We start from the raw sequence: 69,428 nt of genomic DNA on the forward strand, positions 1-69,428 counted from the left end.
CCATGTGCAGTCCACATTTGAAAGCCAAAGGTAGAGAATAATAATGGGAAAGTTGCATCAAGTTCAGAAGGAGTGCTACAGCAATGAACAGATGTACTTGATTATGGAACCTTTGCTATGGAAAGGTTCTTAAAAGACAACCAGCCCAACCACTCACTCAATGACATAATGTGTGTGATAGAGAACAGAGTGGGTGAGGTTTTTCCTATCAAGACCCCCTCACTAACCCTGGGGTTAGCCCTGCGGTCAAGTGGCTTCCTGCCCCCCACATTCCCTCTTCGCTGGTCTTCTCTTCCTCAGCATCCTTGCCTCTGCTTTGTGCACCACCACATTCATCAGCATTCTAACCCTTTTTCTTGGTGGTAAACTCCTCTCCTGTAACCCTGCTTGCCTTCCAACTCAATAAGATTAAATCGCCCTGGACAGCATTAAGTCATTTTTTTATGGTTAATTTATTTATTTTTATATTTTTATAGCTCCTGCGATTTAATTTAGAAATGACTTTCAGTCTACAAAATGGGCCTCCACTGCTAATTAGATTCCATGGATCTGTCCTGAAAGGTATGAATCATTTTTAAAAAAGATTATTGCTGCCCAGGCTGATAGCTCAGTTGGTTAGAGCTTCTTCTTCATGTACCAAGTTTATGGGTTCGATCCCGGATCAAGGCACATACAAGAATCAAACAACAGCCCGACCCACCTGGTTAGGCAGTAGTGTTATAAAGTAGTATACTTTAATCCGTGGGTTACATAGAGACACCCAGTCAGATTACAGAAGAAATTTTAGAAGTTTTATTATTATTAGCCGGCTAGCTACATGGGCACAATCCCAAATCATAGGGCATAATACAGTTTTGAGCCTGCTTTTATACAAAATCAAGTACTGGTTGGAGTGGGTAAGGAGGGGCTTGTGATCCCTTTGTCTAGCAGTGGTAGTCAACCTGGTTCCTACCACCCACTAGTGGGAGTTCCAGCTTTCATGGTGGGCGGCAGCGGAGCAACCAAAGTATAAATAAAAAGATAGATTTAACTATAGTAAGTTGTTTCATAAAGACTTATTCTGCCAAACTTAGCGAAAATCTGACATAAAGTACTTGGTAAGTAATTATTATTATGTGCTTTAACTTGCTATAACTCTGCTTTATAAATTTTATAAAGTAAAGTTACTTCCCTACTTTATAAATCACCATTACTGTGAAACCGGTGGGCGGTTAGAAAATTTTACTACTAACAGAGATACAAAAGTGGGCAGTAGGTATAAAAAGGTTGACTACCCCTGGTCTAGAGGTATATGTTACTCTCATGACTGTAGGGTGAGTCCGAGTATAGGAATTCTTTTTTTATTTTTATTTTTTTTGTGGCAGAGACAGAGAGTTAGAGAGAGGGTCAGACAGACAGGAAGGGAGAGAGATGAGAAACATCAATTCTTTGCTGTGGTTCCCTAGTTATTCATTGATTGATTTCTCATATGTGTCTTGACCGGGGGCTACAGCAGACCAAGTGACCCCTTGCTGGAGCCAGCAACCTTGGGTCCAAGCTGGTCAGCCCTGCTCAAACCCGATGAGCCCATGCTCAAGCTGACGACCTCAGGGTCTCGAACCTGGGTCCATCACGTCCCAGGCCGACGCTCTATCCACTGCGCCACCGCCCAGTCAGGCCTGAGTATAGGAATTCTTGATTAAGGCACATAAACATTGTTTTCTAAGGTTTTCAGATAAGTTGTATCTTCTTTGCTCTGTGTGGCAAGTGGCCCCAGGCACCTTTTCAGAGAATTCTAGGAAATAGCTAACTATAACTAGATGACCCAGTTGCCCTTGTAAGCCAGGAAGCTCCTGCATTCTTCTCTTTCCTTTCTCCACAGAAAGGAGGGGGTAAGAGGCCTGACTTTTCCTCCATAAACTGGCGTTGCTATTGCTAAGTTTTGCGGTTCCTTGGCACCTTATCACAGTAGCGCAGTGGATAGAGTGTCAGCCTGGTCTGCTGTGGACCCAGGTTCAAAACCCCAAGCTCACAGGCTTGAGTACAGGGTTACCATGGTCTCTGGCTTGAAGCCCAAGGTCACTGGCCTCAGCAAGGGTCACTGGCTCCCCCAGAGTCCCCCACCAAGGCACACATGAGAAAGCAGTCAGTGAACAACTGAAGTGCCACAACTATGAGTTGATGCTTCTCATCTCTCTCCCTCCTGTCTGTATGTCCCTCCCTCACACACAAAAAATAAAAGAATCAAACAATGAATGCATAAATAAGTGGAACAACAAATCAGTGTTTATCTCTCTCCCCCATTCCTCTCTCTAAAGTCAATAAATTATTACTAAATTGTACTGCTATGATAAATTAATTACTGAAGCTCTTTGATGGAGAGAAAGAGGGGTTGGTGAAGAGGACATTTATCTTGTCAATTGTTTTTTTCCAGGCTCCTGCCTAGTGCAGGACCGTTTCAGCGGGGTTCCCTTTGCACACAGTCTATAGGGGGCCCTCTTACCCCTAGCTGGGCCGCAGCTGGGCCTTCCTCCCCACCCACAGCTGCGCAGCCTGCTGCCTGGCTGCCAAGAGTGTCACGTGGACTGATGAGATAATGTATGTGAAAGCCTTTGTCCACTGAAAGGGACAATTGAATGCCAGTGATTACCATTGCCCTCTCACCCCTCCCAGATCTACTCAGCAGGACAGCCGGGGAAACTGCGAGGCCAGACTGCCCCTCTCATATGGGCTGGGCAGTTTCTGACGCAAATCTGCCTCCTCGTCTTGGAGGAGAGACGCTATCGCTACCCTTGGACCGTCCCCTTCCCCTCAGTAATGGCTTTCCCAATTCTTCCTGACTTCAGGGACCTTCCACCGGAAGGAAATCTTCTCAGTTCCAGTGAAAGTTCTCGAGCTGCTGAAATCATCCACTCCTTGGGCCTTTCCTGACGCCCACCCCCAGCGCCCGCAGTGGAGCCAGGCTGCCCCGGAAGGATCTGACCCGCAATTTCCTAGAATTGTCTTACAGGAGCTCCTCAGTCATGCGGCTCCCCGCCCCTTTTCTCCACCTCCTCTCATAGTCTCCCCTCCCCAAAGCCCAGTCTCTTTATATACACAGCCCCCACGCCTGAACTCCAGGCCCCTCGGTTCTCTTTAGCATATCCACTCTCTCCTGGGGGCTGTCTACTACCCTTGACAGGAGGAACTGGGGCCCATATGGGAGTCTCCATGGCCTTGAGGGCCCCCCAGGAAGTTGAGCACGCTGTGATTACCAGGGCAACCATCCTCCAGTTAGGCCTTCCCAGTGCTATTCATTCCCAGCTGAGGAGGGTGAGGACTTGACCATGCAAGCTCCCTCTCGCAATAAATCAAATCTGACTGAGGCCAAAAAGGGTGGGTAGGGAGCACAGAACATTAAGAAAGTCACTGGACAACAGAGAAAATGATTTATCCTTCCTTCATCCTAAACCACCACTTGTGTATCAGGGAGCACTAGCCTGAAGGCAGACTTCCCAGCTGCCCACCCTGACCTCCAAGTCCCCACTGGGTGTGGACTCCAGGAAGAAGCTTGGGGAGGTAGGAGGAGGGGCCTGTCTGCACTTGATGGATGGTACTGAAGAAATGTCTGGCACTTTCTTTCCCCCCTGGGGGAGGTGAAGCTGTAGCCACCTCTCCCCCTCATCTGCATTCCTGCCTGCTCTGAAAGTGGGTGGGGTGAGCGGCTGGAGCTGGGATCAGGGGGCCCTTAGCCCCGCTGAGAGTTATTTTGCAAACTATCACTATCACTTGTTTGGCTACACTGGCATGGGAATGGAGGGACATGTGGACAATCCCGAAATCTCAACTGAGGTTAAAGGGAATCCATATGTTCTCACCCCCACCCCTCCTTCTTGGCTCCCAGGCCTCCTGGGGCAAGAAATGTCAGAGCTGTCCATTCCACACTCCTTTTCTTGTTATATGCCAGACACTGGGTAATACAACTGGTCTCAAAGTGTGGTCCACAGGCCCTGGGAGTCCTCTAAACCCTTTCTGGCGGTGGATAAGGCCAAACCGATTTTCATGCTCCTAATAGTACATGATTAGCCTTACTGTGTCATTTGCACTGAGGGTCTGTAATCAACTGTGTGTGTGTGTGTGTGTGTGTGTGAAACTGCTGATGTCTTATTATAAATCAAGGCAGTAGCACCAAACTAGTCAGTGCAGTCTTCATTACCACATGTTGGCAGTAAGAAAAAAAAAGCCAGTTTCTCTTAAGAATGTCCTTGATAAAGCAGTAAAAAGTTAACATATGATGGGTTTATTATAGTTATTTTAAATGAGTTAATAGGGCTTGTATTAATTTCTAATACAGTATATATTGATAGATATAACCCACTTAAACAAAAGCTCTTTGGGGCCCTCAATAACTTTTAAGGGTGTAAACGGGTCCTTGGACCAAAAATGTTGGCACTGCTTGGGTAATACCTAGGCTGTTCCCAGCTTGAGAAACCCGTCTTCTCTGACAGAGAGGGTGGAGAGCATCGTTGTGTTTTCTGGCAACCCTCTATCCCTCAAGAAGAGACACTGTCACTCGAATAAAGATTTTAATGGTCTCCACTCACTGGAGAAGCAAAGCATACAAACGTTCTGTTCCCCCCCCCCTTCGCCTCTCCCCTGCACACTGTATCCAATATTGGGTGGTGGGAGATAGGGGGGTGTTTGTGGCCCATGTGGTCTAGGCCTAGATGTGGACTCCCCTATCCCCCAGTTCCTTTTCCTGTTCCCCATAAGGGGGCTCTTCCCCTTCTCCATAAAAGTCACAGTGTAGCAAGGTTGAGAGAGGAGGGCACAAGGAGGGGCAGGAGGATCCAGGAATCCACACCTCAGCCTGACCTGATTCAGGGTGGATAGTGAGGGGTGTGCCTATGTGTGTGTCATTGGGCATGACTGTGTGCTTTGGTTTGGTCCCGTGAGCTCCGAATTCTCTCTCCCCACCAGTCCTCTTTCAAAGGTAATACGTGGTGTCTCCACCGGAGTCAGCACACTTGAGCTGTTCAAACCACTCTCTGATCCTTTGGCAATGGTGGGGCGGCTGTGGGTGAAGGTGAGGTCTGGCACCTCTCTGTCACTTTGTCACTTCTGGCACAGGGAAGGGAGGTGTGGAAGGCCAGCAGGAGAAGCAGGTCAGCCTCGGGTGCTATTTCCCCGCTCCCCCAGGAGCCAGTAGGTCCGAACTTTGCCTTTACCCTGAATAGAAAAAGAAGAGGGTGGGATGCAGAGTGTCAAGCTCACTTTCCCAAATGATGGGTATGGGAGTGGCTGCTTGCATAGGGGCCTGAGGGAGGGTGGCCCCTTCTGGAACCCCAAAGGGTGGTGAGGTTAGGGTCTTCCTTCTCTACCTTCATTTCTACATCCCCTCGAAGCTCCAGCTCAAAATCACCAAACTCCTCCAGGACAGCCTTGGTCTCAGAAGACAAGTGGATCTTCAGGGCTGAATAGGATAAGGAGAAGAAGGGAAGGTGAGGGATGCAAGAGAAGAAAGCAGAAGAAATCAAGGGCTGTGGGGGCCTGACCAGGCGGTGGCGCAGTGGATAGAGCATCTGACTGGGATGCAGAAGACCCAGGTTTGAGTCCTCGAGCTCGCCAGCTTGAGCGCGGGAGAATCTGGTTTGAGCAAAGCTCACCAGTTTGGACCCAAGGTCACTGGCTTGAGCAAGGGGTTACTCGGTCTGCTGAAGGCCCGCGGTCAAGGCACATATGAGAAAGCAATCAATGAACAACTAAGGTGTCGCAACGAAAAACTGGTGATTGATGCTTCTCATCTCTCTCCGTTCCTGTCTGTCTGTCCCTGTCTATCCCTTTCTCTGACTCTCTCTCAGTCTCTCTGTAACAACAACAACAAAAGGACTGTAGGGGTAGAAAGATGCTCTCTCCTTTTTGGTTCAGGAAGCTTCCTAATACAGAGTCCCACCCTTTCCATTTGGTGTCTGACTGCTCTGGCCTCTCCCCTAGAACTTCAGAGCTGTGTTATCCATTCTGGCAGCAAAGAGTTATGTGTAGCTATTTAAATTTAAATGAATTAAAACTAAATACAGTTAAAAATTTGGTGCTTCAGTTTCAAGACCTCATTTCAAGGGATGAATGGACCCCTGTGACAAAGGCTACCATATTGGACAACACAGATTAAGCTTTCATCGTTGCAGCAAGTTCTGTTGCATAGCACTCGAGCATCACAAGGGTCTGGACAGACAGTATATAGCACAGTCATCAGGAGCTCAGAGATTGGATCCTGCTCTACTTAGCAAAAATTCCCTGTGAACGCTTGCTTGGGGGAGTAATGAATTTTCTGGGCTTCATTTTCTAGTCTATAGAGTGCTAACAGTGACAGTACCCATTGTAGAACCTTGTTGTGAGGTTTAAATTTAACATTCATAAAGTAAATAGAACCTGGCACACAGGAAGCACTATATCAGCGGTTGCTGTCAATTACTTAACTCATCACCCTCATTTTCTAGCTGAGGTAACTGAGGCCTCGGGGAGGAGATCTTCCCAGGCTGTTGAGGTCAGACCCAGGGCTCCTTACTCCTGACCAGGTACCCTCCACACCCCACACCCCTGACCTCTCTCTCAACTCACTCCCACCACTCCTGGAGTCTACATCACAGTAGCTTTGTTCTTTTTTTAACCATTTCTGAGAATGTGCTTTTTGAGGACTGGACCTCAGTGAGAAAATCTCTTCTATCCTGACAGCCCCAAACACAGTGCCCAGGGAATATCTGCTGAACCAGAGCCTCTCTCGACTCCAAGTAGCCCTCCTTCTGCCATGAGGCTTGGCTTGGGTCTGCATGGACCGTCCAGCTAACTGTGGGTCTGGGTCTTTTCAGTATCCCAGGGCCTGGTACTTGGTAGTTGCGCAATAAATGTTTACTTGATTGAATTGTGTTGAATACAGCATTGAATTGTGTTGAATACACAGAAGGGCAGATCAACAGGAAACAGGACCAAGGGAAGAGGTGGAAGCAAGCTTTTTTTTTTTTTTTAAGCGAGAGACAGAGACAGAAAGACAGGAAGGGAGAGAGATGAGAAGCGGCACCTCAGTTGTTCATTGATTGCTTTCTCATATGTGCCTTGACTGGGGGGCTCCAGCAGAGCCAGTGACCCCTTGCTCAAGCCAGCAACCTTGGGCTCAAGCCAGAGACTTTTGGGCACAAGCCAGCAACCATGGGGTCATGTCTATGATCCCATGCTCAAGCTGGCGAACCAGCACGTAAGTTGGTGAGCCTGCACTCAAGCTGGTGACCTTGGGGTTTCAAACCTGGGTCCTCAGTGTCCCAGTCCAACATTCTATCCACTGCACCACTGCATTCTATCCACTGGTCAGACAATATGTAGGTTTATTATATAATTCTAGTGAGGCAGATATTTTATTCTCATTTTTACAAATGAGGAAAACTGAGACTCAGGGTGCTGTAGCAAATTGACACCCAGCTGGGTTAGTAGTAGAGCTGAGATTCACACCCAAGTGAGCAGTTCTGAGCCTTCTTTCCATATCCAAAGGGCAGAAGGGCTCTAAAGGTAAGATTCCTGCTGGGAACTGGTGAACATTGGCCTGGAAAGATTTTCCAAGCATTTGGAAAGACGGGGCAGCTAGGATCTGAATCTTTGACTAGATTCGAGGTGATCTGCTTAGGTTGAGGCCTTATGAGCAGGAGGAGACTGGGAGGAGCGAGGGCTGGGAGCTGGGACAGGATCCAGAGGACTTTCCTAGTTCCAGCTACTCCGCCTTCCCATCCGGTCTAGAGGGCCACCATACCTTCCCCGTTGGACTCCATTCTTGAGGCCGTGTTGACTGTGTCCCCAAAGAGACAGTAACGGGGCATCTTCAACCCGACTACACCGGCACACACAGGTCCTGGAGGGAGCAGAAGCCCATCAGAGAGGGGGTGGGAGGGTGTTAGGTAGGAGGATGGAGGGCAGGGCTAGGGTGCTCCCGGAGAGGGAGGAGGTGGGATCTGAGGCGGTGAAAACAAGCCTCACTTCTGCAGCTCAGCCTTGGGGAGCCCCCTTCGTGAGCCTTGGGCGGTCTCACCTGTGTGGATGCCGATGCGCAAGCGCAGCTGCTCCTGCGGCCGGTGGCGGATGCGGAAGGAGTGCACAGCGTCCAGCAGTGCCAGGGCCATGCGGGCCACCTCGCGGGCGTGCAGCCGCCCATTCCGTACTGGGAGCCCGGACACCACCATGTAGGCATCGCCAATTGTCTCCACCTGGGAGGGTGAGGAGAGGGTGCAAGACATGAGGGCTGGAATTTTCTCTTCCCTGTGCTGCCCCAACTCCTCGAGCACTGTCTGTCATTCTGAACCCCCATCTGCAAGTCGCTGGCTTTCCTTATCCTCCAACCCCATCCCCCGCGCGGTTTCTCTGCCTGCTCCTGGGTCTCTTTATGACACCGTCTCTCCCCATGTACCTTGGTCTCCTCTCTTAAAAATTCTGTTTCATTCTGCCCTTTACCTTTCTCTGACCCTGTTCAGGAGTACGTCTGTCCTTCCTATCAATACTCCTATTCTCACCTTGTACACATCGAAGTTGTCTATGACAGCATCGAAGCAAGTATACAGGTCGTTGAGCAGGGTCACCACCTGGAAGGGAAGAGAACCAAAGGGGGCGAGGGAGTACAGACCTCACCTGGGCTTGGATGGGAAAAGTGGAACCAGAAGACAAGCTTATGGGATGGAGATGCTGAGCTAAGCATATCTGCCTGGCCTTCACTTGCGGCTGCTCCCTGACTCACCTGCATGGGTGTGCTCTCCGCTGACAGGGCTGTGAAACCCACAATGTCACTGAAGTAGATAGTGACGCTGTCAAAGGCTTCGGCCTGGACTGTCTCCCCACGCTTCAGCTGCTCAGCCACCGAGCTGAGGGGTCAAAGATCAGAGGGTGAGGTGGGGCTGGGACAGGGGCGGCAGGGCACATCATCAGACACGAGGACTCACTGAGGCAGGATCTGGTAGAGCAGAGCCTCAGCCTTCCGCTTCTCCTCCAGGTAGGCCTGGGTCCGCTCTTCCACCAGCTCCTCCAGGTTGTTGGCATACTGCTCCATGCGAGAAAGCAGGTTGTCCAGGATGTTGCTGCTGTTCTCTCTGTTGGGGGGGGGGTGTAGGAGGCGGGAGTGAGAGAGGAGCACCCTGCCCTACCCTGAGTTCCCACCACAGGCCTTCATCCTACTCAGGCTTAATGGTAGCCCACCTTCCAACTGCAGTGGGGGCCCTGGTGAGGGTCTGGTTGGGGGACACGGAAGGAGGGAACGGCAGGGTAAAAGAGTAGGAGGAAAGTGCAGTTCATCTTAGAGATGCCAGGGTCAAGTATGAAGCAAGTATGAAGCTTCAGGCATACTGATTATTTTCTTCAGTTTGATCAACTTTGGTGATCAGTGAGTTAGAAGTCAGAGGGGGTGAGAACAGGAGGGCATACAGGTACTGTGGTGTGCCTGGAGGCACTGGGCCCCAGGGTGGCACAGAGGAAAGGGAACTGGGGGGGGGGTAGGGTGGGAAGGCGGAGAGGCCCCATTTACTTTGCACCTCGCTAAGGACTAAAGGCCCTGGGGGGCTGGGCAGGAAGAGTATGGGGTAGCTGTGTTGTTGGAGGAGAGGAGTATGAGAGGCAGGGGACTAGGGACAGCTGGCTCATATGGTATTCACAAAGGGGGTTGCAAGGCTGTGGTGGCTGCAGCAGGCTATGTAAGGGGGGCTTTGAGTGGTTCCTTCTGTCACTGTAGGGATGAGACAAGTGGTGGAGGGAGCAGGGGAGTTGGGGTAAGGCCAGCGACCTGTTAAACTTCCGCAGCATCATGCGGATCTGCTGGAAGGGCGGCCGCTCCTGTGGGTCCTCGGCCCAGCACCTCTGCATTAGGTGCCCGAGTTCCTCCATGTGACTGTGCAGGGCCAGGGAGGGTCGGAAAGGGGGCTGCTCACCCCTAGTCACACGCTCGATGATCTCTGTGTGGTGGGGGGAAAGGGGCTCAGCAGCAAGGTCGGCCGAGGGCCTGTTGAGAGAGGGGATGGGGAAGTCCAGGACCAGGGCATGGAGCAGGGGAGGCCTGAAGGGAATCGAGCCAGCCATGCATCAGGGTCTCTGGCAGCAATGGAGAAGAGGGTGTGGCTGAGCTTTCCAGAAGGAAGATGTGATGGCATTTCCAGGGGTCTCAACTCTCTGGGACTGAGGTTAGTTGAGACTGTGGCAGGGTTAGGGGATAGTATGGTCCTCTCACCTTTGGGGCTGAGGCCCAAACCTTCCACGTGGAATACGCCACTCCTCAGGGCAATCTCCTGAAGGATGATCCCAAAGCTGTACACGTCACCAGCCTGGGAGCCCTGGGCTGGGGGCGAGGCCATTCGCAGGAGCTCAGGAGCTGTCCACAGCTTTTCTGCGGGTCAGAGGTCAGGAGTCACAGGGTGAAGGGTCCCCAAGCTAAGGGGAAACAAGGATGTAGCCAGAAGATTTTGGCCAGGACTGCTCTGGAGACACCAAACTGAGTGCTAGAGCGAGAAGAGATCTGAAGACCACTATATCTGACTCTTCTTTCTCCTGGTGAATGAACTGAGCAAGAGTCAGGAAACATGTGCTCACATCCATCAGACCAGGTATTGGCCTCCTGCTGGACTGGGCCGTGGTCAGGGTTGGGAACAGAATGGGTCTGAGCTCACTGGCATAGAGGGTGTGTCCTTGGTCTGGCTCTGGGTCCCTGAAGCTCTCCAGCCCATAGTCAGTGATCTTGAGCACAAATCGACTGTCGACCACACAGTTGGATGACTTGAGATTTCCATGGGAGCAAAATGGTCCATTGTGCAGGAACAGCATTCCCTGGAGAATGTGGGAGACAGGGGTCTTGAGTATGAGTTGGACCTGCAAAGACAGCCAGAGAAGCTTGCCTCCCCCACATCCAACGCGTTCTCCTAGACCGACCTTGACAATGTCATTGGTGAGAGAGTACCGGAACATCCAGTCCAGGGTGATGCTCTCATTTTCCAGAATGTCCTGCTAGGCAGTGAGAGTCAGACCTGTGCCCTGAAGACTCCCCCAGGAGGAGGAGTGCAGGGGTCCTACTGCTGTAAAGTGCCAGAGCAGGACAAAGCTTTGCATTGACTCTAGTGCCACTGCCCTCTCCCACCCCCATTTTACAAATGGGGCAAAGAAAGAAACAGGCTTGGCTGGCATCAGATGGGTTTCCTGATACCCCTTTGACCCCTCACCTGCAGGCTCCCACGGGGACAGTACTCTGTGAGGATACAGATGTTGGGGGGGTCAGTGCAGGCACCCACAAACCTGGTCAAGTGTTCATTCTGTACATCCCGCATCTGCAAGTGGGAACCAGCATCAGGAGGCTGACAGAGACCTCACTCTTCACCAAGGTGTCCCCCATTCTCAAGGACCCCTCACTCTTCTTAACTCCGTATTCATTCTCTGCAGACATTCTAGGACCTTTGTTTCTGATTCCCATGCTATTCTTTAGCCCACCTTCTCCCAAATCTTCTCCCTACTTCCTCTGCCTTCTAAACCCTCCATGCCCCAGGGGCATCAAGTATGGCCCCTTGAGGACCTTCCTCCAGGATATCTCCAGTTGTCCTTTGCCCATCTATGACCCCCTCCTCCCATGCACAACAAGCAAAGGCCCACCCCAGGGCTACAGAGAACCCTGAGGTCCTTCATAACCAGGGCTGTTTGCCGTCCTCCCCTGAGCCCCGCTGGGACCCTTCCCCAGGCCACGGCCACACTCTCCCACATTACATGCTTCAGTTCAAACAGGACTTTTCGAGTCAGCTCAATGCGTTTGCGGTTCACATGTTTCACAGCCACGAGGTTGCCCTGCGCAAGGAATGGAGACTGTCACTGTGCCCTGGGAACTCCAACAGCTCCTAACAGCCCAACCCTGCCTCTAGGAGCCTCCCCTGTCCTCTGTCAGAGCACACCCTGCCCTCGTTCCCAGACCCACCTTATAATATGCTGTCTTGGCAAAGACTTGGAACTGGCCCTCCGTGGTGAACAGGGAGCCATAATTGGAACCTTTCTGAAGGGATGAAGAGCAGGAGAGATGGTCAGCCCATGGGCCTCACCATGGGTCCAGCTCTCCTTGCTGGTGGCTGGAGCTCTGGTTTCACTATCCTGCCTTACCTTTGTGTCACCACATCATGAAATCCTCTCATTTACATTTTTCTTTTAACGTATTTTTATATATACTATCTTCCACTTTTGAAAGAGCTTTCTGAGAGAGGCTTTGTAGATGTAATCATCTGAAGTAGTCTGAGAGAGGGACTGTGACGTGGCCAAGGTCACACAGCAAGTGAAGACAGAGCCGGGACCAGAACCCTGCTCTGTCTCCTCTCCCCTACCCATCAGGCACTACATCACCCCTCCCATACCCAGCCCCCCCATACTAGTGTTCTTACCCCACTCAAGGTCAGCCGGCTGCCCGCACTCCGGAGGTGCCTCTCAAGGCTACTGAGCTCCAAGTCCTCCCAACGCACCCGCCACAGCTCTGAGGCCAGTTCCTTTTCCAGCTGCATTTTCCTGGGGTATGAAATTTGCATCTGAGCCCCTGGCCCAGGACTGGGGTGCTCTGTCCTCAGCTCCTTTTTAGAATCCTGGGACTACTCTAAGTGCCTAGAGATAGCCCCATTGCTCTGCTAAGAGGCAGATTTGAGGATTGTCCTCTGGGATGAAAGTCAGGAGGCTTGGGTGAAATTCTGCTTCACTGGGACCTTGTGTAGTCACTTCATTTCTTTGAGTCTCATGTCTTCATGTCCAAATGTCCTCATTTGGAAACTGGGGACCTCAATATTTATTTCAAAGTATTGTTATAAGAATGAAAAGAAATATTGTGTGAAAATACCTACACATAGTGTAAATATATGATTTACAGCACTGATTTTCTTCCCTCCCTCCTTGCTTTCCTCTGTCCTTAACTTTTCCTGAACTTTCACTTCAACTCCACTGGAAAGCAGGAACGGGCTCCTCTCTCTCTCAGTGCACACAGGGCTCACCATCTCTGCTCACTAACAGGGCCCAACCCCAAAGGGTTTGAACCATTGCTTCTCATTTGGTCTGCAAGAGTACAGAGGACAAACCAGTCCCTGGGCCAGAATCCAGGCCTTTATGATGCCACGCCCACAACTGCTCTGCTCCTCTGGGATCACCACGCTCTCCCTGGCCAATCCCATCCCTGTTTCCTCCTCCTCCTTTCTTTCTTGTGTCCTCAGGCTTTTTAGTCTCTTTTCTCCCCCATTTTCATAAGCCTTCCCCTGCTATATCTCAGCCTTTTCCCCTTGCCTCTGGGTTCCTGCCACCTCCCCTGAGATTGGTTCTCTGGATCTCCTAGCCTCACCATCCTCATCCTAATGCTCACCTGTATATGAAAATTGAGACGATCAGGATGCTGAGCAGGGAGAGGCTGCCCACCAAAGCCAGCACCTCCAGGGTGGAAAAATGGGCTGTAGGAGAGGGTCCAAATTGTACAAGAAAGATTTTGGTTAGACAGCAGAAGGAAGAACCTTCTAATAGTCAACCAGTGAACTAGGATGATGAAAGTAAGAAAAAGGCAGGAGTTTCTCCAGTAAACTCTCAGTGTGAGAGAAAAGCACTTATTTGACTCCCCATGGGGTGAAGCAGCATCTCCAGAATGGAGGCCTAGATGGCAAGGGGCAGGCACCTTGGTTGCAGGTGGGGTCCTCGTTGTAAAAGCCACATTTGGGGATGTCAGGAGGCGGGTATCCTAGGGGCCAGTGCAGTGTGCGCCCTGACACAGCCTCCAGTTCCTGGGAAGTCCCATTGTAGTTCAGAACGACCTATGGGAGGGAGGGCAGGAACGGTGGGCTTGTAAGGCCACTTATCCCATGGAGCAGTCCTGTCTCCCACTGACCCCATCTCTGCTTCCAGACCCTGTATCTGCACTGTCAACTATGTACCAGACCTCTTTGGGGAGAAGATACAGAGAGACTCCATATCCTTGTCCAATTTTATTAGAGTGGAAAAACTTGAAAACTCTTAAAGGAAAAAAACTCCATATAGGATAAACTCCATACAAAGAAAATTCCATATAGAATCCTAGAGAGTTTATAGACTGAAGCACACAGAAGACAAGAAAAAGCAGTGTTTGTTCTCAGATGACATTCCTGGCCTAATCCATGTACCTTTCCTTCAGGAACCTTTCTTTGGATGATCTGCTCCTTGGTGCCTGTGCTCAATCCCTTCCCATTCCTGACTGCACTTAGAGTTGTTTAGTGTGTGTTCATCTTGTCCCTGAGCTGCCTCTTTGTGGGAGGGGTTCTACCAACCTCAGGAGACACTGGACTGCCTGAAGGCAGGGCCATGCTTCCTCCTCAGACATGGGGTTTCTAAAGGTAATGCCCATTAGTCTCTATCATTCTGGTTGCTCCCCCAGACTAGAGCCAACCTCTTTAATCCAGGGCTCTCCATAAGTGGCCAAGCATGACAAGTAACTACAGAATAGACAGATACCCTGGCAGGGCTGTGGTGGGAGACAGAAGGGTGAAATGTCTTTCTCATTTGGCACTGTCTTCTCTGGGCACAGCCTTACCCTAAAGGCACTCGTCTCAGGATCCATATCCCAGAGGGAGAAGTCAGTCTCTCGATCTCCATTGCTGTCCATTTTCAGATATCCTGTCACACCTTGGGGCATGGAGGAAGATGGCTGTTTTGAGGGAGTGGAAGGAAGTTCAGGGACCACCCCTCCATCTCCTCTCCATCCCTTGATTATCTCTGCCTTGCCCTCCAAACACATATACTGTACACATATATGGAATGGTAATAAAAGGGACAGATACTTCAGTAGCAGAAATGATTGGGGCTGGACCCTTAGAAGGACTTCTCGATGGAGCTAGGGAGATGGGGCAGGAGGACGTAAAGGAAGCTGCAGAGATTTCTTGTAGAAGAGAGGAAAAAACTGCATGGGCAAATGACTACCTGTGCTGCAGGACTAGAGGCTTCTCATGGCCTCCTGCTTGGTGCACCCCAAGGCAACCCACTCTTGTCACCTCCAGGCCCTGACCTTGGAAGCTTCGGTTCCACATCCGCTGAGTGATGCCTTCCCCATCGGTGACAGTTCCCCCATGTTCCAGAGTTTCCATTACTGCCTGGACAAAGAGCAGGAGCCCGTCGTGGAAGGATGCGGGGATGATATTCACCTGCAGGGACCATCAGAGCCTGACTGGGGTGGGAGGTGTGAAAGGTACAGAGTGGGGTGTTGTGGGGAGGAAATGGGAGATACTGGGAACTTGGAAGAGGATGGAAGAAAACACTCCACATGCCACAGATTTTGCTATTGATAAGATGCCTCTGCACATACCACAACTTCAAATCCTGCCAGGCAAATAGGGCAAGATACTTCGTCCCCATTTGACTGATGAGGATGCGAGATTCAGAGACTGAACAGTTTGTTAATGCTGTCCTCTCATCATCAGGATACAGAAACAGTGGCAAGGGAAAGAGGGAGATCTCGGGATACTGGGATGGCTGAGAGAACAGGTTGGAGACTGGCAGAGGGCCATGGAATAGGGGCTGAGGGTCCATCCTGGAGGTTCCCAGGACCACTCCTACCAGGCCATCCTCCATGGTGAAGTTGAACTTCTCATGGGCCAAGTGTTTTAGTTGCTGCAGGAATTCCAAGTACTCAGGATTATCTGGCTCTTTATATGTAATGATTTTGGCAGCCTGAGGAAGGGGTCAGTGGAGAGGGGTGAGCTGGGAACTGACCCATCCTCCCAGTACCCTGGGGCCCACATCCCAGAACTGTATCTCTGCTTAGTTCAAGGTCAAACTGGACGCCATATCCTGGGTGAGGAGCTGTCTGCTCCAAAGCAGGAGAGCCAATGGTTTGGCTTCTCTAAGTCCAATTAGCCTGCAGGACTTGAACATCCTTCCACCTTAAGCCTATTCTCAAATATTTGTATCCTCTTGGCTCTGAGTTCGCTGGCCCTCCGTACACCCTTGCCCCAGAACCCTGCCCTTCGTCACCTAACTCCCTGTGAGCATCAAGAACCCCTTGTCTAAAATCCTTTTAGCCATTGCAGGATCTGGAGCCCAGAATCTGTGTGTTACCGGCTCACAGTCCCCTGGCCTGGGCGTCCCACCTCGGCGCTCACCTGAAAAGCATGTTGGGCTCTGACATCCAGCCCATCGCCTCTCTCCCAGGGCCTGTGGGGAGCAAGGCCGTGTGCACCTTGCAGGCTTTGCCCAAAGAGATCTAGGTGGAAGAAAACGTAGTCCTTCCCACTCAGGCCAGCTTCCAGGGCCAGAAGCATCAGGGTTCTGAAGACATCTGGAGAGCTGCAGATGTAGATAACTGGGGAGGAAGGGGGGGGGGTCAGATAGAAAAGCCTAGGCCTTGGATAGGGGGGAGCTCCTCAGGTGGGGAAGCTGGGGCACCCCGGGGCGATGCTCAGAGATCCTGTGTTAGTTAAGTGGAACTCCTGGCTCATGCAGTCCAGGCTGTGGCAGGAGAAAGATGGAGAAGGGTGGACTGAGGAGGTGGAAGGGGAGAAGGAGCAGAGGTGAGGGGAGTGGGAACAGTAGTGGAACTTAAGGTGGGAAAGGTGGGGTCAGGAGAGGGGGCAGGAGGGGAAGAGGGCCAACTGGAGAAGGGACTGGAGAGAAGCGGGTGTGTGAGGGAGCAATGGGAGGAGAAGATGGAGGAGGGAACAAGGCTGTTGGGAACAGACAGAAAATGAGCGAGAAAAAAGGGATGGGAATTAAGCCGAGGACCTACTAAGTGTCAGGGTGGCAGCAGGCATTCCTTCCCTTCTGTTAAGTCCAGAGAAACTGGTGAGCAGGAGGTGGGGGAGCAGGGGAAGTGAGAAAGGAGAGGCTCATAGGAACGGGAAGAGAGGGGGGATGGAGAAAGAGAAGGAAATAGAAAAGCAAAGATGGAAAGGGCCAAAGTCTCTGAGACAGGAATGAGGAACCGCAAGGAGTAAGAGGAAGAGAAAGAAGACTGGCCAAAGGAGATAGAGGACGTCCCGGCACTTCTGAAGGGTTCGAGGGACTCTGGGTCAAAGGGAGCTAGGACGCCCCTCACTCCCCTCACGCTCTCACCTCGGCCCTTGTGCTGCACGGTTCGCAGCAGCTCTGCGTAGTGATCGAGGTCGCCCTCGGCGAACTCCAGGTCCTCCACCGTGATATTGAGGCGTTCGCGGACCTGTATGTACAGCCCCTCCACGAGGAAGAAGCAGGCTCGCTCGTCACCTGGCCGGTAGGCGTAGAGCACGAGCGCCCGGTGCTCCCAGCCCAGCCGTCGGTGCAGAGCCGCCACGAAGTCGCCCAGCTTGGCGTAGCTGGGCCCGGCGCGTGTGGTCAGCGCGTACTCGTCCTTGGAGCCGAAGCCCAGAGCCGGGGCGCCGGCGGTCAGCAGCGGCACCCGCCAGTGTGCGGTGAAGCGCCCTACCGGGGCGGCGGCATACACGCAGCCGGGGCCCAGGAACACGGCCGGCTCGTGCTCCCACTTGAGATCAACCGCGGCTAGAGGCGCGGCGGTGTCGGAGCAGGCGCCCCGTGCGTTTTCGCTGCTGCCCAGCACCGTGCGGACCGTCCAGCCGGGCAGCAAGTCGGGCTGCGCATTAACCCTGCCCAGGGCCAGTTCCACGGCCGGGCCCACGCGCACCCACGACCACGGGTACGAGGTGTTGGTCAGCGGCAGCACCACTGCCACCGTCAGGTTGCCCGCGTGGCCGCCCCGGAGCAGCAGCAGTGGCGACAGGAGCAGCAGTAGGCGCAAGTGGGCACCGGTGGGGCACCTGGGGCACGACATGGCCTTAGCGGGCACCATGGTGAGCCGGGACTCGCACCATGGCTTCCGCAGTTTCCTCGGGCTCTGGGCGCGCCCCGGTGGGAATGAGGCGGAGCGGGGCGGGGGCGCTCACCCCAGGGTACTTGGTTCCCTCCAGCTGCGACAGCCACGGTCCAGAGCGCCAAGGTGCCGGGTGGGCGGGACGGCGAGCGGACCTCCGGCGGCTGGGCGCGCGACGGCTGCGCGAGTGTAGGACGCGGTAGAGCAGGTGGGCGCGGGAAGAGGAGCGCCGGAGCTCCGGGGACCTCAGTGAGCTAGCGTGTGTGCGTGTGTGTGTGCGTGTGTGCGTGTGTGTGTGTGTGTGTGTGTGTGTGTGTGTGTGTGTTGAGAAAAAGCGTGCTTCTGTGCTTGCTGGGTCTCCGGAGAGAAGGTCGGAGATGGCGCAAGGGAGAGAAATAGGGCAGAGAGTGTTGTGTGCGTGCGGGAGCGCTGCCCCAGCGAGTGTGCCAAAGGGGCGTCCGGCCAGCCCAAGTCTTCGGCTGTCAAGGGGGGACGTGGGAGGACTCAAGCCAAGCTCAGAACCCTCCCTCCCGGACGCTTCCCCTCCCTGACTCGGTGACAGCAGAGCCAATCCCGGATCTTTTAACTCCTTCCTTCCCATCCCTAGTCGCGGGCTGTCCAGCGCCCACAGCTCGACCGCTTTCCTCTTAGACCCTCTTCCCTCTCCTCGGTTGCCAGCGTCCGCCCCCTCAGAGAGGCAGTTCCCCTGGAAAGGGCTCCCTCGCGGGGATGGGAAGGAGGACTGAACAGATAAGTGTGTGGGAACAACTGGAGGCCTCTTAGGCTCCTGCCTTTTCCCTCCCCTCTTACCGTGTTCCTTCTGGGCAGGATAAGACTTGCTGATTCAGGATCTTGGGTAGGAAAATGTGTGCGTGTGGACGTGTGTCCTGGAGTGACGGGTATCTGGAAAAGACGTTAAAGTAGGTGACCCAATTTTTCTAGGACGCCCCTAAATACCCCCAGCCCTCATTAAGCGAATCAGCGGAGAAAAGGGACCAGGTGGAAGGGCGGATTTAACTTTTTACTTCCCAAAAGGAACTGTGGAGGGAGAGCGCGCCGCTGTCTGGCGAGGAAGAGGGTGACCTCAGGGCTGCTCCAGGAATGTGACTGTGTGTGTGTTTTGTGTTGACAAGGATTGTTAAAATAGGGTTCGCGGTGGTGGTGAGAAATGTTGGAAATCAGCAGAAGAGGTTTGGGGGCACTTGACGTATGAGGCTGGTCCAGACAGTTGTGGAATCATTCTGCCCTCTAATGGTCAGCAGCAGTCATTGATGGTTTTGTGCCAACAACCTCTCCAACCTTGCGCCTAGGCCAGGACCTAAGGTCAACAAACTTGTTCCGTTCAGCAAATAGTTGCAGGGGACCTAGTATCCATTAAGCACCGGCTAGATGCTGAGGGCAAAAAGAGAAATATATATACAGTCCGTACCTTTGAGGAGCTCTATTTGAGATAATTAGCCATAACATAATGTCCTTACTACATTATAGAGATGGATAAATTACTAAGAGGCCCAGATGAAGACTATTCTGCCTGCCTTGGAACCAGGAAAAAACTCCGAAGAAAAATAATTCAATAAGGAGAGAAGGATGAGAAAGCTATTCTGTGTAGAGAAGGCAGAATACTGAATTATGTTTCAGGAGAATTTACTGAAGTAAATGTCATGGTGCACTTTTGACCGGTCACAGGAAAGCAACAAAAGACGATAGAAATGTGAAATCTGCACCAAGTAAAAGGAAAACCCTCCCAGTTTCTGTAGGATGATGTGGCAGCATGTGCGCATGCGCAGATGATGAGGTAACACCGTGTATACAGCAGAGCAGCCCACGGCCATGTCAGTCGAGATGTGGACGGTACAGAGGAAAGTTCAGTGTGTTCTGTGGCTTGCTAAATTCGAATCCGTGACCAAAGTGCAACGTGAATATCAACGCGTTTATAACAAAGCACCACCACATAAGGAATAACATTACTCAGTGGGATAAGCAGTTGAAGGAAACCGGCAGTTTGGTGGAGAAACCCCGTTCTGGTAGGCCATCAGTCAGTGACGAGTCTGTAGAGGCTATACGGGATAGCTACCTAAGGAGCCCTAAAAAATCTGTGTGTGAGCCAACATCGAACTGCACTGAATAGGTATGAAACTGGGAGAGTTTTCCTTTTATTTGGTGCAGATTACACATTTCTATTGTCTTTTGTTGCTTTCCTGTGACCGGTCAAAAGTGCACCATGACTTTACAGACACACTGTATTTGAGGAGAACTTTGAATATTTTATGCAATTATGTATTGTTTGGCCTGCATTATCTCTCTATATATTTAATTTAATAATCCAAACTTAAAAAATTAGCAGATGACACATGAATATTTGGAGTTGTCTTGAAATATTGGGTGGCCTGACCTGTGGTGGCGCAGTGGATAAAGCATTGACCTGGAACACTGAGGTCACCGGTTTGAAACCCTGGGCTTGCCTAGTCAAGGCACATATGGGAATTGATGCTTCCTGCTCCTCCTTCCTTTTCTCTATCTTCTCTTGCTCTCTTCTCTAAAAATGAATAAATAAAATCTTTAAAAAATATGTTGGATGGCCCTGACCTGTTAGCTCAGTTGGTTAAGAGCTTTGTCCTGAAACAACAAGGTAGTGGGTTCAGTCCGAGTCAGGGTACACACAGGAGCAGCTCAATGTCTCTCTCTTCCTGTTTCTTTCAACAACAAAAAAAGAGAAAACAAAAAGAAATAAAGATTGGGGCCTTGATAATTAAGTCCTACTTCTCTCCATGATCAATCAGCTGAAAACACTACCCATTACCTTTTTAAGATGTCTAGATCATCAGGGTTCTTTTCTACCCTGTTCACTCATTGGCATTACTGACTGCAGTAGGAGTTTATGTTTTCAATCCTGATGTGTGATATAAGGTGTCTACATGTAGGAATGACTAAGGAGGAGGGGCAGGAAAGGGCAGCAGAAGGCAGCTTATTCAAACTTTTGTGGGAACAGGCCTGTCTTTGTCCTGTAATGGGAGCTCCATAGGCTATTCAGGTGGATAGGAGATTTTTTTTTTAAAAGATTTGTTATTTATTGGTTTTTAGACAGAAGAGAGAGAGAGAGAGAGAGAGAGAGAGAGAGAGAGAGAAGGGGGAGAGGAGCAGGAAGCATTCACTCATAGTTGCTTCCCATATATTCCTTGACTGGGCAAGCCCAGGGTTTCGAACCAGTGACCTCAGTATTCCAGTGACCTCAGTATTCCAGGCTGACACTTTATCCACTGTACCACCACAGGCCAGGCAAATTTTTTTTTTAATTTTTACTTATTTATTATTATTATTATTATTATTTTTACAGGGACAGAGAGAGAGGACCCAGGTTGGAAACCCTGAGGTTGCTGGCTTGAGGGTGGGCTCACCAGCTTGAGCACAGGGTCACTAGCTTGAAGCCCAAGGTCACTGGTTTGAGCCCACAGTCACTGGCTTGAGGCCAAGGTTGCTGGTTTGAGGTCAAGGTTGCTGGCTTGAGCAAGGGGTCCCTGGCTTGGCTGGAGCTTTCCAGTCAAGGCATGTATGAGAAACAATTAATAAACAACTAAAGTGCTCCAACTATGAGTTAATGCTTCTCATCTCTCTCCTTTCCTGTTTGTCTCTCTCATTTAGAAAAAAAAATTGGCCTCACTTGTCTGGACTCTGGTGGTGCAGTGGGTAAAGCATCGACCTGGAATGCTGAGGTCATTGGTTCTAGACCCTGGGCTTGCCCAGGCAAGGCACATATAATAAACAATCAATGAACAACTAAAGTGAAGTAACTATGAGTTGATACTTCTCGCTCTACCTCACTCTCTCTCTTCTCTCTGTAAAGTCAATAAATAAAATGTTAAAAGAAAATTTTTTTTTTAGCCTGACCTGTGATGGTACAGTGGATAGAGAGTCAACCTGGAATGTTGAGGTCACTGGTTCAAAACTCTGGGCTTGCCCAGTCAAGGCACATATGAGAACAACTATGTGTTGATGCTTCCTGCTCTTTTCCCCCTTTTCTCTCTCTCCCTCAATCTCTAAAATGAATAAATAAAATCTTTTTTAATAATTTGGAGAGCTTGACCAGGCAGTGGCGCAATGGATAGAGAGTGGGCCTGGGACGCTAAGGACTCAGGTTCAAAACCCCAAGGTCACCAGCTTGAGTGCAGGCTCACCAGCTTGAGCGAGGGATCGCCAGTTTGAGTATGGGATTATAGGCATGACCCCATGGTTCCTGGCTTGAGCCCAAAGGTCGCTGGCTTGAGCAAAGGCTCTCAGGCTGGGCTGGAGCCCCTCTTCGCCAAGGCACGTATAAGAAAGCAATCAGTGAACAATTAAGGTGCTGCAACAATAAGTTGATGCTTCTCATCTGTCTGTCTGTCTGTCTGTCTGTCTCTCTCTCACACACACACACACACACACACACACAAATTAGAGAATGTAGAACGTTTCCTTGATGAAATGCTAGTCTCTAAGTACACTACCAGGCAAACTGTAAAAGAGATCACAGAACAAAAAGTTCATAAACAATATAAAATTGCTTGAAGGAAATAGCTTTATTATTATTATTATGTGTGTGTGTATGTGTGAGAGAGGAGGGGAGGCATGTGCCCCAACCAGGATCCACCTGGTAAACCCTCTAGGGGGAGATGCTCTGCCCATCTAGGGCTGTTGTTCCATTGTTCAGCAACCAAGCCAGTTTTTTAGCACTTGAGGCGCAGGCCACCCCAAGGCCAACTTGCTCGAACCAATCCACTCATGGCTGTAGGAGGAGAGAGAGAGAGAGAGAGGAAGGGGAGGGGTAGAGAAGCTGATGGTCACTTCTCCTGTGTGACCTGAGGGGGAATTGAACTGGGGACATCCACATGGCAGTCCGAAGCTCTACCACTGAGCCAACCGGCCAGGGCCTAAGGAAATAGATTATTAAATCTTAAAATTCCTTCAACTTTTCATTAGGGAGATTTTTTAAAAAATTAGTTTTATTGAGGCATAATTGATACAACATAGACTACATGTTTAATGTATACGATTTTTTTTTTATTAACTTTTAAAGAGAGGAGAGAAAGAGGAGGGAGAAGCAGGAAGCATCAGTTCATAATTGTTGCTTCCTGTGTGTGCCTTGACCAGGCTAACCCAGGGTTTCATATCAGCAACCTCAGCATTCCAGGTCATCGCTTTATCCACTGCGTCACCACAGGTCAGGTTTTAATGTATACAGTTTGATGAGTTTGGACATATGTATACACATATGAAAGCATCAGCACAATATCTAGGTAATAAACATATCTGTCACCTCCAAAAATTTCCTCGTGTCTTTTTGTGTGTGTGTATTAACACTTAATATGAGATCTACCCTCTTAAGTGCAGGGAGATGTTTACTAAGTTGAATCAATTGAACTTCAGGAAGAGAAGACAATATACAAATAACTTAAGTCTATGTGACATGGACCCATTCATAGAGAAGCTGAAGAAGCAAGGTTCTGGGAAATGATAACAATTTCAGTTTATTGGGTTTGAGGTGCCTGTAGAAACCTAAATGGAGGTGTGCAATAGGTCGTTGGATTTTTGGCAATAGAGTCCAGAAGAAATGGCTGGGCTAGAAATCTAATTTAATAATAAGCTCCTCCATCAATAATGGTTGATTAAATAATTCTTCCAATTTCTGAGCTGAAGACAACTAAAGACGTTGTATGAAATACTTTTAACTTGAAACATTTATAATTTTGTTAATCAGTGTCACCCCAATATAGTCAATAAAAAATAAAGAAGTGCCTGACCGGGCGGTGGTGCAGTGGATAGAGCATCGGACTGGGATGCGGAGGACCCAGGTTCGAGACCCCGAGGTCACCAGCTTGAGCGCAGGAGAATCTGGTTTGAGCAAAGCTCACCAGCTTGGACCCAAGGTTGCTGGCTTGAGCAAGGGGTTACTCAGTCTGCTGAAGGCCCACGGTCAAGGCACATATGAGAAAGCAATCAATGAACAACTAAGGTGTCGCAACAAAAAACTAATGATTGATTGATGCTTCTCATCTCTCTCCGTTCCTGTCTGTCTGTCCCTATCTATCCCTCTCTCTGACTTCTCTTTGTCTCTGTAAAAAAAAAAAAAAAAAAAAAAAAAGAAGTACTTTTAGAAATGAAGAACTAGTACAATGTTGAGGAATTATTGGTGTTAGAGCAAGAAAGATCAAGAATGCAGAGAGTTGAGACCAGCAGTAGGACTGCTCTTACCCTGGAGTCATTTGCTGATATAGAATTAGTGGAAGAAAGTAGGGTGGGTGGGGCAATAAATAAAATCAATAAATAAAATCTTTTTAAAAAAAATCTGCAAGTGACCACAAACAATTTTTAAAATCCTTGCCATTAAGTAACTGTTTTATTTGTGCTAAAGTTACGAAAACAAGTAGCATGCAAATAGCAAATGTTGTAATGTTTGTCTCCAATTGAGACAAAAATTGGAGTCCAAATGTCCCCAAAGAGAACCCTGGTAAACTATAAACTACCTTCCTGTTTTGATTAGGATCCTGGAAGGTTGCACTCCTAGGGAAAATCTAAGAATAAAGTAAACTAGAAGTAGAAAATCCAGACCCCAAATATTAAAAAACCAAAATTAAGAACCAATTGATGAGTTTAACAGCAAGTTAAACTTGACTGGGGATCAAGTAATGATTCAGAAGAAAGGACAGAAAAACTTACCCGGAATGAAGCATGGATAAAAAGGAGTTAAGGCCCTGGCCGGTTAACTCAGACGGTTAAGAGCAGGGGTCCCCAAACTACAGGCCCACAGGCTGCATGCGGCCCCCTGAGGCCATTTATCTGGCCCCGCTGCACTTCTAGAAGGGGCACCTCTTTCATTGGTGGTCAGTGAGAGGAGCATAGTTCCCATTGAAATACTGGTTAGTTTGTTGATTTAAATTTACTTATTCTTTATTTTAAATATTGTACTTGTTCCCGTTTTGTTTTTTTACTTTAAAATAAGATATGTACAGTGTGCATAGGGATTTGTTCATAGTTTTTTTTATAGTCTGGCCCTCCAATGGTTTGAGGGACAGTGAACTGACCCCCTGTGTAAAAAGTTTGGGGACCCCTGGTTAAGAGTGTCTACTGATAATGACAAAGTTGCGGTTCAATCCCCAGTCAAGGCACACAAGGGAAGCAACCAAAGAATGCACAACTGAGTGGAACAACAGATGAATGCTTCCCTTCCCCCTCCCCTCTCTCCTCTTTCCTCTCTCTAATAGCTCATTTGGTTGGTTGGAGCATTGTCCCGGAGCCTGGAGGATGCTGATTCAATTCCCCAGTCAGGAGACATACAGGAGCAGCTCCATGTTCCTGTCTCTCTCTTTCTCTGTCTTTCTCAAAAAAAAAAAAGGAATGAAAACATAAGATAGGGTTAGACACAGTAGAGATATAGAGGATACTGTGAGACAGTCTGATGTACCTTTATTTGGAGTCCAGGAAGGAGAGAAGGAGGGAAATAATAAGATAGAAGCAGTATGTGAAGAGATAATGGCTGAGATACTAAAAAAGTGAATGAGCCCTGGTCCTATATCTGGTTAGAGCATTGTCTCCATATGCAGAGGCTGTGTAGTAAGGTACCTAAAAGCTGCAAAATTAATATTGCTATTTTAGGAGAAAAGGCCAGGCTTTCCTGTCCCGTCCTTCCTTTGGGGGGGGGGGGGAGAAGAATGTAGAAGTTTCTGGCTTGCAAGGACAATGGGTCATTTAGTTTTAACTATAGCAGGGGTCGGGAACCTTTTTGGCTGAAAGAGCCATGAATGCCACATATTTTAAATTGTAATTCCATGAGAGCCATACAATTATGTTTAACACTAAATTCAAGTAAATGTGTGCATTTTATGTAAGACCAACACTTTTAAAGTACAATAAATCTCTGAATTCTTTTTAATAATGTTGTTATGCTGTTGCTAACCAATGATGAATAAAGTACTTCTTACCATTAATGCGACTTCTGGTGCTGCATGGTTTTGCTAATGGCTTTGTAGTCCGGTTGATATGTGGTGAGATTAAGCTTCATGCAGGCATTGAGACTTCCATCTGTTAAACATGATCGTAGGTTGGTCTTAACATTCTTTAGATGTGAGAAAGACTGCTCACATGCATATGTAGAGCCAAACATTGTCAGTACAGCAATACTCACACGCTGCACTGTATGGTATATGACAGGAAGTGCGTTCCAAGTTTTGACAATCAGCTGGTCCGTGGGCTGAAATTTTTTCTTTTCTCCCCACTTGTGTTTGCTCACCAACTCTGCTTGCTGTCATGCAAGTCTTTCTGAATCTTCATTCAGTGACTTGAACTTATTCACCCACATGTCTGAGGCCTTCAGGTCAGCAGCTTATAACTCAAAATCTCTGACGGAGACACTGGGGATGTAACTCAGGTCAGTGCTGTCCACTGCACACTCGTGTGGATGGGTGATGAACTTAAAAAGATGAGTGCGCTCATGAAATTCTCCAAAGTGCGCTTTGAATGATTGCAGGAGATTAGATGTGAAGCCCGCTAGCTGCTGGAGATCAAGATGTTGAGCAGGGTCACTTGCTGTGCATGCATCTTAAAACTCTCCCAGTTTTTCAAAGTGTAGTTCAACAACCTGTTTCAATGTCGGTGATGAAGAGTTCCAGCTTGTTTTCAAATGCAAACACTGCTTGTTGAAGGGATGAGACTGTATTTCCAATGCCTTGCATTTTCACATTGAGCTGGTTCAGATGTTCAGTCATGTCCAGGAGATAGTAGAACTTCAGGAGCCACTCAGTGTTAGCTAACTCAGGATATTCGACACTTTTCATTTCAAGAAAAGTCTGGATTTTGCTCAGACAAGCCGTGAAATGGCTGAGCACCTTCCCTCTTGACAACCAACGCACATTGCTGTGCAGAAGCAGACCAGGATAATTATTCCCAACTTCATCCAGCAGTGTTTTAAACTGGCGATCATTTAAAGCTCGGGCAACAATAAAGTTGGCCACCCAAATGACCAGTGACATCACCTCACCAAGCTGCTCACCACACATCTGAGCACAAAGTGCCTCCTGATGTAGGATGCAGTGAAAACTTAGGATGGGTCTCTTTTCATGTTCACAAAGAAGCTCTACAAATCCTCTGTTTTTCCCCACCATGCATGGAGCACCATCAGTACACACTGAAATAAATTTATCCATCGGTAGATTTTTTTCTTTAGCGAACTCAGTGAAAGACTTAAATAAATCCTCCCCTCTTGTCTCTTTAATAGGCAAAACAGCAAGACTTTCCTCACGTAGTGTGTCACCGACAGCATACCTTGTAATCACTGAACTGGGATAAATGGCTTACGTCTGTTGACTCATCCAAAGCAAGAGAAAAGAATTTATGTCCTTCACTTGTGCTGCCTCAATTTGATTTGCCATCATGATGGTACGATCGTGAACAGTTCTTGTCGACAGAGGCATGTCTTTTATTCGTTTGATTCTCTTGTCTTTTTCCAAAAGGTCATCAAAAAGTTCATTGGCAACATCAAGTATGAATGTTTTGGCATACTCCCCATCTGTGAATGGCTTTCCATTTCTCACAACTGCTAAAGCACCAGCAAAGATAGCCGAATTCCAGTCACCTTGTTGGGTCCAAACACGGAGTTGCTGCTGACTAGCTTGCACTCTGCACAGTAGCTCTTGACATGCTTTCTTCCTGCTGTCCCCCACTGGATATTTCGATGCAAATGTAGTATGGTGTGCGTCGAAGTGCTGCTTTATATTTGACCGTTTTATCGATGCAATTTTATCATTGCATATTAGACACACTGCAGAACCTGCTCTCTCCATAAAGGCGAATTCCTCTGTCCATTCCTGCTGAAAAGTATGATACTCCTCATCTTTTTTTCTTTTAGCTATCTTCTTCGTCAAAAGGGTTCCTGCAATTAGCTATCTGACTACTTGATTAAAAGGAGGGAAGTTTACTTCCTGACCTCACAACGACCCATGTATGTTACACATTATCCAATAAAAAATTTGGTGTTGTCCCGAAGAACAGCTGTGATTGGCTCCAGCCACCCGCAACCATGAACATGAGCGGTAGGAAATGAATGGATTGTAATACATGAGAATGTTTTATATTTTTAATGTTATTTTTTTAAATTAAAGATTTATCTGCAAGCCAGATGCAGCCATCAAAAGAGCAACATCTGGCTTGCGAGCTATAGGTTCCCGACCCCTGACCTATATAGATTAAAGGTTGTCTGAGGAACTTCTTTTCTCTTTTAATAAGAGACAGAATTTACATACCACCCTACATTGATTTGGCTCTTTCTCCATCCCTGGAATCCTGAGAGTAACATACCTCTAGGCAGAGGAGGGGAGATAGATACTAAAAGATTTTAAATGTCTTTGATTGTGTTACCTTAAAAGTTTTAATGTTTCTATGGATTCTCTAAACAAATGTTATAAGCTTATGCCATGATGTTATGCTCCCCCCAACCTGTATGTGATCAAGGGTATATAACCAGCCTCTGAGATGTATTTGGCGCACACAATTTGGGTCTGCAAATGCCCCGTGTCAGCCATATGAGGCAGGCATATTAAATAAATCTCCTCCTTTAATAAAGTCCTTCAAAATTCGCCTGACCAGGTGGTGGCGCAGTGAATGGAGCGTCGAACTGGGATGCGGAAGGATCCAGGTTCGAGACCCCGAGGTCGCCAGCTTGAGCGTGGGCTCATCTGGCTTGAGCAAAGAGCTCACCAGCTTGGACCCAAGGTCGCTGGCTCCAGCAGGGGGTTACTCGGTCTGCTGAAGGCCCACGGTCAAGGCACATGTGAGAAAGCAATCAATGAACAACTAAAAAGTCGCAACGCGCAACGAGAAACTGATGATTGATGCTTCTCATCTCTCTCCGTTCCTGTCTGTCTGTCCCTGTCTATCTCTGCCTCTGTAAAAAAAAAAAAAAAAATTCATCTGGACTTGGTGTCTCTACGTAAACCCGTGGAATTGAGGTACGGGTACTTTACAACAGTTATTGGTTCCCTCCCTGGCCAGGGCATATACAGAGGCAGATCAATGTTTCTGTCTCTCTCATCCCCTTCCTCTTTCTAAAATCAATCAATAAATTTTAAAAAGTGGATGAAATACATCAAGCCACAGATTCAGTTTCAACAAACCTCAAATAAGATTTTTTAAAAACCCATATCTATACTCATCAGAATGAAACTGTATAAAAGCAAATAAAATATAAAATATTTAAAATATGAAAAAGAATATGCATTACCTTCAAAGGAGAAACCATTTTGATTGACAACTTATTTTCACAGTAAAAAGGGAAATCATAGACAGTAAGATGATACTGCAAATGTGCTGAAAGAAAATAACTACCAATCTAGAAAATCGTAGCCCCCCCCCAAAAAAAAAGTCCTTCAAAAACACAAGTGAGCACTGGCTGGATAGCTCAGTTGGTTAGAGCATCGTCCTGAAGTGCAGAGGTTGCCAGTTCGATCCCTGGTCAGGGCATGCACAGAAACAAAGTGATGTTTCTGTCTCTTTCTCTTGCTTTCTTCCTCTCTCATTAAAATCAATCAATAAATAAAAATTTTAAAGTACAGGTGAAATAAAGACTTTTTTTTTTTTTTTTCATTTTTCTGAAGCTGGAAACAGGGAGAGACAGTCAGACAGACTCCCGCATGCGCCCGACCGGGATCCACCCGGCACGCCCACCATGGGGCGACGCTCTGCCCACCAGGAGGCGATGCTCTGCCCATCCTGGGTGTCGCCATGTTGCGACCAGAGCCACTCTAGCGCCTGAGGCAGAGGCCACAGAGCCATCCCCAGTGCCCGGGCCATCTTTGCTCCAATGGAGCCTTGGCTGCGGGAGGGGAAGAGAGAGACAGAGAGGAAGGAGAGGGGGAGGGGTGGAGAAGCAAATGGGCGCTTCTCCTGTGTGCCCTGGCCGGGAATTGAACCCGGGTCCTCCGCACGCTAGGCCGTACAAACCCAAACCAAGAAAGTTAACCATTAGCAGAAGGGCACTAATTCTCAAACAGAAGGAATATTATTTCAGGTAAATAGTTGGAGTTGCAGGAAGGACTAAACAGTGTTAAAAATGGTAAATCTAACTGACCATTAATAATTTAATAAGCATTAATGTCTTGTGGGATTGAAAATATACAGAGAATTAAATTCTGTGCACATACACACCTATACCTATCCAAGAGAAGTGAATGCTTCTGACCACAAGAATCTTGTATGAAAATGTTCATAGCAGCTTTATTCATAATGGCCCGAAACTCAAAACAACCCCGATGTGTCTGTGTGCTTCTCAGCCAGTTGGAGGTTCTGAATTTGTCAAAAAGAGAAAGGACAAACTGGTATAAGTATGCAATAGAATGCTACTCATAAATAAAAAGGGACAAATTGCTGATACTGTAAATGCAAAAACGTGGAAGAATCTTGAAACATGCCAAGCAAAAGAAGCTAGGCAGAAAAAAGTATATACAGTGTCAGTCCATCTATGAGAAGTTCAAAAACAGAAAACGCTAACCTATGATAATAGAAATCAGAACAATGATTGCTGCTAGGGCAGAGGCAGATTTGATGAAGGGTGCACCGGGCACATGCCCTGTGCCCTGACTTCTGAAGGGCCCTGCAAAATCCCAACTTTACATTTTTTTCTAATGACACCAAATTTGGTTTCATATGTGCAATTTTAACATTAATAGTACATAATTTTTTTTAGCTTTTTTATTTTTATTTTTATTTTTTATACAGAGACAGAGAGAGAGTCAGAGAGAGGGATAGATAGGGCAGACAGACAGGAATGGAGAGAGAGATGAGAAGCATCAATCATTAGTTTTTTATTGCGACACCTTAGTTGTTCATTGATTGCTTTCTCATATGTGCCTTGACCGTGGGGCTACAGCAGACTGAGTAACCCCTTGCTCAAGCCAGCGACCTTAGGTCCCAGCTGGTGAGCTTTGCTCAAACCAGATGAGCCCGTGCTCAAGCTGGCAACCTCGGAGCCTCAAACCTGGGTCCTCTGCATCCTAGTCCGATGCTCTATCTACTGCGCCACCGCCTGGTCAGGCTACATATTTTTTACTTATTAAAAAATATGGTTAACATATTTAATATGGTTTATTTTTAGTTTCCATGTCTCTCTTTTTTTTAAGGGGCCCAATATTTTCTTCTGTGTGGGGGGCCTCAACTGATCTTAATCCACCTCTGTGCTAGGGGCAGGGCAAAGGGGTATGAGAGAACTTTCTGAGGTTATCTAAATGTTTATCTTAATATGGATGTTGGTTATATAGATGTAATGTATTTAAGTGAGAGGAGGGGAGTTAGTGAGACAGACTCCCGCATGTACCCAGACCGGGATCCACCCGGCAACCCCCATCTGGGAAGGATGCTGAATCAACCAAGATATTTTTAGCTCCTGAAGCTGACATCCTCAGACCAATGGAACTATCATCAGTGCCTGGTCAACGCTGGAGCCACCGGCTGTGGGAGGGGAAAAGAGAGAGAAGCGAGGAGAGGGTGGGGGAGACAAGGGATAGTGGCTTTGCTTGTGTTCCCTGACTGGAAATGGAACCAGGATGTCCATATACCAGGCAGATGCTCTATCCATTGAGTCAACCCGCCAGGGCCTAGATGTAATATATTACTAAAAAATAATCGAGCTGTGGGTTTAAGATCTGCGTCCCGAACCAGCGCAACTAGTAATTCCAGGTCCTGAGTGGGAACGATGCGGAATTAAAAAAATACTTTTAAAGAATTAAAGAATGGGTTCGGAAGGACTCTGCAAAGCTGATAGCAGAAACAGAGCGCCCTCAAAAACTGCTTCCTCATTTATTTATAGGACAAAGTGGGCCATTGGCAAATCATTGAGATCTCTGATCATGTTTCCAAGGCAACCCAAGAATTTTACCAAGTGCAGAGCCCTGGCCGGTTGGCTCAGCGGTAGAGCGTCGGCCTAGCGTGCGGAGGACCCGGGCTCGATTCCCAGCTAGGGCACACAGGAGAAGCGCCCATTTGCTTCTCCACCTCTCCGCGGCGCTTTCCTCTCTGTCTCTCTCTTCCCCTCCCGCAGCCAAGGCTCCATTGGAGCAAAGATGGCCCGGGCGCTGGGGATGGCTCCTTGGCCTCTGCCCCAGGCGCTAGAGTGGCTCTGGTCGCAATATGGCGACGCCCAGGATGGGCAGAGCATCGCCTCCTGGTGGGCAGAGCATCGCCCCATGGTGGGCGTGCCGGGTGGATCCCGGTCGGGCGCATGCGGGAGTCTGTCTGTCTCTCCCTGTTTCCAGCTTCAGAAAAATGAAAAAAAAAAAAAAAAAGAATTTTACCAAGTGCAGAAAACCCCCACCACACATAACATCTTAACTTTACACAAAACAGGATAGAAGAAACTTGCCTCCAGTCTTTCCAGGGGACATGGGGGGTAGGATGAGTATCAGCTAACACGGAGGTGTGGGGAAGGGCTTAGACTTTTGCAACTTAATCATGCAAGTGGGGTGGAGGGTTGGGCAGACTGTCTGCTTACAGCCAGTTCCCCACACCTCTGTCCGCCAAAAATCTAAACTGCAAAAACCCTGTTGGCTTTTCGGTCCCCAACAGATTTGTGATATAAATAAATCATATCTCAATAAGGTATTTTAAAGAATTACACAACAGCAATAGTATATATTCTGCAGATAGTGATGGTGGTAAATAGAAGTGTTAGGTAGGAGAGGTAGTTACCAGAGCAGAAAAAGGGGAGGGGAGTGACCCGGGTTCGATTCCTGGCCAGGGCACATAGGAGAAGCGCCCATTTGCTTCTCCACCTCCCCCCTCCTTCCTCTCTGTCTCTCTCTTCCCCTCCCGCAGCCAAGGCTCCATTGGAGCAAAGATGGCCCGGGCGCTGGGGATGGCTCCTTGGCCTCTGCCCCAGGCGCTAGAGTGGCTCTGGTCGCAACAGAGCGACGCCCTGGAGGGGCAGAGCATCGCCCCCTGGTGGGCAGAGCGTCGCCCGTGGTGGGCGTGCCGGGTGGATCCCGGTCGGGCGCATGCGGGAGTCTGTCTGACTGTCTCTCCCTGTTTCCAGCTTCAGAAAAATGAAAAAAAAAAAAAAAAAAAAAAAAAAAGGGGGGGGGGGGAGGGGAGAAAAAAAGGGGGTTATCCCACCCACAAAATGAGGGAGTCAGCAGTCTTAAGGTCTGCCAAGACAAAAGCACCAGATGTCCAGAAGGCCTTGAAACACTGTATGTTAGTCCTAATATCAAGGAAGGGGAGACTTGAAACCCTATACATTAGACCCAATAGGCCTGACCAGGCGGTGGCACAGTGCGTCGGAATGGGATGCGGAGGATCCAGGTTCGAGAACCCGAGGTCGCCAGCTTGAGCTCATCTGGTTTGAGCAAAATCCCACCAGCTTGAATCCAAGGTCGCTGGCTTGAGTAAGGGGTTACTCGGTCCGGCTGAAGGCCTGGGGTCAAGGCACATATGAGAAAGCAATCAATGAACAAATAAGGTGTTGCAATGAAGAACTGATGATTGATGTTTCTCATCTCTCTTCGTTCCTGTCTGTCCCTATCTATCCCTCACTCTGATTCTCTCTCTGTCTCTGTAAAATAAATAAATAAATAAAATCAATTAATAAAATTGAAAAATAATAAAAATAAATAAAAAATAGACCCAATAGCAGGAATACAAATCCTTGAAACTAAGAGTATATAACTCCTAAGACCTCAGCAAGGCAGGGCGCTCAGGCTAGCTGAGTTGCCAGCTTATGCATTGTGCCAACCAAGCAGCCAAGTGTATAGCTTGGCTTAATTAACTGCTTGCTTTGCTTGAACGCTGCACTGTGTCATTCTCAGGAGCATAACAAGAACGATGCGGGAGAAGCCCCCTTGAACTTGGGATTTTTCTGATGACAGAATTAAATTTTCCCTGCATTTTTCACAAGAGGATAAAAGTATTGCATAAAATTAGACTTTGCTAAGTTAAGGATGCAGGTTGTAGTTTTTAGGGTAGCCACTATAACTGGAGAAAAAGAATACATAACTTTCAATTCCCAAAGGCGGGCATGTAATAATAAACATTAATCAGTGCAAAAGAAGACAAGCAGGGGAAAAAGTATTACAGTAGGAAAAAGCACATAGTGTTCTGTTTGATTTGAATGCAAATACAGTACACCTGTATATGTGTCTGGTAAAATCCGCCAGTTTGTAGCGTGAGAAAAGAAGAGAAACGGGGGAAAACTGGGCATCAGGGATGGGTAGGGTCCTTCTCTCCTCGTTAGGAGCAAGGACTTCCCTTGCTCTTTTTTGGAAATCTCTTTCCGAAGCTGCCTCAGTTCCCCTCTTAGTCCCTCACCATCCAATCTTTTTTTCCTCCGGTTCAATCAGTACACCGCCTCCTTTTCCAAAGCCGCTTCTTCTGGCTAAAGTCCCTTCCTGTTCCACCATTTCATTTGCTGATGGCAAATACAACTTTCTACTTTTTTTTTTAAGCTTCAAGTTAAAAAGAGGAACCCCCTACTAGCAGAGGATGGTTTCGATCCATCGACCTCTGGGTTATGGGCCCAGCACGCTTCCGCTGCGCCACTCTGCTATCCGGAGGATAAACCATTCATAATTACCATAGAGAGTTTTCTACGTGATCGTTATACTGACTTCTTTACACAGCGCCGCCTAGTGACTTGTTAAAAAATGTCATCACTGTCAAGTCTGTTTTATTGGCTGGTCCCTGACACAGCAGGCATTTTTCATTGGTTCACAATCTATAGTAAACCAATAGGCATAAGCGGATGAGTAAGGAGGGAGCCAATCGCACCGTAGTTTGTTGCGATACGACGGCAAGCCGCCTCTCAAGTTGTCGGCTCCACAGAGGAGAGGGGCGGTTGGTTTGGCTTCCATTGTTCGGGATTTAGGGCGCCATGAGGTAAGGGGACCGGAGAGCTCTTGAAAGGCTTGGGGTTTTTGGCTGATAACTTGGGAAACTGGGCCAGATAAAGTCGGAGGACCACGTGTCTAGTGGCCTGTCCTAAAACCTGAGCATTCCGAGTCTCGGTGAATGGGGGAGGTCGGAGGCCGCGAAGGTGCGGAAACCTGGACCTGCAATGGCGGTGGGCCCAGGAGTCTGGTGACGGGTTCGGCAACTCGGTCTCTGAGGGGTTTAGGTGAGGGGCCGTCCTCACGTCCCGGGAGGAGCACCCCTCCTGCCCCAAACTAGCCCGAAAAGGCTTGAACGTACTTCATTCATCCTCTGCCAAGTGCCTGACCGGTTATGCCGACAAATGAGCAATCTCTTTAGTCCCTGAAGTGTCCGGGTTGGCGTGTACCGGCGATTATGGGGTATTTCTTGTAGGGGTCGGTATTTGAGCCCCGTCATTACTTGGGGTGGGTTGTGACTAGATTGTCTAGAGCGAGGAGGTCATGGGGTGAGGCTGAGCTTTCGGAATGGGGATTCTTGACTTCGAAAGGAAAGTTAAGAGCGATGGAGGCAGGCAAAACTTGAAATGATATGGCCGGTGTGGTGGAGAGATCTCTTTCTCGAGGTCAAAACAAGTTAAACTCTTATTTATGTATTTCTAGGGGTGACAGAGGCCGAGGTCGTGGCGGTCGCTTCGGTTCCAGGGGAGGCCCAGGAGGAGGGTGAGTGCCAGATGTTAGCATCTCTGCACAGTTACCTGTATAGACTTTGGAGTAGATTAATGGTACTCGCTTTTGTGAGATCCAGCTGTGGTTTAGAAACCACATGCTCTGCTAAATAAGTTTGACCTCATTATGCTAAGTCACTTGATTTCTGTGGTTAATAATTTGGATTGCTTCTCTGTTTCAGGTTCAGGCCCTTTGTGCCACATATCCCATTTGATTTCTATTTGGTGAGTACCGTGGGCCCTGTTCACCACTGACATAGGAATGGAGCCTGGTCACTTTTCCTTATAGTTTACTGGAGCCCAGCATCTCCCTGTTAAAATGGTGGTGGCAGTAGGAAAAGGGATTAGTGAATAGAGTTGGGGTTTTGAGTCAGCTGTGTGTTGCTTTATATGAAAAACAGTAAGCAGGGTGGTAAGCTAATTCCTTGGCTACTATTGGCAGTAACATGATTATAATCTGGCTTATTGTTTAATATGAAGGTAGTGAGTGCTTCAGTTGGTTTTCAGGGGTCTCCAAACTTTTTACACAGGGGGTCAGTTCACTGTCCCTCAGACCATTGGAGGGCTGCCAAATACAGTGGTCCTCTCACTGACCACCAATGAAAGAGGTGCCCCTTCCAGAAGTGCAGTGGGGGCTGGATAAATGGCCTCAGGGGGCCGCATTGTGGCCCGCGGGCCGTAGTTTGGGGACACCTGGTTTAGAGTGTCAGTCCCAATACACTAAGGTTGCAGTTGATCCCCAGTCAGGGCATGTACAAGAATCAACCAGTGAATGCATAAATAAGTGGAACAATAAACCGATATTTTTCTTTCTCATCTCAATTAAAGAAAGGGCGGGGGGGTGAGAGCTAACCTAATTGCTGGTGACGCAGTGGATAGAGCACTGACCTGGGATGCTGAGGCCCCGAGGTTGCTGGCTTGAGCCCCCTCAGTCAAGGCATGTATGAGAAGCAAGCAATGAACAACTGAAGTAACACAATTACAAGTTGATCCTTCTCATCTCTCCCTTCTACCCTTCCCCCCCAAATAGTAAGAGCTAAATTATGGCTATTCCTTCAAGCTTGTATCCTTGTTTGAACATCTTAAAGAGTAAAAATAAGTGTAGCCTGACCAGTGGGTACAGTGGATAGAGCATTGATCTGGGATGCTGAGGACCCAGGTTCAAAACCTCAAGGTCACCATCTTGAGGCCTTGAGCAAAGGGTCACTGGCTTGGCTTAGACACCCCCCCCCCCCTGGTCAAGGCACATATGAGAAGCAATCAGTGAATTGTTAAAGAATAGTTAAAAGTGACAATACTATGAGTTGATGCTTCTTATCGTATCTTTCTCAAAAAAAAAAAAAATAGTGGAAAATTTTTTATTTTCTGTTGTAGCAAGAGGAAAAAATCTCTCCTGTATATTATTTTTGATAAATAATAATTTTTATTTCTGGTTTAGTGTGAAATGGCTTTCCCCCGGGTCAAGCCAGCACCTGATGAAACTTCCTTCAGTGAAGCCTTGCTGAAGAGAAATCAGGACCTTGCTCCTAATTCTGCTGAACAGGTATATTTTTCTGGCTTTTTTTCCCTGAAATTTCTCTTAAAGTTTGAGAAGAAGTGAGTAACTATTGGTGAGGTTATTATTATCAGAGCCTAAACTCCACAGGTTTATATCCCCCCCCCCCCCCCTTAAATATGGAGGTTATGTTCCAGGACCTGCTATGGATGCCTGAAGCTGCAGATAGAACTAAACCCTGTATATACTATCTTTTTTCTTATATATATATATATACCTATTATAAAGTTTAATTTGTAAATTAGACACAGAGAGAGTTTAACAACAATGTGTAACTAATACAATTACAATACACTGTAATAAATGTGTGAATGTGGTTTCAAAATATCTTGCTGTACTTGTTCTTTTTCTTGCGATAATGTGAAATGATACAATGCTTATGTGATGAAAAGAAGGTGAATGATGTAGGCACTGTGATGTAGCCTTTAACTACTTATTAAAAGGGTTATTTTTTTTGTGTGTGATAGAGACAGATAGGGACAGGCAGGCAGGAAGGGAGAGAGATGAGAAGCATCATCAGTTCTTCGTTGCGGCTCCTTAGTTGTTCATTATTGCTTTCTCTCATGTGCTTTGACTGGGGGGCTACAGCAGAGAAAGTGACCCCTTGCTTAAGCCAGCAACCTTGGGCTTCAAGCCAGCGACCTTTGGGCTCAACCAGCGACCATGGGGTCATGTTTATGATCCCATGCTCAAGCTGGTGAGCCCGTGTGCAAGCTGGCAACCTCGGGGTTTCGAACCTGGGTCCTCTGCGTCCCAGTCTGATGCTCCGTCCACTGCGCTATGCTGGTCAGGTAATCTGATAACCAAGAGGGCTAAGGGCGGGTAGTGTATACAGTGTGAATATGTCTTGAGCGGGATGATCCACAATTTAAAACTTGGGAATTGTTGTCTGACTGGTGGTGGCACAGTGGATATAGCATTGACCTGGGCTGCTGAGGTATCTCCTATTTGAAACCCTAAGGTTGCTGGCTTGAGCACAGGCGTGCTGGCTTGGCTTGAGGCATTACGCAATCTGAACAACTAAAGTGTATGACAGGGGTCCACAAACTTTTTACACAGGGGGCCAGTTCACTGTCCCTCAGACCATTGGAGGGCCGGACTATAAAAAAAACTATGAACAAATTCCTATGCACACTGCACATAATTAAAGTAAAAAAACAAAACAGGAACAAATACAATATTTAAAATAAAGAACAAGTAAATTTAAATCAACAAACTGACCAATATTTCAATGGGAACTATGCTCCTCTCACTGACCGCCAATGAAAGAGGTGCTCTTCCAGAAGTGCGGTGGGGCCAGATAAATGGCCTCAGGGGGCCGCATGTGGCCCGCGGGCCGTAGTTTGGGGACCCCTGGTGTATGAACTACGAGTTGATGCTTTTCATCTCTCTCTACCCTCCCTTTTTCCCTTCCTGTCTCTCTCTCAATTCAATTTTTAGAAAACTTATGAATTGTTTATTTCTGGAATTTTCCACTTAATATTTTCTGACCACAATTGACTGTGGGTAACTGAAACCATGGAAAGCAAAACCACACCATGGGGGGACTACTCTGATTGTTCTCCTTATTTCTCATTGTGGGTAGCGCGAGTGTGCCAGATAACGTAAATGTTAACATTTTTATTGATTATGTCTTTGAGATAAAAAATATACTGCTCACAAAAATTAGGGATACTTTAAAATGAATAGGAAGCGATAAACTATTCCCTAATTTCTGTGAGCAGTGAAGTTGTTTTCTTCTAATACATTTAAGGCCAGATGGGTTAAAGTGTTTTAAATGCAGTATGTTGGTATTGAATTAGCTTGTATGGAAGGGATAAGGATAAAATATTCAAACTGAGAAGTTACTTATAATTTTCATGTTTTTTTTTTTTTTATTCAATTTTCCTCACCTTATTTTTGTTTACTGCTATTTTTCAGGCCTCTATCCTTTCTCTGGTGACCAAAATAAACAATGTGATTGATAATCTGATTGTGGCTCCAGGGACATTTGAAGTGGTGAGTTTTTGATGATTTAGTGTTAGAAGAGGGCAGTCCTAGTATTGTAGAAATTTAATTGGCTGTTACTTAATTCTTTTGTTGCCTATTATCCAAAGCCACACCTAAAATGGGAAAGTACAGTGGAATTCCTTTGTGGTACCGATTTTGAGGACAAGACTGGTATCATTGTTATCAGCTAGCTATGATGTATCAGGCTTTTCATGTGGCTTGGGGATGTAATTTGACCTCTGCAACTCCTAAATCTGGGTAATAAGCTGTGTTGCAATTGAATTCTATCTGAGATGCTTTAGGCAGTCTTTCCACTTTTTTTTTTTACTCCCTTTTCTAACAGCAAATTGAGGAAGTGCGACAGGTCGGATCATACAAAAAAGGAACAATGACTACAGGACACAATGTAGCTGACCTGGTGGTAATCCTAAAGATCCTGCCAACGTGTGAGCGTGGGAACAGAACATAGCAGTTGGAATTGAGGCATAGGACTCTTTAAAGCCCAAATTTCCTGTGAGAAAGGCTGTTTGGAAGACAAATGGGAAATTTTATTTATAAAAAAGTTCTTAGTTTATTAGTCCTCTCAAAAAATCTGTACAGTTACTCTAAGGCTGGTGGTCGTGGCCATGCAGATTCGCACTGAATTCAGGCAGACGGTAAGGGAACTGTGGGGCTGGAAAATGGTGGGCCATTCCGTTTATTAGAGTCTCAATGGCGGATGAGCAAGGCGGCAGGGAAAATCACTTCCCTCTCTCAGGGCTGATGAGCAAACAGGCCAGGGAGAACCCCTTCTTCCACAAACAATAGCAAAAAAATGGCACCTCCCAGTGATGGCAAGCAGTCCGCAATCTACAGTCTGCTGTTTTGTAAGGTTGCGTGCACCTGCAGCCTTACATAGACTATGCACACATGGTGCTGCCCTGTGCTCATGCACCAATCAGGCGAAGTGCAAGTGAGCAAGACTAACACATCTGTTTGCCCAGCAGTCTCCAAAGATGAAAGTCACTGAAGAATTTTTACTCTTTCTGCTGCTGTCCAATCTCCTGCTCATTTTTTGGTCAGCACCAGTGTTGGCCTTTGTAGTCGCAGTCGCCTTTCTTCATTCTGTTCTTGTGTTCTTGTATTTTTTTTTTTTTTTGAGGTCTTCTTTTCATATAGGCCATGTATTGCAAGTCTATGTTTGGGTTTATTTTATTTTTTTCAGAGACAGAGAGAGGGATAGACAGGGACAGACAGGAATGGAGAGAGCTGAGAAGCATCAATCATCAGTTTTTCGTTGCGACACCTTAGTTGTTCATTGATTGCTTTCTCATATGTGCCTTGACCGTGGGCCTCAGCAGACCGAGTGACCCCTTGCTTGAGCCAGCGACTTTGGGTCCAAGCTGGTGAGCTTTTTGCTCAATCCAGATGAGCCTGCACTCAAGCTGGCGACCTCGGGGTCTTGAACTGGGTCCTCCGCATCCCAGTCTGACGCTCTATCCACTGCGCCACCGCCTGGTCAGGCTATTTTCTTTTAAAAAATTTTTTTCCCTGACCTGTGGTGGCACAGTGGATAAAGCGTCGACCTGGAACTCTGAGGTCACTGATTCAAAACCCTGAGCTTGCCTGGTCGCACATACGGGAAGCAACTACTATGAGTTGATGCTTCCTCCTTCTTCCCCCTCTTTCTCTCTCCTCTCTGTCTCTATACTCTCTTTTTTTTTTTTTCCCCATTTTTCTGAAGCTGGAAACAGGGAGAGACAGTCAGACAGATTCCCGCATGCGCCCGACCGGGATCTACCCGGCCCGCCCACTAGGGGCGACGCTCTGCCCACCAGGGGGCGATGCTCTGCCCATCCTGGGCGTCGCCATATTGCGACCAGAGCCACTCTAGCGCCTGAGGCGGAGGCCACAGAGCCATCCCCAGCGCCCAGGCCATCTTTGCTCCATTGGAGCCTCGGCTGCGGGAGGGGAAGAGAGAGACAGAGAGGAAAGCGCGGCGGAGGGGTGGAGAAGCAAATGGGCGCTTCTCCTATGTGCCCTGGCCGGGAATCGAACCCGGGTCCTCTGCACGCTAGGCCGACACTCTACCGCTGAGCCAACCGGCCAGGGCCTCTTTTTTTTTTTATTGTCCTGGCTGGATAACTCAGTTGGAGCATCATCCCAAAGTGCAGAGGTTGCCAGTTTGATCCCTGGTCAGGGCACATGTTGGAGTGGAGCGATACTCCTGTCTCTCTCTCCTGTCCTCTCGTTAAAATTCATAAATAAAAAATTAAAAGCCTGACCAGGCGGTGGCGCAGTAAATAGAGCATCGGACTGGGATGCTGAGGACCCAGGTTTGAAACCCCAAGGTTGCTGGCTTGAGCACAGGGTCATAGACATGATTCCATGGTTGCTGGCTTGAAGCCCAAGGTTGCTGGCTTGAGCAAGGGGTCACTCGCTCTGCTGTTGCCCCCTGGTCAAGGCACATATGAGAAAGCAATCAATGAACAACTAAAGTGCCGCAACAAAGAATTGATACTTCTCATCTTTCTCCCTTCCTGTCTGTCTCTGTCCAAAAAAAAAAAAAAAATTAAAAAAGATTTTATTTACTAATGTTACAGAGAGTGTAGGGGTGGAGGCGAGAAGTATCACCTCATAGTTGCTTCACTCTAGTTGTTCATTGATTGCTTATTGTATGTGTCTTGACTGGGCAAGCCTAGGGTTTTGAACCAGCGACCTCAGGTTTCTAGGTTGACGCTTTATCCTCTGTGCCACCACAGGTCAGGCCTGGGTTTATTTTGCTTTGAGTAATCCAAGGAATCAAATCATGCCAAAGCCAGTTGTCTTGCTACCACCAAAATGGGTTCTGAATCTAAAAACAAAGATGACATCTGTTGTGGTCTTACATTTTGGCCATTTTCCCCCAAATTTCTGTCTTAAGTTCTGTTGCCTTCCCCAGGTGAAGGTGTCGATGACTACTTGTTTCCACTGAAGTATTCTGTTGGTCATGAACTTTCTGGTCTGATAGGAAAGAAACGCAGAAATTTTATTTTTTTATTTTTATTTTTTATTTTTTTGCATTTTTTTTTTCTGAAGCTGGAAACAGGGAGAGACAGTCAGACAGACTCCCGCATGCGCCCGACCGGGATCCACCCGGCACGCCCACCAGGGGGCAACGCTCTGCCCACCAGGGGGCGATGCTCTGCCTATCCTGGGCTTCGCCATGTTGCGACCAGAGCCACTCTAGTGCCTGAGGCAGAGGCCACAGAGCCATCCCCAGCGCCCGGGCCATCTTTGCTCCAGTGGAGCCTTTGGCTGCGGGAGGGGAAGAGAGAGAGAGAGGAAGGCGCGGCGGAGGGGTGGAGAAGCAAATGGGCGCTTCTATGTGCCCTGGCCGGGAATCGAACCCGGGTCCTCCGCACGCTGGGCCGACGCTCTACCGCTGAGCCAACCGGCCAGGGCAGAAATTTTATTTTTTAATGTGTGGGGGTAATAAGAGACAAACTCTGGAGTGTCTGAAAGAATCTGGTCAGTCACTATAGGGCAGTGTTTTTCAGCTGGGGGTACTTTTACCCCCCGGGGGACATTTGGCAGTGGTTGGAGACGTTTCAGGGATACTGACATCAAGGAGATAGAGGCCAGGGATGCTGCTAAGCATCCTATAGGGAACAGGGTGGACACTACCCCTCAACTCCCAAAGAATTATCCAGCCCAAAATAGCATAAGTGCCACCTACTATAGAAAATGGATGTGAGTATAGGAGAGGGTGTCTTGCCCCCTTAGTCTTCTAGTTTCTCTGCAGGCATTAGTTTCCCCTTGTAAAAGTGTTTTTTTCTATTGCTTGCCCTTGCTCCAGCCTTGGGGCAGAAATTAGAGTGCAGAGGAGATAATTGTAATGTTCATTGTCTGCTTTTCTCTCTTTCTAGTGGAAGCTGTTGCTGCCCTAGGGAACAAAGTTGTGGAAAGCCTAAGAGCACAGGATCCTTCTGAAGGTTTGAGTTTGTTGCTGAATGTGTATGTAGTGGTCATAGGAGCCAGGTCTGTAACTCTTAAGTACACAGTTAACAAGGTCTGGTGAGGGTAGAAGGAAGAATGAATGCAGTTTTATGTTGGGGAAATTTTGGCAGAGATCTCCAGTGTCAAAATCCTATTGATCTCCCTTATTTAAAAAAAAAAATTCTGTACTGTAAATCTTCACTCTAGACCAGGGGTAGTCAACCTTTTTATACCTACCGCCCACTTTTGTATCTCTGTTAGTAGTAAAATTTTCTAACCGCCCACCAATTCCACAGTAATGGTGATTTATAAAGTAGGAAAGTGACTTTACTTTATAAAATGTATAAAGTAGAGTTACAGCAAGTTAAAGCACATAATAATAATTACTTACCAAGTATTTTATGTCGGATTTTCGCTAAGTTTGGCAGAATAAATCTTTATGAAACAACTTACTATAGTTAAATTTATCTTTTTATTTATACTTTGGTTGCTCCGCTGCTGCCCACTATGAAAGCTGGAAAGCCCACCTAGTTGGCAGCAGGGACCAGGTTGACTACCACTGCTCTAAGACTCTTGGTGCTTTTGAAAATCTGCCCTGGATTTACCTTTGGTCATCTAATGGAAAGTTACAACTTTTGATTTTTCTTTCAGTTCTGACCATGCTGACCAATGAAACTGGCTTTGAAATCAGTTCTTCTGATGCTACAGTTAAGATTCTCATTACAACAGTGCCACCCAATCTCCGAAAACTGGACCCAGAGCTCCACTGTTAGTCTTTTTTTTTTTTTTTTCCCATTGCTGGGGAAATTCAAAGCATGGTGTAAAGTTGCTGTTGAGTTTAGTTTGTTGCTATTCCACATGAAACCATGGAGGACCTAAGTTTACTCCCAAACTTTGCTACCTCCATTTATAATTTGGAGACGGGTTTACTAGCTTGCTAGTGAAATTGTCAAAGACAGGGTGCACAGGAAAGCAGTTTGAGCACTTCAGAACGAAGGAAATACGGAGTTGGGTTAGGCTTTTGGAGAAAATGGTGGGTATTGTATACTTCTAGATTTGGTTTAGGGGAGGAATAGTGAGTTTTGGACAAGTGATTTGCTGATATGAGGAACAGAGTGGCTTAAGGAATTACATTATTCTGTCCTCTTTCCAAGTTACTGAACTATGGCAATGGGATTGAATTGCTTGCTTAATAATAGGAATGTTTCATCTTGGTCTGTCCTACCTCTAGTGGATATCAAGGTGTTGCAGAGTGCCTTAGCAGCCATCCGACATGCCCGCTGGTTTGAGGAAAATGCTTCTCAGTCCACGTGAGTACTCCTTCAGTATTTAAGATAACCTATCCCCCCCCCCCTTTTTTTAAGCAAGATAGAAAGGGAGAGAGATGAGAAGCATCAACTAATATATAGTTGCAGCACCTTAGTTGTTCAGTGGTTGCTTTCTCTTATGTGCCTTGACCAGGGCGCTCCAGCCCAGCCAGTGAACCCTTGCTCAAGCCAGCGACCTTAGGTTCAGGCCAGTGACCATGGGGTCATATGATCCCACACTCAAGCTGGCGACCTCAGGGTTTCAAACCTGGATCCTCAGCATCCCAGGTCGATGGCTCTATCCACTGTACCACCACCTGGTCGGGTAACTTAACCCTTCTAACTACACAATAGCAGGGGACTCCTGTACTTCCTCTGACAGATCATTTTTGGCTCCAGTCTTCTGTCTGGATTTTGACTTTTACCTTAAATAAGCAAATTTAAATTGAGAGAGGAGGCTGCGTAGTTCTGGAAATAGTTTCAGCATGTACCTTAGGTGTTGAAGTACATGATCATACATACTATTTTTAATACTTGGGTCCCTCTTACCTTTAGAGTTAAGGTTCTCATCAGACTTCTAAAAGACCTGAGGATTCGTTTTCCTGGTTTTGAGCCCCTCACGCCATGGATCCTTGACCTACTTGTAAGTAAAGAAGGGCAATTGGCGTTCCTGATCCATCCCTGTTTAACAGTAGTTACTCTGACATCTACCAGAATCTGAAATTTGGTGAAGCTTAAAAGAAATCTCATTGGTGGACAAGTAATCCAGTACAAATTCGGTGTTTATTACTTTATTCGGTCTTTATAGAGTATTAAATGAGTAGTTATTGCCCTTTTGTCTTTTTATTACTGCTATCATTAATGTGATAATGGAGAGAACATAGTAGATGAGCATTCACTTCACAATTGCTTCTGAACATGAAGGTTTTGGCTAGGCTTTAATAACCAGTTTTCCTCATGTTTTAAGGCAGGGGTCCCCAAACTTTTTACACAGGGGGCCAGTTCACTGTCTCTCAGACCGTTGGAGGGCTGGACTATAAAAAAAACTATGAACAAATCCCTATGCACACTGCACATATCTTATTTTAAAGTAAAAAAACAAAATGGGAACAAATACAATATTTAAAATAAAGAACAAGTAAATTTAAATCAACAAACTGACCAGTATTTTAATGGGAACTATGCTCCTCTCACTAACCACCAATGAAAGAGGTGCCCCTTCCGGAAGTGTGGCGGGGCAGGATAAATGGCCTCAGGGGGCCACATGTGGCCCGTGGGCCGTAGTTTGGGGACCCCTGTTTTAAGGTTTCAGTTTGTTGGAAGATGGATTGCTGTTTTTATGGCATACCTACCAGATTTATTCTTTTCCAGGGGCACTATGCTGTGATGAACAACCCCACCAGACAGCCTTTGGCCCTAAATGTGGCATACAGGTACAGCATGCTTCTCTGGGGTTGGGGCTGGATTATAAGCTGTCTTGTATGTTCTTTTAATACCTCTCTGTTTCAGACGTTGTTTGCAGATTCTGGCTGCAGGACTCTTCCTGCCAGGGTCAATGGGTATCACAGACCCTTGTGAGAGTGGCAACTTCAGAGTACACACAGTCATGACTCTGGAACAACAGGTATTGGGACAGCTCCGAGATGATCTGTTTTGGCTCACTCTTAAATACTTCTGGGTCAGAAGGCAGAGAAAATGTGATCTTCAGGGGTCAAGGATTTGGGGGTTCTCACATACTTTGGTCTTGAAAATAGAAAGTTGTCTTCAGGCCTGGCTGGGTAGCTCAGTTAGTTAGAGCAGTGGTTGGCAAACTCATTAGTTAGTCAACAGAGCCAAATATCAACAGTACAACGATTGAAATTTCTTTTTTTTTTTTTCCCCTTTTTTTTTTTTAATTCATTTTTAGAGAGGAGAGAGAGAGACAGAGAGGGAGGGAGAGGAGAGACAGAGAGAGAAGGGGGGAGGAGCTGGAAGCATCAATTCCCATATGTGCCTTGACCAGGCAAGCCCAGGGTTTCGAACCGGCGACCTCAGCATTTCCAGGTCGACGCTTTATCCACTGCGCCACCACAGGTCAGGCCGAAATTTCTTTTGAGAGCCAAATTTTTAAAACTTAAACTATATAGGTAGGTACATTATTAACTTAATAAGGGTACTCCTAAGCTGGCCTTTGCTAATTATTAGGTATTTTGTGGAAGAGCCGCACTCAAGGGGCCAAAGAGCCATGTGTGGCTCGCGAGCCACAGTTTCCCGACCACTGGGTTAGAGCATCATCCCTATACACCAAGGTGTGCGTTCCATCCTGGGTCAGAGCACATACTAGAATCAACCGGTGAATCCATAAATAAGTGGAACAACAAATTGATATTTCTCTTCCTCTTTCTTAAAAAAATTTTTTTTGTTTTCATGAGAATATTAAGTAAGGTACTTCTTGATTCTCTATATTTACCCTCTCTGCTTTCCTTCAGGACATGGTCTGCTACACAGCCCAGACTCTGGTCCGAATCCTGTCACATGGTGGTTTTAGGAAGATCCTTGGCCAGGAGGGTGATGCCAGCTGTGAGTGACCATAGGGTCAGGGGTTCTTTAGGGAATTTTGTGATTTACAAAGAAGCTGTACACTACTCAGATGTCTTAGTATTTCCACTGTATAGACCATGACTTTTTTCTCTTCTAGATCTTGCATCCGAAATATCTACCTGGGATGGAGTGATTGTGACACCTTCAGAAAAGGCTTATGAGAAGCCACCAGAGAAGAAGGAAGGAGAGGAAGAGGAGGAGAATACAGAAGAACCACCTCAAGGAGAGGAAGAAGAAAGCATGGAGACTCAGGAGTGACCACCCCTTCTCTTCACTATTTCTTACCCAAGGGGAAGATTGAAGCCTAAGCTGACTGCTACTGGGCTTTTTATGATGGCATTTCTGGGGGATAGGGGAGACAGGAAGGAAAATAAAAAGTAAACTCTAGAAGGAAGTGTCTTCCCACTGAGTGTTTTTTGTTTTTGTTTTTTGTGACAGGAGAGGGACAGATAGGGACAGACTGACCGGAAGGGTGAGAGATGAGAAGCATTAATTCTTCGTTGTAGCATCTTAGTTTCTCATTTGACTGCTTTCTCATATGTGCCTTGACCGGGGGGCTACAGCAGACCAAGTGACCCCTTGCTCAAGCCAGCGAACTTGGGTTCAAGCTGGTGAGTCTTGCTCAACCTAGATGAGCCTGTGCTCAAGCTGGTGACCTCGGGTTTTGAACCTGGATCCTCTGTGTCCCAGTTTGATGCCCTATCCACTGCACCACTGCCTCATCAGGTCCCACTGAGTTCTTATATTGACTTATTAGCCAGAATCTCCCATCTATAGTGAAACAGGATACTAACTTTTCTTCACAATACTATAGAATCCCCAGCTCTTGTAAACCTCCCTCAACCAGTACTTTGATGTTGAAATGTTGTCAACTGCCTGGGAAAACTTTTTTTCTAAGAAAAATGATTAAAGTACTTCCTAGTAAGGCTCTTGGTCTTGTTTTTACTTGGTATCTGGCCACCTTTTTTGCTTCCTTTTGCTTTCTGTGCTCTTCATTGAAAATATTAAAGTCTTTCCATTGTAAGTACTAGATCAGTATTTGAAGCTGTATTTGAATTAAAGTATAAAGACCCTTGGAACCTTTTTGTCTATTAGAATAAAATAGAATACTATTTAAGCATTTATTGAATTAAATGGTTCCTAGCAAGACTGCTACTGCATTCAAGCCAGGGAAGTCCATAAAAGATGGTAGATAGGTCATTCACATTTACTGTACTTTGTGCTCTCCAAATCTTCAGTATAAAAAGGAAAATGAGAAGTCACAGGTAGAGGAAATGCTGCCCAGGCCCCAGTAATGAGCCATGTAACAGGAAGCCCCTCCCTGTTTAATTAGGCTGGAAGGAAGAGGTGGGCCTTGCATATATACTTCAAGATACAGAAGTATTTTTTTAAAGAAACAAGGAAAAAAAGGTAGATGTCTGCTCATTCTTGGAGGGAAGCAGGAACTGGAATCCTTTGGGATCCTGAGTCCTATACATAGGGTTCTTTGGGCTCCCACATAAATAAGATTTTTTTAAGTGCTTTGAAAACAAAACGACTGTCTTGATATTCTAAGGTTTATGGGGTGTTCTGGAGAAAATGAAGCAGATGGGAAACAGTACTTGTGCTATTGTGAGGCCACGGAACCATCTGGCCTGTTACTTGCTTGGGGACCCAGAGGGGTAAACTCCTGAATCCAGCATTGCCCTCCTCCGGGCTGTTTCCTTGGCAACACTGTGGTTTAGCCGCCTCAGCCGTTCCTAAGAGACAAGATTTGGACTATTAGTAACTGCTCTGTGAAAGGCTTTAGAGCTCACTCACCCAGGTGCTGGAAAATATCTTAGGCTTGGTATATAACAATGTAAATGACAGTAACTGGGTATTGAGAATAAACAGTTTACTATATGGTTTGACCAAGTGGTGGTGCTAAAGCATCAACCTGAGATGCTGAGGACCCAGGTTTGGAATCCTGAGGTCACCAGCATAAGATTGGGAACATAGACATGACATCATGGTCACTGGCTGGAGCCAAGGTTGCTGGCTTGTGCAAAGGGTCACTGGTTCAGCTGGAGCCCCCCCCCCCCCCAAGGCGGTCAATAAACAACTGAAGTGTCACAACTATGAGTTGATAAGTCTCATCTCTTCCTATCCGTCTTGCTAAAAAAAAAAAAAGTTTATATTATGGCAGACACTCGTATAGTTGACAACTCCCTTTCCCCAAAGACTTGAAAAAACAACTTCCATTTGTTGGAGACTTTGAGGGATCCCTTGAAAATTGGAGATATACCCAGAGAACTTAGAGCAAAGAATCACTGTTGGTAGGAAATCCTCTTACCTGAGCATTCTGTAGAATGTTGTTGACCAAGACAACGCGTCGCCGGGCATTAAGTAGCTTCTTCACATAGGGATCGAGATCCAGGGCCACTTTCTGATTCTCATTGATATGGCACAGTTCTGTGGGTGGAAATAAGGTGCAACTAACACCTACTGGCTCATTTCTTGTTCTTAGTAGTCTAGTAAATGGGATGGAAAACCCTCTTGCACCCACATGGGCTACAGTCATTAGAAATTTAAAGAAATTTATTGGCAGTGTTGCTGTGCTGCAAAGAAGCGACAGAAACCCAGTGAGCTGAAGGATTCCGGATACACAGGTGTGCTTACCAGTAGCTAGGTTGTCAATTTGTTCCCGTAGCTCTACCTGGCTCTCTCTGTAAAGAACAAGGCTTACAGGTCAATCAGTGGAACTCAAGAAACCTGTTCCCCTAGGTGTTTCCCAAGTGCTAAGAGAAGCCAGCTACACGCCCCAACCCCCAGCCCCCATGCCAACGCCGTTCTGCACTGCATCCAGCTTCCAAAATTTATTCTTAGTTCCATCAGAACCCAGGCAGGAACCTTTTTTGGCTCCACTCCTACAAAGCAAATTAGAGAGGTCCCGCCCCAACCTTCCCTCTCGGGCACCTGACGGCGTGGACGTGAGAATCAAGCTGCTGCACAGCCGGCCGCAGGAATTCAAGGAGCCCCTCGGCGAAGAGGTCGCGGCCCGCAGGCCCAGCCACCGGGGTCCCTGCCCCAGACACAGCGGCGGAACCAGCCCCGGCCATCACGAATTGCCCTTAAGCCCAGAACCTGCCGCGAGGGCCGCTGGGAACTGAAGCCCCGCTGAAATGCGCCGCGAGGGGGCGTCCGGGAAATACTGGTTCTCACCCAGGCTCCGGGACTTCTGGGAAATGGAGTCTTTGGAGCTGGCAGGTTTGGGAGAAGGGGCCCGGCCTTAATGCTCCCGGGAGTTGTAGTTCTTTATAGGCCTTGACGAGACGGATTTTTTTTTTTTTTTTTTAAGATTTTAAAAATTGATTGATGTTTAGAGAGAGGAGAGAAAGAAAAGATGGGTGTGTGTGTGGGGGGAGTGGGGGTACCGGGAAGCATCAACTTGCTTCTCGTATGCACCTTGACCCGGCAAGCCCCGCGTTTCCAACAGTGACTGCAGCATTCCAGGTCCACGGTATATTCACTTCGCCACCACAGGTCAGGCTCAGATTTTTTTAAATACCGACTTCGGGAGCTAAAGGAAGAACTAATTTTGGGATGTGGGTACTTTTTTTCTCCAAAGATGAAAAATAAATTCTTATATCTCTAGTTGTCCATAACCTTCCTGTGCTAACTTTATGAGAAAACCAGATTACATTCATAGTTTAGTTTTATATTATTAAATTTAAGAGTATATTTTTAATGGTACTAAAATATGTAGAAAACCGCATGTGACTATTGACTATTATTCACACTTTTATTTTATTTTTTCGAAGTGAGAAGTGGGGTGAGGGGAGGCAGACAGACTCCCACATGCACGGGCAGGGATCCACCCAGCATCCCCACCAGGGGGCGATGCTCGGTGTTGCTCTGTTGCAACCGAAGCCATTCTAGCTCCTGAGGCAGAGGCCATGGAGCCATCCTTAGCACCTGGGCCAACTTTGCTCCAATGGAGCCTTGGCTGCGGGAGGGGAAGAGAGAGACAGAGAGAATGGAGAGGGGGAAAGGTGGAGAAGCAGATGGGCACTTCTCCTGTGTGCCCTGGCTGGGAATTGAACCTGGGACTTCCACATGCCGGGCCGACGCTCCACCGCCCATTTTTTTTTAAATTTTTTTTAATTTTACTTTATTTATTCATTTTTAGAGAGGAGAGAGACAGGGAGAGAGAAGAGAGAGAGACAGAGAGAGAAGAGGGAGGAGCTGGAAGCATCAACTCCCATATGTGCCTTGACCAGGCAAGCCCAGGGTTTCGAACCGGTGACCTCAGCATTTCCAGGTCGACGCTTTATCCACTGCACCACCACAGGTCAGGCCTCCACAGCCCATTTTTAAAAAAGAAATGAAATTTTGCTACATGCTATGATATGGATTAACCTTGCAGACATTATACTAAGTGGAAAATGCCCCAGGCGCTAGAGTGGCTCTGGTCGCAGCGGAGCGGCCCCCCGGAGGGGCAGAGCATCGCCCCCTGGTGGGCAGAGCGTCGCCCCTGGTGGGCGTGCCGGGTGGATCCCCGTCGGGCGCATGCGGGAGTCTGTCAGACTGTCTCTCCCCGTTTCCAGCTTCAGAAAAATACAAAAAAAAAAAAAAAAAAAAAAAAAAGGCCAGACACAAAGGGACAAGTATTTTATGATTCCACTTATATGTGAACCCTGTGAACCCTGAACAGTCAAATTAATGGAGATAAAATGGGGTTTTTATCTCTGTAAAAGAACAGTGTTTCCAGGGGTTGTGGAGAAGAGGAAATGGGGACTTACTGTTTAATGGGTACATTCTCAGTATGGGATGAGGAGTGGTGATGGTTGCACAATAATGTAACTTACTTAATGCCATTGAACTGTACAGTTAAAAATGGTTAAAGTGATAAATTTTATGTTACTGTATTTTGTCACAGTAAAAAAGTTGGGGAGGAGGGCCTGGCCAGGCAGCTCAGTTGCTTAGAGTGGCATCCAGATACTCCAAGGTTGCAGGGATTTTTTTTTTGTTTTAATTTATTTAGTGAGAGGAGGGGAGGCAGAAACAGACTCCCGCACCCGCCCTGTAAGGCCAGTGGTCATTGCCATGGCCATGCAGGTTCCCACTGGAGTCATTGCCATGGCCATGCAGGTTCCCACTGGATTTGGGCAGACGGTAAAAGAACTGTGGAGCCAGAGGATGGTGGGCTATTCTGTTTATTAAAGTCTATCTAGTACCTGCAGATGAGCAAACAGGCAGGGAAGACCGCTTCCTTCTCAGGGCTCGCAACGAACAGACTCATTCTCCAGACTCTCCCGGACTCACAGGCCCCCACCTGCCTCAGCACCCTCTTTTTCTCTCTGTGCATTCTCTCTCTCTCTCTGGATTCTCTCTGCATTCCTCTGCCCAGCAAAACAGGCTGGGGAAAAAATCCCTTCTCCAGCAAACAATAGCAAATAATCACCCCTCCAAAGCAGGAAGGCAATCCGCAATTTGCAATCTGCTGCTCTGAGGGCAATCACCTACAGCCTTAGATAGATTATTCACACATGGCAGCCTCCCATACACTATACACACTTGGTGCTGCCCTAATACAAGCGAGCAAACTTAATAAACATTTGTTTACCCAACAGGCACAGACTGGGATCCACCTGGCAAGCACATGAGGGGGCGATGCTCTGCCCATCTGGGACCCATGCTCCATTGCAAATGGAGCTATATTTTTAGTGCCTGAGTTGGAGGCCATGGAGCCATCCTCAGTGCCTAGGGCCAACTTGCGCCAATCGAGCCATGATTGCAGGAGGGGAGGAGAGAGAGGGAGAGAGAGCGAGAGAAAAGTGAGAGGGGGAGAGGGATGGGTAGAGAAGTAGATGGGCACCTCTCCTGTGTGCCCTGTGTGCCCTGACCTGGACTCGAATGTGGGACATCCACATGCTGGCCTACATTCTACCACTGAGCCAATTGGCCATGGCCAAGGTTGTGGGGTTTGTTTTTTTTTTTTTTTTTTTTTTTTTTTTTTTTTAATTTTTATTTATTTATTTATTCACTTTAGAGGGGGGTGAGAGAGAGAAAGAGAGAGAGAGAGAAGGAGGAGGAGCAGGAAGCATCAACTCCCATATGTGCCTTGACCAGGCAAGCCAGGGCCTTGAACCGGCAACCTCAGTGTTTCCAGGTTGACGCCCTATCCACTGCGCCACCACAGGTCAGGCTGTTTTTTTTTTTAAGTAAACAACCATTTTTTTTTCCCAAAGATTTTATTTATTCACTATAGAGAGGGAAGAGAGGGAAGAGAGTGAGAGAGAGAGAGAGAAGGGGGGAGGAGCAGGAAGCATCAACTCCCATATGTGCCTTGACCAGGCAAGCCCAGGGTTTTGAACTGGCAACCTCAGTGTTTCCAGGTTGACACTTTATCCACTGTGTCACCACAGGTCAGGCAAGGTTGTGGGTTTGATCTCAGGTCAAAGCACATACAGCCTGACCAGGCGGTGGCGCAGTGGATAGAGCATAGGACTGGGATGTGGAGGGCCCAGGTTCGAGACCCCAGGGTCGCCAGCTTGAGTGCAGGCTCATCTGGTTTGAGCAAAGCTCACCAGCTTGGATCCAGGGTTGCTGGCTTGAGCAAGGGGTCACTCGCTCTGCTGTAGCCCCACGGTCAAGGCACGTATGGGAGAGCAATCGATGAACAACTAAAGTGCCACAACAAAAAAACTGATGATTGATGCTTCTTGTCTCTCTCTGTTCCGGTCTGTCTGTCCCTATCTATCCTTCTCTCTGACTCTGTCTCTGTAAAAAAATTAATTAATTAATTAAAATAAATTTAAAAAATTTAAAAAAAAAAGCACATACAAAAATTGACCAGTGTCTAACCTGTGGTGGTGCAATGGATAAAGTGTCGACCTGGAACACTGAGGTTGCCTGTTTGAAACCCTGGACTTGGCCCTGGCCGGTTGGCTCAGTGGTAGAGCGTCGGCCTGGCGTGCAGAAGTCCTGGGGTTGATTCCCTGCCAGGGCACACAGGAGAGGCACCCATCTGCTTCTCCACCCCTCCCCCTCTCCTTCCTATCTGTCTCTCTCTTCCCCTCCTGCAGCCAAGGCTCCATTGGAGCAAAGGATGGCCCGGGCGCTGGGGATGGCTCCTTGGCCTCTGCCTCAGGCGCTAGAGTGGCTCTGGTCGTGACAGAGCAACCCCCCCGGATGTGCAGAGCATCGCCCCCTGGTGGGCGTGCCGGGTGGATCCTGGTCAGGCGCATGCGGGAGTCTGTCTGACTGCCTCCCCGTTTCCAGCTCAGAAAAATACAAAAAAAAAAAAAAAAAAAGAAACCCCTGGGCTTGCCTGGTCAAGGCACAGATAGGAAGCAACTACTACAGGTTGATGTTTCCCACTTCTCCCACCTCTCTCTGTTTCTCTCTTTCTCCTCTTCTTAAAAATCAATAAATAAAATCTAAAAAAACAAAATTGACCAGTGAATGCATAAATAGCGGAACAACAAATTGGTGTTTGTCTTTCTTTGAAAAATCACTAAATTTTAAAACATTGAAACAATATTTTAAACTTACATGTGTTTCTATTTTTTCTTCCTTCTAAAAGTTTCCTTGGTTTTGTTTCATTTTTATGGCTTTCCAGAAAGTTTATATGTATTGTTGAACAAAAGGCACAGACCTCTGTCTCTTAAGCTCTAATATGTTCCAGTGACTCACACTTCTGTGGTCCATAAGGGAAGATGTGCCTGTGGAAATGCTCCTGGAGAGCAAGAGGGTCCATAGAGATAAACGGGCACCAGAGTGTTCAGCTTGAACTTCATTATCAGGAATAAAAGAGAAGATGTTTAAATCACGGTGGCAGAGTGCTGGTCAGCAGCTCTAAGTCTGAGACCCCAACGGTGATAACTTGTAAAGCTTTGTACATCTTTGGTTTATTGTGTTTGTTTCCCATTTCCCTGTAGCTTTTTCTCTCGTGGTTATGTGATAAGGTGCTAAGGAATTGCAAAAATTGTTAACATTAGCCTGACCTGTGGTGGCGCAGTGGATAAAGCGTCAACCTGGAAACGCTGAGGTCGCCAGTTCAAAACCCTGGACTTACCTGGTCAAGGCACATATGGGAGTTGATGCTTCCTGCTCCTCCCCCCTTCTCTCTCTCTCTCTCTCTCTCTCTCTCCCTCCCTCTCTCCCCTCTCTACAATGAATAAATAAAATTTAAAAAAAATTGTTAACATTAGTATTTTAAAAGAAAGAGTCAGGCTCCCTTACCCCTCCTTTTTTTTTTTTTTTTTTTTTTTAAACAGGGACAGAGAGAGCGTCAGAGAGAGGGATAGATAGGGACAGACAGACAGGAACAGAGAGAGATGAGAAGCATCAATCATCAGTTTTTCATTGCCGTTGTGACACCTTAGTTGTTCATTGATTGCTTTCTCATATGTGCCTTGACTGCGGGCCTTCAGCAGACCGAGTAACCCCTTGCTCAAGCCAACGACCTTGGGTCCAAGCTGGTGAGCTTTTTGCTCAAGCCAGATGAGCCTGCGCTCAAAACTGGCGACCTCGGGGTCTTGAACCTGGGTCCTCCAGGTCCCAGTCCGACCCTCTATGCTCTGCGCCACCACCTGGTCAGGCTACACCTCCTTTCTGAAGAGAAAAGAAAACCCTAGAGAAAGAGATTAAAGGGGCAAAAGTTAGTAACTAATCATAATTAAACTCTAGTTCTCTGGAAGGACTGAGGCCACTTGCTAGACAGCAAAGAAGGTAAAACTTATCTGAAAACTTCCTATTCCCCTCCCTTAAGAGCCTTTAGGAGACAATATTTACATATCTTAATTAAAAATTCCTACACCGATTCTAACTCTTCCTCCCCTCCTGGATTTCTGAGAGTGACGTGTACAGACACGTCACTCTACAAAGGGATCACGAGCCCACTCTCCTTGCTTGAAAAACCTGCATTCTGTAACATTTTATATGCTTTCTAATAATCATCCCTTTTGAAATTCTTTTTTTTTTTTTTTTTTTTTGTACAGGGACAGAGAGAGAGTCAGAGAGAGGGATAGACAGGGACAGACAGGAATGGAGAGAGATGAGAAGCATCAATCATCAGTTTTTCGTTGCAACACCTTAGTTCAGCGGTTCTCAACCTGTGGGTCGCGACCCCGGCGGAGATCGAACGACCAAAACACAGGGGTCGCCTAAAGCCATCGGAACTGCTGCCTTAGTTCATTGATTGCTTTCTCATATGTGCCTTGACCAGGGGCCTTCAGCAGACCGAATAACCCCTTGCTCGAGCCAGCGACCTTGGGTCCAAGCTGGTGAGCTTTTTGCTCAAACCAGAAGAGTCCATGCTCAAGCTGGTGACCTCGGCGTCTCGAACCTGGGTCCTCGGCATCCCAGTCCGATGCTCTATCCACTGCGCCACCGCCTGGTCAGGCTTGAAATTTTTTTTTTTTTTTTTTTTAGAGAGGAGAGGGAGAGAGAGAGAGGAGAGACAGAGAGAGAGAAGGGGGGGAGGAGCTGGAAGCATCAACTCCCATATGTGCCTTGACCAGGCAAACCCAGGGTTTTGAACCGGCGACCTCAGCATTTCCAGGTCGACGCTTTATCCCACTGCGCCACCACAGGTCAGGCCAGGCTTGAAATTCTTTATATGTATAAAACTTGTAAACTAAACAAGTGGGGACTAGCTTATTAGGTTTCCTAATAAGCTGGCCCCAACCCTTTTAGCAAAGGTAATTTCACTTAGCTTCTCTCCTTATCCTAAGCTAACCATTTCCTTGTGGTAACAGGGATGGGTGGTAGACACTAGAAGATCTGGGAATATCTTTGCCAGGTATGTGAAACATTTATCACTACTGTGTTATCTTGTAGTCTTGATGTGTAAGAATCCCTTTTCCTTTTTTTTTTTTTTTAAAGAGAGTTTATTTTATTTTATTTTTTTTGTGGTAGAGACAGAGCCAGAGAAAGGGACAGATAGGGACAGACAGACAGGAACAGAGAGAGATGAGAAACATCAATTCTTCGTTGCAGATCCTTAGTTGTTCATTGATTGATTTCTCGTATGTACCTTAACTGGGGGGCTACAGCAGACCGAGTAACCCCTTGCTCGAGCTAGCGACCTTGGGCTCAAGCTGGTGAGCCTTGCACAAACCAGATGAGCTTATGCTCAGGCTGGTGACTTCGGGGTCTCAAACCTGGGTCCTCTGCATCCCAGTCTGATGCTCTATCCACTGCGCCACCGCCTGGTCAGGCGCCTTTTCCTTTTAATAGATCCTATAGCTGAATGTTGTAAGCTTGTTAGTAATTGACTATTGTACCATGCTCCCTCCTTACCCACCCCAACCAGTACTTGATTTTGTAAAAGAAGGCTCAGAACTGTATGAGAGCCTACATGATTTGGGACAGTGCCCCATGTAGCTAGCTGGCCAGCTAATTAATAAACTCCTCAAATTTCTTCTGTAACCTGCCTATTGTCTCTATGTAACCCGCGGATTGCAGCACTTTATAACAGTTAGAGGTAAAACTCTCACGAGAGGCTGGGGAATAAGCAGTAAGGGAGCAGGTATCTTGGGTAACTACAGCCTGCTTCATAGTTAGGCCTTCAGAAGAGGAAGCCCAGGAGGTAGGCAGAGTGGTGACACTGTTGAAGAGGAAAGGGAAAAGGACCCAATCTTTCAGGCCTGAGAGAGAACAAGGGCTGCCCTGGGCTGGGAAAGGAAGTGGATGGCCCAGAATCTAGACAAAGTCTCTGCATTAAACCACAGTCCTTTCTTTCAGGTACGTCTTTGAAGTAGGGTTGCCAGATTTAGACAACAGAACAACAACAAAAAATCTTTGGACCTGACCAGGCGGTGGCGCAGTGGACAGAGCGTCGGACTGGGATGCAGAGGATCCAGGTTCGAGACCTCGAGGTCACCAGCTTGAGCGTGGGCTCATCTGGTTTGAGCAAAAGCTCACCAGCTTGGACCCAAGGTCACTGGCTCCAGCAAAGGGTTACTCGGTCTGCTGAAGGCCCGCGGTCAAGGCACATATGAGAAAGCAATCAATGAACAACTAAGGTGTTGCAACGCACAATGAAAAACTAATGATTGATGCTTCTCATCTCTCTCCGTTCCTGTTTGTCTGTCCCTGTCTATCCCTCTCTCTGACTCACTCTCTGTCTCTGTAAAAAAGAGGGGGAAAAAAAAAGACTAAGGTGCTGCAATGAAGAAGTGATGCTTCTCATCTCTCTCCCTCCCTGCCTGTACCTATCTGTTCCTCTCTCTGTCTCTGTTACAAATAAAATAAAATAAAATAAAAAAACCCCAAACAAACAAAAAAACCTTTGGGACAGTAGGTAAATTTGAATTTCAGATAAACAACAAATAATTGTTTAGTATAAGTGTTTTATCTGGTAATCTTACTTTAAAGGCTGATTTTCTGAAGAAAATTACTTTGTTTTATGCTTTCTTTTCGCTCCTACCCATCACCTTGAGTTAGTATGTTATCTCTCAGGAAGGCAGTCCAACAGCCTCCTGACTGATCTTGCCTCTAGTCTTTCTACTCTAGTCATTCTGCATTCTAAAACACCAGTCAGATGACATAATAACCTTGCTCAGAGAAAGTAAGTGCTGAAAGGGAACTTGTTGGTCAAATAAGTTTGTAAATATGATATATATGTTTGCTCACTTATAGTTTGCATTGGGTGTGGGAGACAGGCTGTAAACTGGCAAAGTCGTTATAGCCTAAGGCTTAGTTTTAAGACTAAGCCTTTGCCTGACCAGGCAGTGGCGCAGTGGGTAGAGCGTCGGATTGGGATGTGGAGGACCCAGGCTCGGGACCCCGAGGTCACCAGCTTGAGCGCGGGCTCATCTGGTTTGAGCAAAGCTCACCAGCTTGGACCCAGGGCTGCTGGCTTGAGCAAGGGGTTGCTCGATCTGCTGAAGGCCCGTGGTCAAGGCACATATGGGAGATCACTCAATGAACAACTAAGGTGTCGCAACAAAGGATTAGTGATTGATGCTTCTCATCTTTCTCCCTTCCCGTCTGTCTCTGACTCTCTCTCTGTCTCTGTAAAAGGAAAATAATAATAAAAAAGACTAAGCCGGCCCTGGCCGGTTGGCTCAGCAGTAGAGCGTCGGCCTGGCGTGCGGGGGACCCGGGTTCGATTCCCGGCCAGGGCACATAGGAGAGGCGCCCATCTGCTTCTCCACTCCCCACTCCTTCCTCTCTGTCTCTCTCTTCCCCTCCCGCAGCCGAGGCTCCATTGGAGCAAAGATGGCCTGGGCGCTGGGGATGGCTCCTTGGCCGCTGCCCCAAGCGCTAGAGTGGCTCTGGTCGCGGCAGAGTGACGCCCCGGAGGGGCAGAGCATCGCCCCCTGGTGGGCAGAGCGTCAACCCTGGTGGGCGTGCCGGGTGGATCCCGGTCGGGCGCATGCGGGAGTCTGTCAGACTGTCTCTCCCCATTTCCAGCTTCAAGAAAAAAAAAAAAAAAAAGAAAAAAAAAGACTAAGCCTTTCCCACCTGACCAGGCGGTGGCGCAGTGGATAGAGCGTCGGACTGGGATGTGGAGGATCCGGTTCAAGACCCCGAGGTTGCCAGCTTGAGCGTGAGCTCATCTGGTTTGAGCAAAGCTCACCAGCTTGTACCCAAGGTTGCTGGCTCTAGCAAGGGGTTACTCGGTCTGCTGTAGCCCCGTGATCAAGGCACATAAGAGAAAGCAATCAATGAACAACTAAGGTGTCGCAAAAAAAACTAATGATTGATGCTTTTCATCTCTCTCCATTCCTGTCTGTCTGTCCCTATCTATCCTTCTCTCTGACTCTCTCTGAAAAAAAAAAAGAAAAAAAAAGGACTAAGCCTTTCTCTCCCTTCTGATACTAATGTCTTCTCAAAACTAAGCTTTTCCCCACACCCTTGATTGTAGCATGATATGGGGTGGTGCACTCTCATAAGGAATCCCATTATGCCTCAAATAAGTGACTTTTTATCGGAGACTTCCTTGTTTGCATATTGGATTAAAGGTTTTGATTTCTACACTATAAAATGGGGCAGAGGAGCCCATGCTGGAGGAGGGCAGAGAAAGGCCATGTGGAGGAGAGGAGAAGCAGCCAAGATAGCGGAGTGCTGAAGGAGAAGCCAGTTTGTGCAGAGAGAAGGAGATGGGGAACAGAAGTGAATAAAGCTGGTGAGGTAGAAACCTTTGATTCTAGGAAACTCGGATAAGTCAGTGGCTTTGGGAGCCCTAAATAGAAAGGGAAGTGTTTTCCCACTGTGTGTATTTCTTGCCCACTGGGTGCAAGCTAGGATTAAAGCTAATGGCCCACCAGTTCTTGGCTTCGTTGTTTCATTATCGTCTGTCTGAATCAAATGCGAACCTGCATGGGCCAGGCGGCTGTGATGGTGGCCGTGGCTACTGGCTTTATAGACTTTTAGAATCCTTTCCTTGATTCCTTGGAAACCTCTGTGAGGAAGACTGAGCAAGGGTCTTACAGAAACCCTGAAGTTAACAGGTTGAAAGCCAGTGCTGGTTCAATTATTCATTCTCTAAACACTTATCAAATTCCAGGCATCATGGCACAACGTATTCAGCACAAAATCCCCTTCCTTTCAGTCTGCACCCATATCACATTGCAGTGGCTTTCAGGTCCCTGGCTTTTCTATATAGGCTGAAGGAGATGTAGGTCATAAGAACTCCTCCTTCTGTTTCCGACCTCCCCAACCCCTGGGTGGTGCTTAGGTTGATTTATCCCCTCCTTGTTAGTGATTTGAAGGTGAGTCCTTGGGAAGGTCCCTGAAGAATCTTTGTAGGACCAGCTCTTTTGGTTCAAGCAGTACAGCCACACAGTGCTCTCTGCCTGGCCGGCTGGCTGTACCTCTACACCCGATGTAAACCCTGGACGGGGCAGAGGGGTGGTCAGGGTTATCAGAGGGTCCTTCTTGTGGTGGTGGTAGTGGGTACAGAATGGTATTTGGTGATGTCTATAACTGGGGAGGGGGACCTAAGAATTAGATTTCTTTTTTTTTTTTTTTTTTTTATATAATTTTATTTTTTTAATGGGGTGACATCAATAAATCAGGATACATATATTCAAAGATAACAAGTCCAGGTTATCTTGTCGTTCAATTATGTTGCATACCCACCACCCAAGGAATTAGATTTCTATTGGGCCTCTTAGGTCCAGGTAAGGGACAGGGACTTCCTGGTCCACCATCTTTTCCAGGAGATCAGAACTTTGGCAGAGCTGATGGGGCAGCAGTAGTGGCAGGAGCGGGCATGGGATAAGATGGGCAGTCAGGCGGCCTTGGTGCTCCTGGAGAGCTGCCATCCCATCTTCTCCATGGGTGAATTCTCTGGTCAGACCATGATTAGGGCAGGCTCTAGGACTCCTGCTTATCACAAAGGAGTCAAGCTGAGAGTGGGTTCTGGCACTGGCAGCACTGGGAAGTAGGAGGTGGCTGAGGAGGCCTGTCCTTTTATCTTCCTGTCTTGCTTTCCCCAAGCTCTCTTCCCTATTTGCTGACTTGGCTTTACCCCTGAAATGAAATTCTTTTAAAGGATGTGCTTTTGGTTAAAGTCCAAATGGTAAAGCTTTAGGAATTTTGGGAGACCTCGTTTTACCCAGAACTCTTACAGATAGTTTTTTCACTGTGTTTGTCTCCCATCCCTATGTCTTTGGGTTCCTGGACCCAATTCTTATATGTGTGTATTCCCCCACACCTCTATTAAAGAATAAAATTCGCCTGACCAGGCGATGGTGCAGTGGATAGAGCGTTGGACTGGGATGTGGAAGACCCAGGTTTGAGACCCTGAGGTCGCCAGCTTGAGCGTGGGCTCATCTGGCTTGAGCAAGATGCTCACCAGCTTGGACCCCAGGTTGTTGGCTCAAGCAAGGGGTTACTCGGTCTGCTGAAGGCCCACTGTCAAGGCACATATGAGAAAGCAATCAATGAACAACTAAGGTGTCACAATGAAAAACTGATGATTGATGCTTCCCATCTCTCTCTGTTACTGTCTGTCTGCCCCTATCTATCCTTCTCTCTGACTCTCTCTGTCTCTGTAAAAATAAAAAAAATTAAAAAAATAAAATTTAACCTAATAAATTTTATAATTAGTTTTATTAAGTGATTCATAATACTCGTGAATAGGGCAGCAGCTCATCTAACAACTAGAAGGGTACTCCTAGGAGTTGTACAAATTGGAAGGTTGTTTTTTTTTTTATTTAATTTAATTTTTTACAGAGAAAGAGAGTGAGTCAGAGAGAGGGATAGACAGGGACAGACAGATAGAAACAGAGAGAGATGAGAAGCATCAATAATCAGTTTTTTTTTTCTTTTTCTTTTTTGTATTTCTCTGAAGTTGGAAATGGGGAGGCAGTCAGACAGACTCCCACATGTGCCCGACCAGGTTCCACCTGGCACACCCACCAGGGGGCGATGCTCTGCCCATCTTGGGGCGTCATTCTGCTGCAATCAGAGCCATTCTAGTGCCTGAGGCAGAGGCCACAGAGCCATCCTCAGCGCCCGGGCCAACTTTGCTCCAATGGAGCCTTGGCTGCGGGGTGGGAGGCGGGGCGGGGAAGAGAGAGACAGAGAGGAAGGAGAGGGGGAGGGGTAGAGAAGCAGATGGGCGTTTCTCCTGTGTACCCTGGCCAGGAATCGAACCCGTTACTCCTGCACGCCAGGCCGACGTTCTACCACTGAGCCAACCGGCCAGGGCCTCAATCATCAGTTTTTCATTGCGCGTTGCAACACCTTAGTTGTTCATTGATTGCTTTCTCATATGTGCCTTGACCGTGGGCCTTCAGCAGACCAAGTAACCCCTTGCTGGAGCCAGCGACCTTGGGTTCAAGCTGGTGGGCTTTTGCTCAAACCAGATGAGCCCGTGCTCAAGCTGGAGACCTCGGGGTCATGAACCTGGGTCCTCCGCATCCCAGTCTTACGCTCTATTCACTGCGCCACCGCCTGGTCAGGCTTGGAAGGTTTTTATAGGTGGAAAGAGCTGGGACAAGAAAGTTAAGAGTTATTTCAGGCAAGGTCACCTTCCCTTAGGGAAAGGCAAGGGTTCTTTTTTTTTTTTTTTTTATTTTTTTTATTTTTATTTATTCATTTTAGAGAGGAGAAGGAGAGAGAGAGAGAGAGGAGAGAGAGAGAGAGAGAAGGGGGGGGGAGCTGGAAGCATCAACTCCCATATGTGCCTTGACCAGGCAAGCCCAGGGTTTCGAACCGGCGACCTCAACATTTCCAGGTCGACACTTTACCCACTGCGCCACCACAGGTCAGGCAAGGCAAGGGTTCTTATTAGGCAAATTACCTCACTAGTGCTGACCAGATAATTCTAGACTGATTGGTTTAAAATTCCACTCCAGGGAGAAGCTGAAACTGCAATTAGATTAGTAATTAAATTTTGGTTTGGTGATGTAACTTAGCAAGGGTGACTCCATTTTGGTGATTTCTTTTTTTTTTTTCTTTCTTTTTTCTTTTTTTTTTTTTTTGAGAGAAGGACAGATAGGGACAGACAGACAGGAAGGAAGAGAGATGAGAAGCATCAATTTTTCATTGTGGCTCCTTAGTCTCCTTAGTTGTTCATTGATTGGTTTCTCTTATGTGCCTTGACTGGGGGTGAGCGTGGGGCTGCAGCAGAGCAAGTGACCCCTTGCTCAAGCCAGCGACCTTGGGCTTAAGCCAGCGACCTTTGGGCTTAAGCTAGCGACCTTGGGGTCATGTCAATGATCACACGATCAAGGGGTTACGAACCTTGGTCCTCTGTGTCCCAGTCTGATGCTCTATCCACTGCACCACTGCCTGGTCAGGCCTTCCTTCCTTTCCTTCCTTCCTTCCTTCCTTCCTTCCTTCCTTCCTTCCTTCCTTCCTTCCTTCCTTCCTTCCTTCCTTCCTTCCTTCCTTCCTTCCTTCCTGCCTTCCTTCCTTCCTTCCTGCCTTCCTTCCTGCCTTCCTACCTTCCTGCCTTCCTTCCTTAGGCCTGCCTTCCTTTCCTTCCTTCCTTCCTTCCTTCCTTCCTTCCTTCCTTCCTTCCTTCCTTCCTTCCTTCCTTCCTTCCTTCCTTCCTTCCTTCCTTCCTTCCTTCCTTCCCTCCCTCCCTCCCTCCCTCCCTTCCCTCCCTCCCTCCCTCTCTCTCTTTCTTTCTTTTTCTTTTCTTTTTTTAACATCTCTAACAAGCAGTTCTTGGACACTAGCTGAGTGTCTGAGAAATCAACTCCATTCTAACTATCCACCTGGACAGTCCACCAAGCAGGAGTATCTGACTCTTCAGGTTGAGGGTTCAGTCCTATAAGACCCACCCCCACCCATGTGCCTCTGACTTACTGGCTATAATTCAGAGATTCCCATGACTTCCTCCTAGAGTTCCATTCACTTATTAGAGCAGCTCACAGAACTCAAACATTTTACTTAAGTAGATTACCAATTTATTATAAAAGGATGTAGTGCAGAAACAGCCAGATGGAAGAGATAAAAGAATGCAAAGTATGGGGACAGGGTCCTCTCTAGCTGCTCCACTTCTCCAGTCTCCACGTGTTCACCAACCGGGAAACTCTCCAAACCCTTCCTTTGGGTTCTTGCAGAGGCTTCATTTACATAGGCATGAGTGATTACATCGAATCACTTGGTTGGCGCCACTGGCAATCAGTCCCCACCCTTTGGGCTCATTAACATAACAAGACACTGTTATTGCTCTTATTACATAAAATTCTTAGGGTTCTAGGAGCTCTGTGCCAGGAACAGGGTCCAAGACCAAACAAATATTTATTTATTGGTTTTAGAGAGAGAGAAACATCGATTTGTTGTTCCACTTATTTATGCATTCATTTGTTGAGTCTTTATGTGCCCTGACCATGATCTAACCCGCAAGCTTCATATATTGGGATGACGCTCTGACCACTGAGCTACTCAGCCAGGCTCAAATATGTATTTCTCATATATCACATATGATGTTTTTATGTTATATTATTTTGTTTATTATTTTTATTACACAAATTTTTTTCTTTAGATTTTATTTATTTCTTTTTAGAGAGAGGAGAGAGAGAAAGGAAGAGGGGGGGAGAAGCTGGAAGCATCAATTTGTAGTAGTTGCTTCCTGTGTGTGTCTTGACCAGGCAAGCCGAGGGTTTCGAATCGGCAACCTCAGTATTCCAGGTCTGTGCTTTATCCACTGCACCACCTTAGGTCAGGCTTAAATCTTTTTTTTTTAAATTTTTATTAATTTTAATGGGGTGACATCAATAAATCAGGGTACATATATTCAAAGAAAACATGTCCAGGTTATCGTCATTCAATTATGTTGCGTACCCATCACCCAGAGTCAGATTGTCCTCCGTCACCTTCTGTCTAATTCTTTGTGCCCCTCCCCCTCCCCCAGGCTTAACTCTTAAGCCAATAAACACCTTACACAGTTGGTTAGAGCAATGTTCTGATACCCTAAGGTTGCAGTTTCAAACCCTGATCAGGGCATATACAAGAAATCAACCAATGAATGTGTGATTGGATAGAACAACAAACTGATGTTTCTCTCTCCTTTCCTAGTGCTAAAATCAAAATCAAAATAAAAAAGTAAAGGGTAAATAAGTTCAATAAATCAAGCCTAAGTAGAGAATCAAGTTGTCAAACTCAAAAGAGTCTGGAGACTTTGTGAGAAATAAATGATGGATGTATTAAATGGTCTTAGTTTGCAAATTTGGAATATAGCTAGGTAAAAACCCAAAAATATTCAAAAGAAGAAAAGTTAATAGTTTTTAGAGTAAAAGTACATTCTTACCCCTAGGAATTGTTCAGGATGGTTATCAGGCAGATGTCAAGTGGTCTGGAAGATGGGCTGTAGTCAAGTCCAGTGGTCTGGATAATAGATGTCAGGTGGTCTGGATTTGTGAGTCCTTCAAGGGCTACCTAGAGATCCATATGTATATAAAGACATTGATGCAGGACTGGAAAGTTCAAAAAGTTTAAGTCCCCAGGCCTTTTTAAAACAAGAAAAGAGTCTTTCCTGATGCTGCAACATTCGTAGTATTGATCCTTTTAGCAGCTTGGTTAAAGTGACTCCATTTTTATTCTCTATCTTCACTCTTTCCTCAAAGCAGATATTTTTCTTTCTTTTATTTTTAGCAAGAGAGACAGAGAGGAAGAGACAGAGAGAGGGACAGACAGACAGGAAGAGAGAGATGAGAAGCATTAATTCTTCATTGCAGCGCCTTACTTAGTTCATTGATTGCTTTCTCATATGTGCCTTGCTGGGGGAGGGGGCTACAGCCGAGCCAATGACCCCTTGCTCAAGCCAGCAACCTTGGGCTCAAGCCATCGACCTCAGGGTTTCAAGTCTGGGTCCTCTGTGTCCCAAACCAATGCTCTATCCACTGTGCCACTGCCTGGTCAGGCTCAAAGCAAATCTTTTAAAGGGATCTCATGAAGTCTCAGCTGACCCAGACCTAATACTCTTTCTGTGGAGTCTTTGGGGTTTTCTATATACAGGATCATGTCATCTGCAAAAAGTGAAACATTTACTTCTTCTTTCCCAATATGAATGCCTTTTATTTCTTTCTCTTGTCTGATCTGGCTAGAACTTCCAGCACTATGTTGAATAGGAGTGAAGAGAGTGGGCAACCTTGCCTTGTCCCTGATTTTAGAGGGAAAGTTTTCAATTTTTTGCCATTTAATATGATGTTAGCTGATAGTTTGTCATAAATGGCCTTTATTATGTTGAGATATTTTCCTTCTATACCCATTTTGTTGAGTGTTTTAAACATAAAATGAGGTTGTATTTTATCGAATGCCTTTTCTGCATCTATTGATAGGATCATATGGTTTTTGTTCTTTGTTTCATTGATAGGGTGTATTACATTAATTGTTTTATGTATGTTGAACCATCCTTGTGATTCTGGGATGAATCCCCCTTGATCATGGTGAATTTTTTTATGGATTGTATTCGGTTTACTAGTATTTTGTTTAGGATTTTTGCATCTGTATTCATTAGAGATATTGGTATGTAGTTTTCTTGTTTTGTATTGTCCTTAGCAGGTTTTGGTTAAGAGGGTTATGTTGGCCTCATAAAATGTGTTTGGAAGTATTGCTTCTTTTTCAATTTTTTGGAAGACTTTGAGTAGGTTAGGAACCTACTCCTTTGAATGTTTGATAGAATTCACTAGTATAGCCGTCTGGCCCTGCACTTTTATTTTTGGGGAGGTTTTTGATAGTTGTTTCTATTTCCTCCCTGCTTATGGGTCTGTTTAGGCTATCTACTTCTTCATGATTCAGTCTAGGAAGATTATATTGTTTTAGGAATTTATCCATTTCTTCTAGATTGTTAAATTTGGTGGTATATAGTTTTTCATAGTATTCTACAATAATCCTTTGTATATCTATGATATCTGTGGTAATTTCTCCTCTTTCATTTTGGATTTTGTTTATGAGTCCTTTCTCTTCTTTTCTTAGTGAGTCTTGCCAAGAGTTTGTCAATTTTGTTGATCTTTTCAAAGAACCAGCTCCTTGTTTTATTGATTCTTTCTATAGTTTTCTGTTCTCTATTTTCATTTATTTCTGCTCTAATTTTTATTATTTCCTTTGTTCTGCTGGTTTTGGGTTGCCTTTGTTTTTCTTTTTCTAGTTCCTTAAGATGTGATGTTAAGTTGTTTACTTGGGATCTCTCTTGTTTGTTCCTATAAACCTGTAGTGATATGAACTTTCTTATTACTGCTTTTGCTGCATCCCAGAGATTATGATATGTCGTGTTGTCCTTTTTTAAAATTATTATTTATTTATTTTTACAGAGACAGAGAGAGTCAGAGAGAGGGATAGATAGGGGCAGACAGTCAGGAACGGAGAGAGATGAGAAGCATCAATCATTAGTTTTTCGTTGCGACACCTTAGTTGTTCATTGATTGCTTTCTGGGGGGCTACAGCAGACTGAGTAACCCCTTGCTCAAGCCAGTGACCTTGGGTCCAAGCTGGTGAGCTTTGCTCAAACCAGATGAGCCCACACTCAAGCTGGCGACCTTGGGGTCTTGAACTTGGGTCCTCAGCATCCCAGTCCGATGCTCTATCCACTGCGCCACCACCTGGTCAGGCTCGTGTTGTCATTTTTGTTTGTCTGTATATATCTTTTGATCTCTGCTTTTATTTCTTCTTTGACCTAGTCATTTCTTAGAAGTATGCTGTTTAATTTTCATTTGTTTTTATTTGGTTGTATTCCATACTACTTTCCTCTGTTTCTTTTTTTAAGCCATGTGTTTCAGTAGTGGTATTTTCAGGGGTAGTTACCATTAGGTAAGAATATATATCATATTCATTGTAGTCCATTATCTCATAAGTGCTTCTGCATTCCATCCTCCTTTGTTACTGCTAATTTTTGTCTTCTCCCCTTTTTTATTTTTGTTGTCACAGATTATTCTTATTTTTATTGTGTTCTTATTGGAGCTTTTACTTGTGATTTTGTTTTGTTTTGTTCTTTGTATCTGGTTGGATAACCCCCTTTAGTATTTACTGAAATAGGGGTTTTCTGGTGATAAAATCTCTCATCTTCTCTATATCTGTGAATGTTTTTATTTCCCCTTCATATTTGAAGGAAAGCTTTGATGGATATAGTATTCTTGGCTGGAAGTTCCCCTCTTTCACTACTCTAAATATTGTGGTCCACTCTCTTCTGGCTTGCAGAGTTTCTGCTGAGAAATCTGATGATAACCTAATGGGCCTTCCTTTATATGTTGTAGTCTTCTTTTCCCTGGCTGCCTTAGGATTTTTTCTTTGTCATTGATTTGTGATCATTTCATTACGATGTGCCTTGGAGTAGGTCTGTTTGGGTTAAAGTAACTCAGTGTTCTGTTTGCTTCTTGGATTTGAGGTTCTAATTCTTTCCACAGGCTTGGGAAATTCTCTATTATTTGTTTGAATATGTTCTCCATTCCTTTTTCTCTCTCTTCTCCTACTGATATACCCATTATTCTTATATTGCTTTCGGATGGAGTCAGACAATTCTTGTAGGGCTTTTTTATTTTTTTTTAAATTTGTGAGTCTCTCTCTTCTCTCTGTAGTATTTCTAGTTGCCTGTCTTCTGTGACACTAATTATCTCTACTATTAGCTAGGCTTCTCACCTCATTTAAAAAAATTTTTTTTTAAAATTTTATATTTTATTTATTCATTTTAGAGAGGAGAGGGAGAGACAGAGAGAGAGAGAGAGAGAGAGAGAGAGAGAGAGAGGAGAGATAGAGATAGAGAAGGGGAGGAGGAGCTGGAAGCATCAACTCCCATATGTGCCTTGATCAGGCAAGCCCAGGGTTTTCAACCGGCAACCTCAGCATTTCCAGGTCGATGCTTTATCCACTGTGCCACCACAGGTCAGGCCTCACCTCATTTTTCAGTTCATGTATTGAGTTTTTCATCTCTATTTGGTTCCTTTTTATAGCTTCAGTTTCCTTGATGAAGTATTCTTTTTGTTTATTATTTTTTGAGCTCACTAAATTGCCTTTTAGAACTTTCTTGTATATCACTGAGTATTTTTAGGACTTCAATTTTGAATTCCTTGTCATTTAATTCTATGATTTTCTTGTAATTGAAAATATTTTTTGAGATTTTCCATCATCTATCTAAGCTATGTCTCTTTTATATCCATAATATTTGATTTCTTTTTCCTTAATGGCATTTGAGAGTGGTGTTGTTAATAATACTAATAAGATAATTAAGAAAGTAAAATAAAAGTTAAAAAAATACAGTGAAAAAATGAAAATTCT

At 46.6% G+C, this 69,428-nt stretch overlaps 3 protein-coding genes and 1 non-coding gene across 5 annotated transcripts; 1 reads left to right on the top strand and 3 right to left on the bottom strand.

The window, feature by feature from the left end:
• Window positions 1-4,527: 4,527 nt before the first annotated feature.
• On the bottom strand, window positions 4,528-18,127 carry NPR1 (natriuretic peptide receptor 1). 2 transcript variants are annotated; one of them, XM_066362444.1, is made up of 22 exons: window positions 17,041-18,127; window positions 16,092-16,291; window positions 15,547-15,660; window positions 14,999-15,134; window positions 14,528-14,619; window positions 13,640-13,775; window positions 13,337-13,421; window positions 12,381-12,501; window positions 11,927-12,001; window positions 11,722-11,799; window positions 11,187-11,291; window positions 10,900-10,971; window positions 10,641-10,797; window positions 10,205-10,360; window positions 9,764-9,932; window positions 8,931-9,077; window positions 8,729-8,852; window positions 8,508-8,576; window positions 8,030-8,204; window positions 7,754-7,852; window positions 5,340-5,431; window positions 4,528-5,187 (listed from the first exon to the last, which is right to left on the bottom strand). In XM_066362444.1, the coding sequence occupies exons 1-22, from the start codon at window positions 17,768-17,770 to the stop codon at window positions 5,125-5,127; spliced, it is 3,195 nt and encodes a 1,064-aa protein (XP_066218541.1). In that variant the 5' UTR covers window positions 17,771-18,127; the 3' UTR covers window positions 4,528-5,124. The 2 variants fall into 2 exon arrangements, with proteins under 2 accessions (XP_066218541.1, XP_066218540.1); XM_066362443.1 differs by having other exon boundaries at window positions 10,900-10,974.
• A 16,146-nt stretch (window positions 18,128-34,273) lies between these two features.
• Window positions 34,274-34,345, bottom strand: TRNAM-CAU (transfer RNA methionine (anticodon CAU)). Its single transcript has one exon. It is a non-coding gene; the product is annotated as a tRNA-Met (tRNA).
• Window positions 34,346-34,575: 230 nt separating this feature from the next.
• Window positions 34,576-47,180, top strand: ILF2 (interleukin enhancer binding factor 2). Its single transcript, XM_066362445.1, has 14 exons — window positions 34,576-34,675; window positions 35,329-35,388; window positions 35,576-35,618; window positions 36,832-36,936; window positions 38,869-38,946; window positions 39,281-39,383; window positions 42,825-42,890; window positions 43,546-43,662; window positions 44,126-44,204; window positions 44,757-44,844; window positions 45,573-45,634; window positions 45,711-45,825; window positions 46,670-46,760; window positions 46,879-47,180. The coding sequence occupies exons 1-14, from the start codon at window positions 34,671-34,673 to the stop codon at window positions 47,037-47,039; spliced, it is 1,173 nt and encodes a 390-aa protein (XP_066218542.1). The 5' UTR covers window positions 34,576-34,670; the 3' UTR covers window positions 47,040-47,180.
• Window positions 47,181-48,323: 1,143 nt separating this feature from the next.
• SNAPIN (SNAP associated protein) lies at window positions 48,324-49,912 on the bottom strand. Its single transcript, XM_066362446.1, has 4 exons — window positions 49,719-49,912; window positions 49,422-49,468; window positions 49,096-49,214; window positions 48,324-48,520 (listed from the first exon to the last, which is right to left on the bottom strand). The coding sequence occupies exons 1-4, from the start codon at window positions 49,859-49,861 to the stop codon at window positions 48,419-48,421; spliced, it is 411 nt and encodes a 136-aa protein (XP_066218543.1). The 5' UTR covers window positions 49,862-49,912; the 3' UTR covers window positions 48,324-48,418.
• Between the last annotated feature and the right edge of the window lie 19,516 nt (window positions 49,913-69,428).

Source organism: Saccopteryx leptura, chromosome 2 (genome assembly GCF_036850995.1).
Source record: "Saccopteryx leptura isolate mSacLep1 chromosome 2, mSacLep1_pri_phased_curated, whole genome shotgun sequence".
In the NCBI taxonomy this organism is placed as follows: Eukaryota; Metazoa; Chordata; class Mammalia; order Chiroptera; family Emballonuridae; genus Saccopteryx; species Saccopteryx leptura.

Bases quoted from the DNA above. Each gene is read 5' to 3' on its own strand.
- NPR1 (XM_066362443.1), bottom strand. From the start codon at position 17,770: ATGGTGCCCGCTAAGGCCATGTCGTGCCCCAGGTGCCCCACCGGTGCC. The intron at 14,620-14,998 runs GTCAGGGCCTGG...CCATGCCCCAAG, and splicing joins GTGGAACCGAAGCTTCCAAG to GTGTGACAGGATATCTGAAA. The intron at 5,432-7,753 runs GTATGGTGGCCC...TATCCTATTCAG, and splicing joins AATGGAGTCCAACGGGGAAG to CCCTGAAGATCCACTTGTCT.
- ILF2 (XM_066362445.1), top strand. The intron at 35,389-35,575 runs GTGAGTGCCAGA...TCTCTGTTTCAG, and splicing joins AGGGGAGGCCCAGGAGGAGG to GTTCAGGCCCTTTGTGCCAC. The intron at 38,947-39,280 runs GTGAGTTTTTGA...CTTTTCTAACAG, and splicing joins CTCCAGGGACATTTGAAGTG to CAAATTGAGGAAGTGCGACA.
- SNAPIN (XM_066362446.1), bottom strand. From the start codon at position 49,861: ATGGCCGGGGCTGGTTCCGCCGCTGTGTCTGGGGCAGGGACCCCGGTG. The intron at 49,469-49,718 runs GTGCCCGAGAGG...TGTTCTTTACAG, and splicing joins TCTCACGTCCACGCCGTCAG to AGAGAGCCAGGTAGAGCTAC. The intron at 48,521-49,095 runs GTAAGAGGATTT...CTTGTCTCTTAG, and splicing joins ACATTCTACAGAATGCTCAG to GAACGGCTGAGGCGGCTAAA.